Consider the following 72089-nt stretch of genomic DNA (forward strand, 5'->3'; position numbering starts at 1 on the left):
ATTTCAGAGGTTCAAATGTTTTTAACTCTTATATTTATTCCATAACAGGATGGGGACTGGATTGTAAAAATACATTAAATGGACGAATACATGTGTTTGACAATACAATTTTCCTTTAAGAAATATACACACACTCATTACAAAAATAACAAGGGTATTTAAGCCAAGAACATGCTGAACCTGTATATTACTTTACCCAGAACAACTATTTAGAATAATTGTGATTTGCAAGTTTTGAATGATTCACTTTCTCATCAACGTGAATATAATATAGCAACAAACTAGACAGTAGATGTTCTTGGAAAGAATTTCAAATTACATTTACTTAGACAATTCGACAATTAGACTTACTTGGATAGAGGAGGATGTCTCAATTCAGTGAGCTTTCAGTATAGACGTGAAAGAAACTGTGATTACACAACTATTAATATTAAACAAATATTGGGCAACTATTAATTAAACATACCAAATACAGATAAGAATGCCCTTACCTGCAGAGTGTCTCTGTTTTTTGTTGTTTCACTATAATTATTATTATTACTGTAGATATTATGTTTGAAGACACTAAAATAAGAGTCACTGGATTCATAATGTTCTGATCTGCAAAGCAATTATAGCACATGGTAAGTTTTCTTTTCTTTTTTTTTTAAGTACCAGCACAACATTCATGAACATTCAATAAAATCAAGTCTCTGAATATTACCCATGTCAGCGATAGTCAGTTTAGTTTCATGTCCAGTGATTATTTCTCTATCTGCATCCATGGCACAGTAGTAGGTACTGTACTACTATCAGAGAGTGTGAAATAAGCATCTATAATATAATATTCTAGTCAGGGATTCTCCTGAGCTTTGCTTAGACATTTTGTGCACAGCCCTCAGTAAATTCAACTGTACTGTAACTGTCAATAAAAAACTGACAGTTTTTTATTTTTATTTTTATTTATATTTTAAATTTGCTGTAGAATTCTCCCCATATTTGAATATTTTCCCTAAAAATGTATCCAAAATATGACAGTTCATTGTTTTAAACAATCGACTGTAAATACTTACTTGTTACCTTCAAAAATGTTCCAGGGCTGAAATACAATGCAGTGAACTTATTCACGCAACAATAGGACGTTGCTATATCCTCTTGAGTCATTCAGAAAATGTTTAGATGATAAGTTCCATTCCCCATTGTCTGAGGTGTGCATCATCAAAGCCTTTTAGAAAGTGGACATTGTTCCTATGATAGGACATTGCTATAGGCTGCGTCTTCTTTCCTAATAGTTGCTTGCAAGACACAATGAGATTAAAATATTTTTTGAGAAAATGACATTCTATTGTCACACTGTCTCCAATTTTGGCTTATTGCATAGGTTTTGGTCGATTAATAGCTTCGGCTGTAAAGCAACCTGAATTTAAAAAGTGCATAAAAATGTCATGGAATAAATGTCCATGCTTTAAAAATATATTTGAGAAGAAGAATAACAATATTTGCCTACCACAAAAAGCTAGGATGATTGCACAGACGGCATGCACCTTTTTTAAGCATTAGCTCATTGTGAAGAACGAGAGACGGGCAATCAAAAGGAAAATGTAGTTTGAGTTGATTGTTAGATGTTGTCAGATGGCAGAGTTGCCTTTCATTGGTTAACCAAGCAGCCCCCTTTATTTAGGACACATTTTGACATCATACTTCAAACCCACTGGTGGGAGGTTTGTTATTATACATTTATAACAATAAAATGTTATTCTAAACCTTAATAGTTAAGTTAATATGAACAAACTACTGCACAGTATGTATCATTTCAAAACCTTGAGAATCTAGTTCCTGTATTTAATGATTGAAAGAAGATTCCAAAGTAGTTTTTGAATTTTTGACAAAGTACTAATGAGTGGTGACTACAGACTTTTATTTTGAAAATAGCAATAGTAATGTACAACCATAAAAGTTTGGTAGAAACCTCTGTTAGTTTTGGCAAGAGTTTTGAGAAGAAAAAAAAAGTGTCCATGTTGTGCATGTTCCAGGTTGAAATCAAATAAAATATTGCCATACTTCCTATATAACTTCTAAATACAATGTCTACTTAATGAATTCTGTGAAAAGTATGGATATATATTATTATGATTGCTGCAGGCATGTGAGAAGTGGGTGCATCTCTATGCTGTAGGGATCGCCAGTGGATTTTGCAGGTTATTGTAGAAAAGTTTAGTACTGTGCTTAAACAAATGCAACCTGAAAGTTTTTTTTTTTTCATCAACCTCAAATTTGGAACACTAATTGTTTGGATTTATGACTTTGTTTTTATAGCAGTTTTAGAGTGCAACGTTTTATAAAGTATATTGTTTATGTACAATATAAAAATGTAGATGCTTCCAATTTCAAAAACTTTTTTTAAAATGTACCTTTATAACTTTTTTCAACTCTAAAATAATCTGCCAAGGGTCTGATGTCAAAAGGGACCAACCTTAGGTGCTCTAAAGCAATCAACAATTTAAAAGGGTCATGACATGTTTTTTGTTTTTTTGTTTTATTGTGTCCCCTTAGGTGCAATTATAATATAACTATACCTTTTTTAATGGTACAAAGACCTCTTGTATGCCAGAAGATAAAAGTCATCACCCCTTTAAGTTGGAAATGTATTTTTCAGGTCTTTAAAAAAAAGTGGGACTGCCAGTTAACAGTTTACATTTTAAGTGACAAACTAACCATCTGAATAATGATATTTAACAAACTTTGCATTACATATGTATTCTTAATCTTTACACTTTGTACATTTTTACAGTTTTAAAGTTGCAATGGCCTGTTTTTGTTCTATAATGACATGCTACAACAATTGACCTTTAGGAAACTTTGAAAAATAGGCCACTTTATGTTCCATCCTGTCTTTGAAACCACATGATGTTTATCTCTTAGTAACTGGTTCTTGTGGGCACGTACAAGGGTCTCTACAGCTCATTAAATATATGTGCCTCTGACCCCATTACAAGACATAAAAGAAGACAAACAAGGAGAATACCAGAAATACTGGGTGTTATTATTATTGATATTGTTATTATTATTATGTTCTGAACCCTTCAGCTTAGACATGTTCATTCTTAAAGGTGACCTATTATGCTTTCTAGAATATGTAATATAAGTTTCAGGTGTCCCCAGAATGTGTCTGTGAAGTTTCAGTGCAAAATGCTTCTGATATAGGGTTTTCTGACTGCACACATCTGAAGCACACACACACAGAAAGCTCTGTCACACGGCATGTGAGCACTAAGTTCTCTATCATGTCTTGTTGTGCTTAAACTGTCAGACACACAAAAGTTTGTTAAAAACACGAGTTACAAAAACAATCCGTTAAGTCTGTGAAGATAAACAGTTGGGAAAGAAATTGCATGTTTATATTAGATCTATGTGGCAACAGTGTAATATACAGTAAATAAATCCACTGGCTCTAAATATGGTTCTGTGCTCGTCTGTGCAGCTAATGATAGAACGGTTCGCATGCTTTGTTCAAACTTTTGGCTCCAGAACTGGTACACTGTTGTCGCTTTCGAAAACTGAATGATGGCGCTGTGGTGGAAACGTGCAGATTAAGGGGTGGTGATATTATAAGATTCCTTTGCCACAGAGGGAGCGAAATCTCATGCCATAGTTTTTTTTAGATGCTTTCAGGAAACATCTCCTGGGTTGGTAGATGCACTGGGAACCCGATTATAGCATTTAAACACGGAAAAAGTCTGATTTTCATGATATGTTACCTTTAAATGATTCCAAGCTGTGCTTTAGTTTGAATGCATATAACTTTTAATATTGACCAGGGCCGGTTTTAACAACATCAGTTGAATATTGATCAGTGACTAAGCTAAACGGATACTAAAACAGGAACTGTATAGTAGAAGTAAAAATGTTATAATAATAAGCAGGAAAGTATATTTTGCAGGAGTGTATCTGTCTAGGGCAAACTGCCTTCACCCCTATAAAGGAGCTAACAAACTACATATTAAAACATAAGGTTTTGTCATTATTATAAAAAAAGTCTTCAAAAACTGCACTGCAGTTCGAAACAATATGTGAAGGACAAGAAATAGCTTAGCTTTCTTCAGTGATGTCTGACATTTGACATTTAAGGCTGGAATATATTGTATCCTTTCTCGTCATTCTTGGCTCAATCCCCGAACTCTCTCCACTGGCATTGTTTTCAGGGAATTGTAGGGTTGTGTAGTTTGGGTTCGGACTATCTTGATTCTGTAAGGGGAGTAAAGGGTAGGAATTTGCTCACTGAGTGCACATAGCAATTTTTAGCACAGCAACTTTATCTGCTGTGTTCCTGTAGCTCAATCTGTTGATCATTGCGGTTGAAGCACTCAATCATGGGTTAAATTTCTAGTGAATGCATGAATGCTAAAAAATATACTTTGAATGCAATGTAAGTGTTAGAAGAAGGGCATGAATGTAAATACTACACTGTCAAAATAAAAGATTAAGAGATTCTGACTTACATGAGAAGAACTGACATCAGGTTCTGTTATGTCTGGTGGAGAAGGGTCTGAAACTTCTGAAACAAATTAAAACTTGCTTTGTAGTGCCGGGAAAGTAAAAACAAGGAAGTAGAAAATAAATAATGGGGTTAAAACAACTGAGCCCTTAATATAATATTTGAAATGTACCTGCATGCAGTTCACTCTGTCTTCTCAGTCTTTTACATAGCAGTATGTTGATTATTCCACTCACAAGCAAGATGAGAGTGTTGAAGACAAACACCACATGGTAAGACCAGTTTTGATATTCTAAAACATAGGGGGAACAATGCATTTTGTTTTTGCAAATAAATAAGCCAGAAGATGAGTAATTTATACGAAACAAATAATAGAAAAATTAATTGTTGAATCTCAAAATGATTATTGGCAAAGCATTTAAAGTTTTGAACATTTTCAATTATAATGTATAAAAATAAATATAAGCATCAGCATCCTACATTCATAAGATATTTTTACCCTTGCTAATCACTAAGGTAGTTCTTACCTTTAAAACAGAGACTTAAATTTCCACAAGCGGTTTGGCTACTTGGCGTGCACTGATAATGTATGTGTCCTGTTGAACTTTCAGTGCTAAAAACGAAGCCATTATGTTCTTGTATAATATAAAAGCTTGTGTCACAATTTACAACTTTACATGTTTCATAAACATTCGTATTCATTTTTCACCTACAGAGGAAACCACAAAATACGCCTGTTATAATAAGTATTTCTGCAATACTCAAGTACTTACAGTGTAATATGGATCAAAAGGAAATTAGCTTACATATGTTGTTGAGTATGAAGGGTGCCAACAAAACCACTTCTCACATGATCAGAGTTCTCAGAGATCTAAGGGGGACAGGCTTTGAACTGTGCCTTATATAGACTACCATATACACATAGATAAAAATCACCATTCACCTAAAGATGAGCTGTCATTAGTGTGTGAAAGTCTGTTTGGTTTTAGCATTGGTTGTGAGGCTACAAACACCCACACCTAATACATGATAAAGTCTATGGCCTAGAAAGTTACTGATGTAGTCCTCTCATATTAGTGAGTAAAATACCTTCAAAAATGTCCACATTTATAATTCAGTAATATGTATTTAAAGCTTGTTAGACTACTCAGAGCTAAACAACTGAATTAGCCAATCATAAAAACTAATTTTATTTGTGAGATTGAAAAGCAGAACATCCTGTGTCTGTTGTGCTTTGCTGCGCTTGCTATATTTTTGGACATAGACATTATTCAATGGTCATAAGACATAGCCTACCAATGCCATATTAGGATATTTCACCTCTTGCTACATTTTCTTATTGCTCAACATTTCACTTCTGCTTGACTCTATACGCATCACATAACCAATAAAACAGAACCTAGATTGAACTGATCCACCTATGTCTGTTTCATGGGCTCCCGGGTACCTGTCTCCTTAGCTCCACAGCCCAACCAGATAATCAGATAACCACGGATCTCTGCAATTAGTTAAAAATCCTTTTTTTTTTAACCTTTTTTTTTCTTTGAATTTCTGCATTGTGTTATTTTTCTGTTTATAGAATGAAGGCATAACACATACATTTATCTTTTAAATAATGAACAAATTTTATTTTTGGCAAACAAAGGGGATTTACAATAAAAAAATTAAACATGAAATAAATATTGTGTGATAATTCCATATAAATAATGTTTTAATATTAGTAGTGGTATGTACATTCTACTGAACAATAGTAATTATATTTCTGGCAGAAACTATATATTTCTGATGTTAAAAACTCAGAGCGACATGCAGGATACATATATGAATATGGCAAATCTGTATTGCACTCCTATCAACCAATCAGATTCGAGAACCTGAAAGAACTGATATCAGTATACATACATATATATATATACATACATACATACATACATACATACATACATACATATATACATACATATATATATATATATATATATATACATACATACATACATACATATATATATATATTTACATTTATTCATTTAGCAGACACTTTTATCCAAAGCAACTTACAAATGAGGACAGTGGAAGCAATCAAAAACAACAAAAAGAGCAATGAAATATAAGTGCTATAACAAGTCTCAGTTAGCATAACACAGTACACATAGCAAGGGGTTTAAATATTATAATAAATAAAAAGAAAACAGATAGAATAGAAAAAGAATAGAGCAAGCTAGTGTTAGAGATTTATATATATATATATATATATATATATATATATATATATATATATATATATATATATATATATATATATATATATATATATATATATATATATATATATATATATATATATATATATAAATTGCATAATAAATGAAAAGAAAATATAATACAAAAAAGATTAGAAAGGTAGCTAGATTTGGACACCTCACCTCTCCAGGATACTTTGTATGACCTGTATATGTCCTGAGATCCCCTTTGCCAGTAGGGTTGATAGGAGGATCTCTATATATCTGTATATATATATATATATATATATATATATATATATATATAATAAAGATTTTTTTTTAATAGGAGCAATGCAAGGGAGGCAACATGTTATAGTAGCAATGATTTTTTTTACGTAAATGCAGACTCACAGCCATCATAACTGCAGTGCTTCTTTTGATTATATCTTGTTTTATTAGTTTATCATGATTTATGGATCTGGACATTCGGATCACTCACGGAAAGTAGAGAAAACATGGTTAGGTTTTGCAGTAGTTCCTCTTTTAGGACATGATCTGTAAATAGACATCGGTATGCTGGGAAATGTTGTGTTGTTTAGCACCTCTAGAGGGCTGTGATTTCCTAGGCACCTTCAACAAAACCGTTTCTCAAATTATCACAGTTCTCAGAGATCGAAGCATGGGTGTGTGTGTGTGGGGTTGGGGGTGGGGGGGCTGGGGGTTCAAGCTTTGAACAATGCCCTATATATACAACCATATACATGTAGACAAAATCACCTTTCACCTCAGGAAAGGCTGTCATTAGTGTGTGAAAGTCTGTTTGGTTTAAAACATTGGTGGAGAGGCTACAAACGCCCACACCTAATAAATTATATAATCTATGGCCTAGAAAGTTCATGGTGAAGTCCTCTCCTATCAGAGTAAAATAACTTCAAAAATATCCTAATTTATAATTCAGTAATATGTATTTAAAGGAAATACACATATTAAAGAACCCTGCTGTTGCTTGTTTGACAACTCAATAGTTAAAGGTTAACTGAATTAGCCAATCATAATGTTCATTTGATAGTTTGCTTAATGGTGATTTTGCAAAAGTACTTGCATCTTTCTCCATTGATGGTCATGAATAATTATTGTGTGGAAACAGTACACTTGGAGGAAACTTCTTGCAGACTGCAGTATGATGGTCACAAGATATGATGTCACATTCTAGAGCTTGTGTTTTGATAAATAATAAATGTAAATGTGTGTGTGTGTTTGTGTGTGTATAAATATATATATATATATACAGTGTTGGGGAGTAACTAGTTACATGTAACGGCGTTACGTAATTTAATTACAAAATTATTGTAACTGTAATTAGTTACAGTTACTAAGAAAAATGAGTAATTAAATTACAGTTACTTATGAAATTTTTAACGATTACAAAGGGGATTACATTTGAATATTTACACACATCCACATACAGATTTAACTGATTTCTTTCCCAAATTGCACTGACTATTCTGAGACATACCGCCCTAATAATTTCCGGGATGCGGAAACACAGTCTGGTTCGTAGAATCCAGTCATAAAAACGAAATGCCAAACGCGGACGGAATATGCCACATTTTGGATTACTAAATCAAAAGTAGGTCAGTACACTTGAATCAAAACATGACATGGACTAGTGTCTGTGAATATTAAGCCCCAAAAATGCAATAGATGACTTGCACATTCTGCGTGTCTGTGGAAATCAGGCGCGGACTGGACACCGGGAGAACCGGGACAATTCCCGGTGGCCTGGCAGCCGATTTTGCCCCACTAATTAAAATCATTATTGTATAATTGCCTGCCGAATGTACTAAAGCCATCATTTGTGAATCCGCCATTTGATAATTAAATCTCTAATAAGTCATGAAGTGTTAGTCAAATGGTTTGGATCAGACTCAGAGTAATCAATGCGAGAGGAAGAGAGAGAGAGAGAGAGAGAGAGAGAGAGAGAGAGAGAGAGAGAGAGAGAGAGAGAGAGAGAGAGAGAAAGAATAGAGTGGACAGCTGGAGCAGAGAAGCAGAACTACTGTTCAGGGTTTCAGGTCAGTTTCATCTGTAAAGATGCTTTTTTTGTCTTTGTTCTTTTTAATTTAATTAATCAAGCAGCAGCACGTTGCTCATCAGTCATCAGTCAAAATACTATATAAAAGGGCATCATTATTATCTGTTGTGATGTTACAGTAGTAATTTAGCTAAAAAAAAAATCAGATTTTTTTTATAGGTTCAGGGGGAGCTAGACAACAACACAATCCTTACGAAAATGAACATTTTAATATTTAACTATAAATCCAGAGAAAATGTTTACTATTGTTTAACTGTGATAACCAAAAATGTAAAATTATTTTACAAATGTATTTATTTAAAAATAAATACAAATCCATTTGCAAAAAAAAACAAAACGAGAGAGAGAGATGGATAACAGGGCAAAATAAAGAGACTGAAGAGGAAAAAGGAAGTGAAGGTGCAGTTCAGGAGAGAACTTTTAATTATTTTGCATGTCCCCAAATTAAAGAAAAAATTGTTTTGTCCATGAATTTGTTTGTATGAGTTTGAATTTTCCAGTCTGAATTTTTTTCCCAGTCCGCCCCTCCTGTAAATTAATGGCAAAGACATGGTTTCATTTACTACACATAGGCCTACTGAAGCTCGCAGTGTTTTCAACCTCTGCCGCCTCAATATAGGAGTACACGAGCACATAAACATAATTTCTAGAACTGCTCTGTGTCACTTCATGTGCATTTTACTTATTTTGAGAAAACTATCATCATATACAGAGACAGCAGTAAAAAAAACACCAATGTTTCAGGAGTTTATTACACAGAATACGTCACATGCTTATTAGATAACTGTATTTAAATTGATGTATATGCTTTTATTTATTATTCTTTAATTTTCACAAATTTAGAAAGTAATCAAAAAGTACTCAAAAGTAATTAGTTACATTACTTTAATAAAGTAATTGAAAAAGTTACACTACTATTACATTTTAAACAGGGTAACTTGTAATCTGTAACCTATTACATTTCCAAAGTAACCTTCCCAACACTGTATATATATATATATATATATATATATATATATATATATATATATATATATATATATATATATATATATATATATGCAAAAAATGTGGAACTAGTGCTCTACTTTCTCTCAACACTGCTAAGATGTTGCTTTGATGCTTGTTCTTTTGAGGTCGGTCTTTGAATTAAAATACAAATTCAAATGAAAAGCCTCAGTTGGTGGAAGACCTTGCACTCCGATTACCCACAGGTCAGATGTATAGTATCACTAGTATGTAAAGGGTTTGGTAATGTGGCATTGGCCAGTCAGCATTTATTTAACATAATCAATGTTGAAAAAAATTATTTTTTTTTTTTTCAGACAAATAGAGTAATATTCACAAAACCACAGTTGTCTCAGTTGTTTCCAGTTGTATTTTCACATCAGCAAGGATAAGGGAAAGTATTTAAAAAGAATACCTCTTAGAATAACAGGCCTGATATCAGGTTTGGTATGTGTTAGCTTTGACTGTCCAGGCTAAGCAGTATTCCGTAACAACCTCATATAAAATAAAAGAAAATACAATTATGTTCCGATGTTAATGCAGACTCGATGTTAACAGCTACTTTAAAATAGGTATTTTATAGTATAATTGTAGCGGCGATCTGCTGGGAGGTGTGTCTGAGTGCGTGTGCATGTGACAGCGGCTTGCTTCTGAATGCGCGTGACAGAGCACAGCTCCGCAGCGCGCTTCAGCAGGTGAGCAAAATTAGACTAATTAGCAGTGCACACCAGAAACCTTCAGACAGTAGAAGCAGCACAAGTTTGTTCAGTTTGCAATGCAGCTAAGAATAGTTAAAGAAAAGAGAAATCGCTGAAGAATCACGGAATTAAAACTCATGGGAAAAGGAAAAGATCAAAGGGGCTACCGGTAAGCTCACGAGTAAGAACGAGTGAAATCATGAGTCTGGTCAATTTCCTTCCCTTTTCAAGAGTGGGAAGCCATGAAGTTATAAATACACTTGACAATAATATTTTATAATAGATTTGATTGTATCTTGAACTGTTTAGTTCACTGTGATTTATGTACTGGCACATTTGGATCATTAAAGTACAGAAAACAGGTTCAGGTTCTTCTGTTAAGACCTGATCCGTGAATAGACATCGGTATGCTGGGAAATGTTGTGTTGTTTAGCACCTCTAGAGGGACGTGGTTTACTGCTGAAACTCACAGATGTGTAAGTCAATACATCTGTACCTCCAACCTAATAAAGAAAGATTCTTGATCATTTCAAACATTTCTGTTGGTAAAGCATCTGTTCATAATTTGATGCATATTTTTAAGGAAGGTAAACTTAAAAAAATAAATTAAAAAAATGTACACTGAAAATGTTAGAAAACATACGTAATGGTTGTTCAGTGCATTCAAGAAACTTTGGAAATGGCATCAAAATTACATCAAATTTATCACTATAAAAATAAAAACTGTGAGGATTTACCTGAATACTTTCAGCTGTCTCTTGATAATGTGATCTGTTGACTGACACAAAGTAAATGTTTCAAAAGAGCTTCATAGTTTTTCAAATAAAACTAGGAATTTGATTTAAAGTAAAACATAATACCTGATGAGCTGCCTCGGTCTTTCCATTGCACAGTCACGAGGAAGATCATTATTATCATAGAAATGATGTTTGATGACACCAATAGTAGAAACAAAGGACTAGTTGTCAACTTGCTATCTGCAAAAAAATCAAATAAATCAAATAAATAAAAATCATCTGTTTAAACATAAAAATACTTTAAAAAACTAAATATATCTATATAAAATGAAAATCTTGATAACTTAAAAAAAATGCTATTTAGTTTGGAAAATTAATTTGTATTACTTTTTTATACCAAAGTTATATACAAACTATTAGAGTGATGTAGTAAAAAAAGTAAAGTAAAAAAAAAAAATGTTTTATGTAATTAAACATTTTGTTATTTATGTTTTGTCAAAAGGCATAAAAATAATACCGACACGATTAAATATTTTTTTAAACGGGTTTAAGGCTTTACCGGGTGTTGAGCTGAATTCCAGATTAGTTCCAATTCCAAACATGATCTTGCCGCACACGAGAACAGCACAGTAATAAGTACCAGCATCAGAAAGGCTGAGGTTCCTCTTTGTAAGGGTGTGAACGCAGGATTGTTTAGCAGAATCATTTTTACAGATCTCTCCATGTTTCCTCACATCTCCATCAGTGTAAATGATGACAGGACTGGATTCTTCTGCAGCCTCTCTGAACCAGTAAGCATGGTGTCCTCCTTCACATTTCTCATCTACCGTTTGGACTCTACATGTGAGCGTAATGTTGTCTCCAATGTGAACTTTATCTGAAATAGGATTCTGCAGAACCATTGTTGAGTTGTGCTCTTCTTTAAAGCAAAACAAAAAGCAATTTAAAAGAAGTATTTTATAACTTTTATAGTCTCTTCATTAGAGACAATATTTATTATTTTTAGCATAAATATTACATGTAATGAAAGTTCAAACATACCGTACAGCATCAAAAATGTTCCAGGTCCAAAAGACAGTTCTCCTAAAGTTATCACTCCACAAAAGTATGTTGCTATATCTTCCTTTTTTGTCAAGGAAATATTTAAATGATAAATGCCTTTGCCTGTAGTTACATTAAAACGACCATCATTATATCCATCAGTAAATTCAACCTTCGTCAGGTAAATGTAACTTTTTGAAATGATTTGAAGCTTCATTCCTATCTCCTGCTTGTACCACATCATATTGTTAAAATCTTTATTGGGTAAGTAGCACTCAATAGTGACATTATTACCCAGTTTAGAGGCTTGCAAACGTCTTGGCTGCTCAATGCCTTGTGCCGCAACGCAACCTGAATTGAAAAAGCAGTAAAATGTGTTACACAAACCTTACATGTAAAATTTGTTTTAGGACTGCTTTGAATAACTGTCTGATAATAAAAAAAATGATCACATTTAACATTAATAAATAATTTGTCTTAACTAGATAATTCTATTCATTAAGCACAGTAAAATATATGTCAGTTGTACTTACAAACAAAGGTAAGGAGTAAAACTCTGCTCATGTTGCTTTGATTTTCTAGAAAAGAGTAATAGATGCACGATCTAAGTGACTAAATCAAATGGAAACTGATCCTGGATGTGATTGGTTATGCTCATATATTCTCATGTCAAATTCAAATGTCATTGGATGTAGGTTTTAGGTGTAAGGTGACACTCTCACATGCAAAGGAAATGTATCTTCTTCTTATGAACACCAAACAAAAAAAAAAGACACAAAAAAAAGATCTTTAGAAATCTGTAAAGTGGAAAATTTTAAATTGCCGCATTAAGTAATGAATAACGTTTTGATGTCTAATTGTCCAATGATCAGTTTTTCTCTTTGAAGTACTTGTTGCTTTTTAATTGTACATTTTGAATTAATTTAAAATAACTTGGGGAAAAACTAAATGAATTAAGTATGTGCCTTAACCGGTTAAAAACCACAGCATCTCTATGTGAGGGGTTGATGCTTGGCCTGTGTAGATGAGGTTACTAGGCTTTGTAGGCTGTGTAGAGCCTAATCAAGCTTTTTTTTACATTTGATTTTTTTTCTGTTTACATTTACACAAGAAGTAGAGCTGGAGTGCTGTATTGTTCCACATGTCCTTGTCCATGGTGCTGAATCATGTTAAAGGTGCCATGTGCAAAAATTGAGCTAAAAATATTTAAAAAATTACCTACACGCATCAAAAGTATGAGAAGAAATAAGGGTGATGTCATAAAAAAAATGTAAAGTTATAGTGCTATAGAGATATCAACCTTAATTAGCAGTAGCATTACTAGCCCCGGCCCGACAGGTGTCGTAATACCAGTTTCGGCCATGGGAGGCGGTATGCGGGCAACATAACCACCAGCCAACCTGCAATACACGAATAACTCGCACGGCTTGTGGGCGTAATCTAACCTGATGTCAATCAAGCGGAAGGATGGTTGAAGCCCTTGGCAAGAGACCACCACCACTAATGTTAGCGATGGCTAACCGTAGCTGCGTTTGATAATTAGCTAGCTATAACTTACCCATATTTTTATATCATAAGTAACCTGCTCTGTCTAGTCTGTTGGTCTCCGTGTCCTCTTTGCTTCGTGGTTTTTCTGTACGTGAGAAAATTGTGTGGCGTGAAAGCGTGTGAAAAGAGTCAATTGCGTGTGTCTCACGGTGAATGCTTGAGAGTTGGCAGTGGTTACGTTGGTTGGCGCTAGCTTGGTCAACATCAGCTGTCTGATGTTGACCAATGATGTTGACAGAATGCTGTCTGTCAAATTAATTTAATTCAAATAATGTGTATATACAACTCAATGTAATATGAACAAAACGAATATGAACATATTCACTGGTAAAGGTGAAGGGGAGTAGCTTGAAGATGTCATGTTTCAAAATCACTTGACATCACCCAACGTTCCTCTGGAGGCAAAACGTCCTCTTATAGCAGCGGTTCTCAATTCCAGTCCTCGCGCCCCACTGCTCTGCATATTTTGCACGTTTCTCTTTGTTAACACACCTGATTCAGATAATCAGCTCGTTAGAAATGAACTCCGTGCATGAACTGTTTTTCAAATGTTCATTGCTCCCTACTCTCTGAGCAGGGGAAATCTGTTGAAGTTTACCTCACATCGAAACATTCATTCACTGATTTGTGCTGTGCAGCGTCTTTAAACATGGACAACTGTGACATCATACCTCCTGTAAATCAATACAATTTAAATTCACGTCTTGCACACTTCAATGCACTTTGATTGGAACATATAGCTACGTTCACTTCGAACTGGAATCATGGCTGAATATCCTGTGATGTCCACTTCGCAGGGCACTTATGTTCGAATAGAACAAATGTCTGAAGCTCTAAGAGAAACGTTCAAAATGTGCAGAGCAGTGGGGCGCGAGATCTGCAATTGAGAACCGCTGTCTTATAGGCTTCGGCTATGCTCTAGTGTTGTTGTGAAGGTAGGGGCGGAGCATAGAGACTATGCTGTTTCTCGTTTGTTACTCTAGAGTAGACCAATTCACTTTATTGAGGCATACTGCCCCCATCTGGTATGGAATGTGGAGTATGACTTGATTTTTTTGCCAGATATGACAGATGGCACCTTTAACTGAGTTTATGGCTTCAACAAAATAATGCTTCAGTAGTTATGTATGTTAAATTTATAACCACAATGCTATAAATTCCAGTAACAGAAAATAAGACCAATACTGTATAGTGACTGTGTTTAGTGTTCATGTGCCTCAAATGGTAGAGCATTGTGTTAGCAGCACAAGGTTGTTGGTTCGATTCCCAGGAAACACATGAGAGGAAAAAAATGTTAGTCTTAATGCACTGTAAGTCGCTTTGGATAAAAGCGTATGCTAAATGCATAAATTATTTTATTTATTTATTTACACTGAAGCTGAGATGTAATGATGGAGATTCAAATCAATCAAAGATTCTAATCACAAAGATATACAGAAAAAGACTGAGATAAGGGAATCATTGGGCCTTAAAGTCACTATGAGATCAAACTTTCCCATTTTTTATAGAATATGGCTGTGTTCATTATAAATTATTCATACTTGCACATTACATTTTTAATTAAGATATTAAACTATAAAGAGTAATCAAATGAAATTTGGCAATTTTTAATGAGCCAACTACATATCAAAATTGAACTTATTTAAGACCATGCAATACAACCTCAAAATGTATGTTTGATTGATTGTCTCAAATCAAAAATCCTCAGTAATATTGTCTTTGGTCATGTAATTCACACACTTAACAGCAAATATACTAGACAAATGTGCTTGTTTCGTGTGTTTTAGTTTAAAAGGTTATGCATTGCTAAGTGTTTGTATGAAACATTTGACCCTATTGCTTTTCAAAAAGTTATAAAAAAAATAAACAAAAGAAAAAAATATATAATGTGTACAATTTAAGGTAAAAAAGTTAGATGTGATTTAGGGTTAATTGTGAATTTTTAAAAGTTCTATGATGTTAGCATAGATAATTTCATCTTGTATAGGTAATGAAATTATTTGCATTGTTTTGGTGCATTGTTTTGATGTTTTTACTGTAAAACAGACCATTTGTTGACATTTCGCCTTAAAGGTATGAGGACAATTGTCATACTTCTAAAAGTAACAGTTTTTACACTACACTTAAGCTGGTATGGAAACTTCTGACCACAGAAATGTGAACTCTACTGGGGGCTTTCTAAATGCTTTTTTCTATTTTCATTCTTACAGGCTGGTTGCAAACTGAGAAATAGGTTGGGCTCAAAGTCCAAAACCACAAGTGCAAGTTGCATCAAGCCTGTGCAAACTACAAACAACAGATCAGTTGCTCACATTTCTTTTGTACACAAAGGTCTTTTTGTTCCTCTAAATGTAAGGTAGGTTTATTAGCATGAGTGCAATCCATATATCACATTTTATTCCTGCTTAGCAGCTCTGGTCTCACAATTGATTCAGGAGGAAATTTTCACTTGTTGCTTTTGAATATTTAATCATAGATGTTTATTAAAATTGCTTTCCACCTGCTATTTTCGTCCAGAAAATTACAAAATCTTAATTTAAAAGTCTTATAATTCATATGTAATGTTTGTCATTATATACAGTGTCCACAGTTAATGTTGTTAATATACACAAATCCCAACTACAAAATTGATTTGTTCTCACATTATTTTAGACAGCTTTGTAGCTCAGTTCTGTTATTTCCATAACTGTCAATGTTCGTTGTGAAGAAGGAGGAGCGTTTGTTAAAATCTCGTGAGAATTTTGCTTGGTAGATGATGTGGTTTTGCTGCTGTGAAAGAGGGTAAATCTTGTGGTTGGAACATCTAAAAATTGATACACAAACATTCAAAAGCAAATAGCACAAGCTATTGTGTAACTTTTTAAGTATAATCTAAACTTTCTGTTCTGATTCTAATTTATGTGCAAAAATTACACATAATAGTAAATGTATAAATGCATTTTATACTAACCAACAGACTTGTTTTAAGCCTTTTCTGTTTCCTGAATTATGCTGATACTTTTGTAATGTATTTTAATTGAACAAGTTATTACTATTACTAATGTAAATAACATGCTAGGTTCAATGCATAAGTTGGTCCGTTGATGTTCACCTCAGCAAAGCTCAATCCCCTCTGAACATCTACTTCCTCTTCTTGACTCTACAGGAAATGCTTAAATTGTCTCCGCCTACTTAAATAGGTCTCACATCTTTTCCCTATACAGAAGATTACTCCTCTTCTTTGAGACTCAAGGTTAGTGCTGCTAAAGTTGATTAATCTGTATTATTTTTATTATTTCATTTCAAATTATTAATTTCACACTTCTCTGAATGTCAGCTAGTTGAATCTGAGTTTTTTACAGGATAGCTCATAATGTAAGTGATCATATTTTTCTCCTGACTGAGCTTCATAACCCAGATTTAAAAGTCCCAACTCCTTTTTGATGAGTGTCATAAATCAGTATGTCTGATATGTTCACCGATATATAAGGCTGTTGTGCTCATGGGCCATTCCCCACTGCACATGATTTCCAAAAGTGGAATTCGTCTGGAGGTGACGATCAACAATTAGACTTTTGGGAACCAAACAGGTTCACTGAAGAGTGTGACATTGTAAGAAGATCTGATGCTATACCGCATAATCCTCTGTGCTCTTGGTCTCTGCCATTCTACTCTATGGACCTCTTTGAGCCCATTTTGGTGTTTCAGAATTAAATGCCCTGAACTACTGCAGACAGAACTACATTGACCTGGTGAGTCTAAGATCTCAGATGAATATGGAAGAGTTGATGAATAACTCCTAACATCCCAGACAGCTTATGTGCGGACTGGTCCGCATTATATGTCTGGTCATTGGTTCTGGGTCAGTGGTAATTATCTTCAATATACGTAAAGCCTGGTCTGCAGAGGGGGGACGCCCTGCTAGAAATCTCCACTGTGGAGCTCTGTATAGGAGGAGGAATGTTTGGCAACCAAAAGATTGTCAGAAGACACTCAATTTTGTCTGCATTAGGAATCCATAAATGTTCTTCATATCACAAATCTTACATATTGTCCATATGTTCAAATTTTGCAAATATTTGCAGTCACATATAATGGCTTAATTTATAAGCAGCAATAAACTTGACTCTCTTGAATGATTACCTATTGAAATTAAGAGTTTTTACTAATAATTTGAAATGATCGGTTGTTTCCTCTGTCTCAACGTAGATTTGTATTGGCTGATTATGGTTTCTGTAAACATTTGTTAATCAAATACACAACTGACGCTGACTGGTCTGTGCCTTTTTATTTATTTATTCAAAATAAAATAAAATGGAGATGATTAAAATAGAGATGATATGGGTCTTATCTCTAGGGTTACCTACTTCACATAGTTGTGTCCAGTGTTTCTACATTTTTCACGTACATGTTATAAAGGCTTTCATTCATGTTGATGACAACAAAATGGCAATTGATTTACAGTTGAGATACAGGTTGAAATGCAATATATATATATATATATATATATATATATATATATATATATATATATATATATAAAACGAGTCAATCTATTGTTCGTTATCTGGCTCGGCTCTGTGTTCATCTTCAGTTCTCTCTTCACAGCAGTTCAGTCAGTGTACTGTTTCAGTACATGCATTACTCCGGGATATTGGTTTGTTTGAACTCAGAGGGAGTGTCAGCAACATTAAAAAAAGTTAACAGCTCAAGTCATTTGTGGATTAATGCGTATTGGAGACACGAACCGATTAAAACGATTCATTTCGATTTGGTGAACTGGTTCAAAAAGATCCGGTTACATCGAATGATTCGTTCGCGAACCGGATATCACAAACTGATTTGTTTTGAACTCTCTCTCACAACAGACACGGAAGAGAAGACAATGCTGAATAAAGTCGTAGTTTTTGCTATTTTGGACCAAAATGTACTTTCGATGCTTCAAAAAAATCTAACTGACCCTCTGATGTCACATGGACTACTTTGATGTTTTTCTTACCTTTCTGGACATGGACAGTATACCGTACACACAGCTTCAATGGAGGGACTGAGAGCTCTCGGACTAAATCTAAAATATCTTAAACTGTGTTCCAAAGATAAATGGGTTTGGAACAACATGAGGGTAAATTATTAATGACATAATTTTGCTATTTGGGTGAACTAACCCTTTAACCCCTGTCTGTAACCATAGTCACAGTGAGTGAAGTAAATATAATTTTTTATATTACAACGTGTGAGTAATCAGTGCTGCCAAGTTCGTGATTTTTTCTTCCATTGGAAGAGAAAACTTTGGGGGGACTTAATAGAGGAAGAAGAACTTTGGGGTAAAACGTGAATGGGATAGTTTGGAATAGAATGGGAATGATTGCTTTACAGACCTGGAAACCCTAACAAATCAAATCTACCAAAAGTATTTGAATCCAAACTGTGGACTGATGGAGAAACTTAAAGGGATGTATGTATGTTTTTGACCCTTCTAAATCCAAAAAATAACATATGTTTGTATATATTTAGGAAACATATTATGTTTACATAGCTGCTACATGAAATAAAATAAACATTACCTAAAATGTAAAAGGTTGTGGGTTCAATACCCAACGAACACACATACTGGTAAAAAAAATTGTGTAGCCTGAATGCACTAAGCCGCTTTGGATAAAAGTGTCTGCTAAATGCGTAAATGTAAAATAAAATAACACTAAAAATAAATTTTTTTAACATAACTTTTTACTTAAGCCAGTAGCCAAGGCAACTAAAATAACTGAAAATGGACAATATAAAAAAACAATAAAAAATATTATACAATAAGTATAATATACAATAATATACAATAACACAGAACGAAAAAGTTATGCTACCACTACATATAAATCAGTACATGCTACTTTATTATTCATTTATCTATTTACACGTGTGTGTGTGTGTGTGTGTGTGTGTGTGTGAGAATGGTCCATATATTTTTTATAATTTTATTTTTTTGCAAAAAATTCCGCCAAATAATATTAGTAAAAATGTCAAGACAAACAGATATTATTTTTATCATTTTTATTAAATATATTTTTATAAGATTTAATTTTTTATAAAGCCTTTTATTTCTTCCTAATAACATATTCCTTTTAAAACAGCCAAACTATGCTTTAAAAACAAAGCTAAAACTATGGTTTAAAACAAAGCCAAACTGTGATTTTAGAACAAAGCTAAAACTATGCTTTTAAAACAAAGCCAAACTGTGATTTTAAAACAAAGCTAAAACTATGCTTTTAAAACAAAGCCAAACTGTGATTTTAAAACAAAGCTAAAACTATGCTTTTAAAACAAATCACTTTATGGCTCTGAGTCTGATCAAAGTCCTTTCAGGCAAGTCGTGCCACTCGGGCGCCATCTTGGCAACGCCTCCGAATGGTTCTGAACTCTGGGGTGCTCCGAGCTCTCTGATTCTTTAGTAGTGGGCTCACATGAGGGCTTGAGTTTCCAATTTCCATCAGCATGTGAATTCATAGTGCTTTTTCACTGGAAGGTGTGTGTCCAACCCTAGGAAAGAGAAAGTCAGAGGATTCTTCACACTGACTGTCTTCACTCAGGTCTTTCTTCTAGTCGTCATATATTATAGTATAACAAGATTGTTAAAAGGAACTCACTTCACTGATCATATTTTAAATCTACATCATATATGATTCAGAGTTGAAGATGACAGCACAGATGTAGTTTCCTACTCTCGTCTGTTACACTGGCTCAACTCTGAAACCAATGCTGTTTCAATCCTCTGACTCTTCTAGATCCACTGTTTTACACCAGTCATGCAGCAAGATCTGCTCGAGAGTCAGCCGTTCAGTTGGATCACGGTTTAGGCACTGGACGATCAGATCACGGCATTCTGTTTTCAGGAGAGAGCTGGTTAGTCGTGATCATGTGACTAATGTTAGCATGCACAAAACAGCTGAAACGTGGTTAATTTAAGGTTAAGGGAATTTACAATTATTAGAAACATAACTCTGAACACATAATTCTAACCTCTAACATCAGTTGGTAAGTACTAAAGTCTGTGTTTTAGACAGGACATTCTCTACCAATGTTTGTTAATTCTGTGCAGAAGCTGTATGTGTGTGTTGTCAGTGCTATTCTCTCACCTTTGGATAAATCTGGGTTTTCAAACCTAATTTCAGCTTGTGTGATTTCAGTTATATTGCAAAATGGAGAACACGTGTTCACCATCTCATACAACAACACTCCTAGAGCCCAGACGTTTGTAGAGATGGCGTAGAATCTGCCACAGGTGAAGAGCTCAGGTGGGAAGTAAGCCTGTATTCCTGTAAGCAAGACATGTTCAGCATTGAGCAATTCTTATAAGAATCACATGATCAGTAATAAGTCACTAAATACTGGTTTCCACACTCTGTTACACAAAATGCCAGCTCACCTCTATATTGACTGCGATCATAGCCATTACTACTAATAAGATGACCACAGCCAAAGTCTATTAACTTGAGCTCCAAAGTGTGTTTTCTCAACAGGATATTGTCTGGATGAATATCATTATGAAAAACACCGCACTCAATGCAGTGCTGTACTGCTTGCACCGCCTGACACATGATGAGCCGTGCTGTTGTCTCATTCATGTTAGGGTTATTGTTGATGAAGTCCAATAAGCTCTCGCAGGGATCCGGATTCTCCATCACGAGAGTGAATACTTGAGGGTGCTCAAACCACTCATATAGTTGGATGACATAGGGGCTTATGGGTCCTTGCCTCATCGTTAGCATCAGCGCAACTTCAGTAATGAGAGGTTTGGGATGTACAGTCTACAGAAAAGATGCGACAAAAGGTTAGTTTGGTAAAAGAATATCTATCATTTTTAAATGTACTGTACTTTACATTGCTTTGAACTTTGTTGATTTAATAAACGGAGTCAAAGTTGAATTCATGCTTAATGTTACGTACAAGTGAATTAACTACAGTAATCAGCACTTAAACGACTAAATACATATTATGTTTTGCCAGCTTACAGTTTGAAGATAATGATCCCGTACAGTTTTTTTAATACGTTTGATGGCAACCTGCAAAAGGTAAAAAAACACAGTTGAGCATATTGAACACCTAACCTTAACCTAACCATGAAGAACTGAGTATTTAAGATTAAAATCTTTAGGTTCCCTCAAATTTTTTTCAGATTCTAGTGTAAGAGCAAAATGTTCTTCTACCTTTTTGCCATCGGAAATACGGATTCCCTCATACACTTTGCCATAGCCTCCTTCTCCAATAATATTTTGCACTATATAGCGAGTGCTAATGGATTCTGAAGAAAAGAAAAACACATACTGTACAAAAGAACACATTATATATTGTATTATATAAATATATTATACAGTGTGTTATACATTATAAAAGCTGGCTAGATCATTTTAAGTTGCATAAAATGCTTAAAGCAGTATAATGAGTTATTTTTTTCTACTTCAAGATTGGTAATAACTTACAAAGTAATGTGCATAAAAAAAAAATTCAAATTGAAATAAAATAATAAACTAGGCTTACTGCTAGATGGTTAATTCATACAATTGGTGCCTTGTGACCATAAACAATATTAATATAGAAAAAATAAATAAGGCACAAACTAACAGCAGATGCCAGCTAACTGCAAATTAACTTCAGTATAAGCATATTTCAAATAAACTTATTTGAAACCAGTTTATTACTTCAATTACATGAATCTTGTTATAATGATCACAGATTTACCATTAGTTGGGACGCAGTCTGAAGGCTCTGGGACAGGTGACAGCTCAGGATCATCCAGTTCTGGTGGAGGCACAAAAGGCTCCACTTTGTTCTGGCAGCAGAAAGGCTTTTTCATAGCCTTCCACACGCTCTTGAAGAAAGAGTGGATTCTTCTCCTCTTCCTATGTTCTTCTGTACCCTTTTTTGTAACTAATATCAACAAATTTAATATCAGCTATTGGAGATCTAGCTACACGGATGTCCCCTGTTTGTAATGCAATTTTATTCTCACCTGAAGCCTCCAGTTTCGGTCTGTCTGTACTGCCCTCAGAGATGACGTTAGGTGTAGAGTCATCTAATCTGGATGCTGTCTTTAGGTTCAGGCAAGCTGAAGCCCTTACTGGCTCAACAAGCACTTCACCTGGAAGTGTAAAGCTGGACTGCTCTGGGCAGCCATCCGAACTGGATAAAGCGGCATCGCTCCACCCTTCCAGGCAAGGTGTAGAGTTGTCAAACTGTGGGTCCTGCTGTGGTAGACGGTCCACTGTGTTCTTGGAGCAGATGGGAAGCTTCACAGCCTTAGGTACTTTCTTGAAGAAAGATGAAATTATGTTCTTCTTACTCTTGCTGGCATGCTTTTCTGAAACTAAGAAAAACAAATAGAAAATACTATTAGTGGCAAATATGACCCAGTGTTATCATCATTAACTAAAACTAAAACATTTTTAATTCCCTTGGCAACTAACGTTAACTGAAATAGGTTGAAGCACTAAAAAAACTGAAGAAAAAAAAACTGAAACTTGAACTCTTGGTGTTAATGGAATAAAATGGAATAATTTATATTTGCAAATAGATAGATCTACATTATTTCATGAATATTTCTTACATTTCTATTTCCATTTTTATATTTTGTGCATTTTTAAATTGTAAAAATCACAAGTCGACCACTAGTGTTAATTACCAGCAAAAATCAAATACAGTAGCCTGTGCTCTCCAAAGCTCGAGAGCAAATTACAGAAACAATACAAAAATAACTCCAAGCCCCACTATAACTCATCTAGGCCTATTGCTTTCCTGAATTTGTGAGATGTGTGTTAATCAGAGTTGAACAGTTTCAAACATATTTCTAAACTCACCTGTTGAGCTCTTCTCCACAGGAGGGGCCTCCATGACACTCAGCTGGCTCTCTACACTCTCCTCAGACACTGACGATAATCTTGAAGACATATTGTCCGGTGAAAATGTATCAAAATTTATTGCAAATTCACTCAGAAAATTAGCGTCTGTACACATATGATACTCCTACCAGCATTTGAATCCTCAGAAAGATTCAGCGATATCGCGGCTGCTGTGTGACGTCATGGAAATGGAACGCAATTTGCATAATGGATTTGAGAGAAGGAGCGCGATGTGATGTGCATTTTTTAAACATTAGGCTTGTTTGAGATGCATTTGTTTTGGGTGCTGTTGGAGTGAAATAAACGCAGTCAAGACTGACAAATTCTTACCTCTCCAAGTGGGACAAATCAACGAGATCAAAGGCAGATATCGCGTTATTCACACTCACGTACTGTGTTGCTAATATACATAATATAATTTCAGTTCTGTTGCTTTTATATGTAAATAAATATGACGATCAAGACACTCAAAGTGCTTGCTATTTGATTCCATACGAAAAGTGTATTTATCATACATTTTTAGTTTTTTAAAGAAATATGACAACAATCACATATCTCATGAGCTCGCACTGTCACCGTGTTTGGGAACGTTCATGCATAATTTAAATATACAACCAGGGATTTAAATTGTTTAAATTTATTACTCGGGGGCTCGACATTAACGCCAAACAAGTAAGTTAACCATGTTGGGGGAAAAACGAATCGGTTGAGTCAAAGTTTCATTAACCCATAAACATAATGAATCAGCTGTTTGAACAATTTGCTTGAATGAACAACTCAAATCACTCTTTTAACGCTCAGTACTTGCACCTACTGTTGTTTTAGTTTAGTTTAAAAGTATAATTTCCACCATCATTTTTTTGTTTGAATATTCAAAAAAATAAATAAAATAAAATCCCATTATTAGGATTGGACAGTGAGAGCAGAACAAACATGTCACATGTTTTAAACTCAACAAAATGGTAAATATTAAGAGCATGCTCACAGATAAAAACAACAGCATTGGATGAAGTGGAATAGAATCCTGAACAGGCCTCAAATATAGGCCCTTGCCCTACCCTGTCAGATTTTGCTACTTCCTATTTAAACAGTGGGTATAGTACAATTCGATAACGAATAATGCTACCTGTAAAATGATAGTTTATTAATGTCTACACCTATCACAACCCTAAACCTACCCTTACAGAAATGCAAATACATTAAATAATTGCTTTTTAGAATGAAAAAGAGCACAATATTGATGTGCGCATACACAGTAAACCCTGGTAGGACAATCTGACAGGTAGGATAAAATATCAGAATTACCGGCCCGAGTCTGACCCAAACAAAAAAATCAAATTGTAAATACAAATTAAAGTGTAAATACATGTAGCAAATTTATCCTTGTGTCACAGCTGACGGCGTTACGGTGACTCGGAGAGACACAGAGGAGACAAACTGTTGAATAAAGTAATTATTTTCACATAGAAAATGTATTCTCATCTCTTCATAACGTTACGGTTGAACCACTAATGGCAGATTCTGACGAACGATGTCTTTCATACTTTTTCTGGACTTTGACAGTGTAATTTACTTGGCAGTGAATGAGACAATCACAATCGTTTATTAACATCTTAGTGGCCTAGTGGTTAGAGAGTTTGACTCCTAACCCTAGGGTTGTGGGCAGTGGTGGAAGGAGTACTGAAAATTTGTACTTGAGTACAAGTACTGTTACATTGATGAAATAATACTCAATTAAAAGTTAAAGTACTGCTGTCAAAACAGTACTTAAGTAAGAGTAAAAAGTACTCCTCTCAAAAAATACTCAGAGTACAAGTTACTAGTTACTTTTTAGCTGGCGATATTTAATTACCAAAAAATATGAATATCAAAGATCTATGTGGATGGATAATGGATGGATAAAATAATTATCTTATTGACAAAGTATGTTAATTAGTGGTCTTGATACAGGGATTTCTAACTTCAATACCTTGGTTGGATAGGAGTGGTTAAAGGGGTCCTATTATGCTCTTTTACAATGTCTTGAATTTGTTTTGGGGGTGTACTAGAACATGCTCCCATGCGTGTTTTGGGGGTGTACTAGAAAGTGAAAGTGACGTGACATTCTCAGAATTCTCATGGTGACCCATACTCAGAATTTGTGCTCTGCATTTAACCCATCCGAAATGCACACACACAGAGCAGTGAACACACACACACACACACTGTGAGCACACACCCGGAGCAGTGGGCAGCCATTTATGCTGCGGCGCCCGGGGAGCAGTTGGGGGTTCAATGCCTTGCTCAAGGGCACCTAAGTCATGGTTTTGAAGGTTGAGAGAGAACTGTACATGCACTCCCCCCACCCACAATTCCTGCCAGCCCAGGACTCGAACTCACAACCTTTCGATTGGGAGTCCGACTCTCTAACCATTAGGCCACGACTTCCCTTTAACCTTTTAAGGTTTAACCTTCCCTTCCCTTTTAAGAACATGCTCCCATGCGTGTTTTGGGGGTGTACTAGAATATGCTCCCATGCGTGTTTTGGGGTTGTACTAGAACATGCTCCCCTGCTTGGTGGTTTCGAAAAACATACACACTACACACTGACTAAAATTCAAAAAGTGAAAAAGCATAATATAATATGCTCTGCCAGACGTGCACAGTAGTGTGCACAGCAAATTACGCTTAGCTTAAATACGTAATATTAATGAAATAGTGTTAATAAATGGCTGCTGAGATAGTATTCTCAAGTGAAATGAGTAGAGGCTTGGACCCGGAAACAGCAGTCCTTACGCCATACTTATCAAGAGGATTCTCCCAAGCCATCAAGATTCAAGATTCAAGATTTTTATTCGTCACATACAAAATTATATATAGCATATATAACCAGCAGTGAAATGTGAGTCAGGTCCACTCCATGGACAGTGCAATTATTAAAGAAAACAACACAGATGAAAATATACATAAATATAGCTATGTAAGAATGAAATAAAAGTAAACAATAAAAATATAAGAATAAAATATAAAAAAGATGTATATTGTAGAATTAAATATAGAACGCAAAATAATGTGCATGAAAGTAAACTGTAGTCTTAAAAATTAAGATACACAGGGATGTACAATGTGCATACTATACTGTATTGACACAATTTAATCCAGTAAAAAAGAGAAATAATTTCTACTTGAAAAGCACGGAGAGATTGCGACGTCACACAGTCTGCGCTCAAGCAGTTCATTTAAGTTAGGCCTATTTGAGAGCTCGCATCCATTTTTCTGCGATTACATGACTGTGTACTTATGTTACAATAAAGCGCTTGCCACATTTGCGTGGGAATGATTATAATAATGTGGAATATCTGCAATCCCGCGCAGACATTCAGACTGTAATTGACAAGAGACGGATGACTGTCAAACAAAATAAATTTGCCAGCCAAACAATTGAAAACATAATCATTTATATCCCCTAATTATAATGGCTGCTAAGCCCATGGAGGAACATTAAAGTGTTTTATTTCTTAGCTTTGCAAACTACATGGGGACAAATTTGCATATACTGTTTTCCAGAAATCACTTCACTGACTAGGTTTCATTTAATGTTGCTCTTTTTCTTCCAGAACATTTGCATTTGGTTGTTCAGTGCCTTAGTTTTTGTAGGTTTCTTTTGTTTGTTTTTTGGTCTAAAACAACAACAACCTTTATCACTGAGCACGCACAAAGGTAGCACTGTGTGCACAGCTTTTTAATCTATCATATTTCAGAATTTGTGCTGTTAAACAAAGTTTATCCAGGATTTTGGTCTTGCTAAACCACATGTTTGTCTACTTGAAAATATGCATGGTTTTGGTTTTGTGTACACATTATTCCCATATTTGCATATAATGTGAGTGGATGTTTCTTCCAGCAGCACATAAAATTTGTTTACCCTTTTTAGAATTATTACATAATTATTAAACATTTCACTGGGCAAAGGAAAAATACACAAACAAAGATCACCATCAATTAATCTTGTATGACAATAAAATAAATCCTTATCACAACATTACCTCTGTCTAGTAGAAGGGACTATAATCTATATTTTACTGTTTATAATATTTAATTTTGTACTAATATATTTAATCTGGTTCATATTTTGGGGAAATATTTACAGTAACATAATGGCTGGCTGATTTATTTTGCATAAGATTAAAACATCCACATGACTGAATCTCCTAGACTCTCCAGACTGCTTACCTATTGAAAATACCTCATTTGAATAGATCAGTTGTTTTCTTTGTATCAGAAGTGTGTCAAGCTGTCATGACTGACAAGCTGGTGTTTTGAGCCGTTTTCATTTTGGACTAAAATAGTCTCAGTAGAAAACATGTGAGCTTGAACATTACTTGCAATTACTGCACACACACCACCATATTACTGGGTTGTGTAATGTACTTAAAAGTATTAAGGTTTGCTTTCATATGCTAATAGAGAATATCATGAGGTGTATATTTTTGAATGTGGGTTTAGGCAGGGGTACACTGAGATTTTGGTGGAGAGTTGTGTGAGAGTGTCATATGTCTGTGTAATAGACACAGTCAACCCTGGAGCTCCATCTCTTGGTTGCAACTAATATACCAGGTCATGACCCTCAGTAAAATGTTACAGAATCTTGCTTTGTGATGGACATAACAATTTATCGACCTGATAATCATTCCGCCCAACCCCGATGTGGACTGAATCCGTACTAAATGTTTGACAATGTGTCTGATTCCACAGAGAAAAACACAAACATTGGAAGACTCATGATCTGATTATTTTATAAGCGACCATCCTGTTCAGTAAATCAAATACTTTGGGCCAGGGTTGCCAGGCTTTTACAAGAAATCCCACCCAATCTATATTTTTATATAGCATATATAAAATATCCATGATGTGGCAAACAACTGCGGAGGTTCTGTCAATGTAATAATAATTCCATTGCTTTATTCTAAATGTATTTTTCTTTCTTTACAATGTAAAACAAGTGTTACTGGAATCATCTAGGAACCTGAATAGTAACTATTAAATTCACTACAATTAAAATTCTTATAAAATATTACATAATAAACAATCATTTATTTATTTATGTATTTCATTGATTATTATGTCAAATCAGAATGTTGTGCTCTTAACGTAACTTTGTTTTTTTTGTTTTGTTTTTTAGCCAGAGGTGCATGACCTGTTTTCTTTACTATCCAAATATTTGCAATGATGCATGATTCATTTAAACATTTGCAACACAAACACTTCAAGGATGTGATCTTCTTATTGGCAAGTTCCATTACAGCTTTTTTTATTGGTCTCTTATTTAAAAAAGAAAAAAATATATTTAAGAAATGCTGTAATATCATCATAGTTGAGTGCACATTTAGGCATTACTGTGTAAATCGTCCATACAGAAATGAAGGCTGCAGTCACTTTGTTCTTACTTTTGAGTCTTTTTGGGCTGAACCTCAGTGCCCATTGAATCCACTATTTTGTGGGGGAAAGAATTACTTGTAACGATGCACAGAAATACTGCAGAGAGTACTACGATGAACTTTCCACCATCAGTAAAGAACAGGCAGAAAACCTCTCCACTTGTACAGATTCTGTGTATCATTTTAACTGGGTTGGACTATACAGAAGTTTTAACAACAGAAAAATGGATTTGGTCCGGAGGTGAGAGGCAACCAATTGACAACTGGGATAGCGAACAACCAGATTATTATTCTGAAAATTGTGGTGGGTTAAAAATATCCACTTTCTAAACTGCACAACATTCCATGCTCTGAGACTCTATCTTTTTACTGTATGAAGGTCTTCAGCCCAGTTTTGGTTCATCAGAATAAGACGTGGGATGAAGCTGTGGACTATTGCAGAAAAGAGTACACTGATCTGGCAAGTCTAAGTTCTGGGGCAATTATGGCAGAGGTGATAAATTACACTACAACATCCCAGACAGCTTATGTGTGGACTGGTCTGCGCTTTATGGCTGGTCATTGGTTTTGGGTCAGTGGTGATGATCTTCAATATAAAGCCTGGTCTGAGGAGGAAGAGACCCAGGGTCCAGCTGGAAATCTGCGCAGTGAAGCTCTGGATAGAGAAGAGAAGATTTGGAAACCCACAGACTGTGAGGAAAGACATAATTTTGTCTGCCTTGACAAACCATAAAAGTTGTTAAAATATATCCATTCTGATACACTATGCAGCTTGGTATATACAGCATGTAAGCTCAATCATTGATTAAAGACATATGTTCTTACAAATGTTTTGTGTATTGCAATTACTGTACAAAAAATATATTTTTTGTTCATATACTATATACTAGTTTTTAATCTGACACATTAGCCATAGAGTCATCATATATTTTGACTTATTTAACAATATATTAGTTAAACTGAAATCTTTTCTGGGGTTGATGAGACATGGTTAAGTTTATATTTAGATTAGTTAGTTTATGAATTTACTGTTATATTTACTCTAAAATCAGATTTACACAGGTATAGCTTGTGATAATGGCATAATTTGTTTTTATTTATTTATTTAGTTTAATGGACCTTTTGTTAGCATTTTACTTATGGTTAACTTTGTTACTTTGGCAAATATACTGTTTTTAATGTGTGCATATCATTTGTAAGAAATAATTTTATAATACTCCTGATGTCACTTTTTGTTTTAGATAATGTGGTGTCGTCTGCCAGTTCTCCGAAGAATCACACTCAGTCAGGGATTTTTCTCTCAGAAGAAAAGACTTTATTTTACAGAAGATAAAGCCGAGAGTCCTTGCAAGGAGATCTCCCGAATGTTATTTGGTATCCCCTTATATACACTAAATGGGGCGGTTCCACATAGTCAAACTTTTCCTTATGATTACAATTTTAATACCTCCCTAGAGAGGAGAGGCCCCCTGCTTGATTTATTCTAAACAAAGGCCCTGTATGTATGTCTGACCATATGTTTCTCCTCAGTTTTGTACATTCCAGCACGTAGCTTTCTATTACCTATAAGATTATAATGGAGTAATAACTAGCAACAAAAATGGCTAGATTCACATTGATTATATACTTGTTTAATTAAAATCTTACTAATAAAAATCTTCCACATATTCTCCCCTTTGAGACTTAATAAGTCTCACATTTTTCTTATCCAGAGTGCTACTTCATAATCCAGTCATATTAGTTACACTACCTAGTGACTAAATAAGTCACATTGTATTATCACCAGTGACTAGATTATGAAATTCCACTCTGAGGGATTACTGGACCAAACATCTCTCTCCTTTTTTGACGAGGAGGGAGTAAAAGATCCAGTCTCCCTATTTCCTTCTGTAATAGTACACAATGTTATAAGCGTGAGCGTGCAATTGGTTCAGCATTTGCCTGTGGTTATCACAGTTATGTATAAAAGGCATAAAATACATACATTACATCAATAATTGAATATCACAGGATTATAAAAGTTGATCTTCAGCTCAGATACCTTATGTATGGTAGAGAGCCTCCCTGGGCCGAAGTTAAACTGGCACTTGTATCCAGGGAATGGTTCACCTTTAGACATCTTCATCATTCTCGTTAGAGTCAATAGAACTATCGTCAAAAGTTTGCTCATTTAAGTTCAGTTTGTTTAGCCATCCTTCATAATATTCCTCCAGACTCCTTTCAGTGATCCTTTGTTGATTATTAGGGACTTTTATCACTTCCATTTGCTTAACAGTAGCATTGACGATTAATGATCTTAATAAAGGTAATACACAGCAAAATAATAATCCTCCTATTAATATTGCAACTCCTAAAAACATTCCTAGTTTAATAAACCACGCTCCCCATGCTCCAAATTTCACATCAATCCAATCCCAAATGTGTTGGTCTCTTCCGGCATTTGCTGTAACTTCATTTCTTAATTTTTTAATTTTTGTCATAACTTCACTGAAAGCTCCTCCAGGGGCGGTGTTATTTGGGATAAATGTACAACATTGATCTCCAAACATAACACAAACTCCTCCCTTGTCTGCCAAGAGCCAATTAAGAGCCTGTCTGTTTTGCCATGTCATTCTACTTGTTGCATGCACTTGGTCGCCTAATAAGGTTAACACCTCATCAGTATAATTAATGAATCTTTGTTGATTATAATAAATATAATTAATCCACTCTGTATTTTTGTTTGGTGTGATCCACACCAGGATTGACTCAAAACCTCCTTTTATTTCATTCCTTGCCTTAAATTTATTAGGAATTCCTCTTGGCTGTCCAATTGAGTCTAAATATACATTGGGATCTGCCTCATATCCTCTTTTAGTTCTATTGTCTTTCTTGTTCGTGCTCTGTTCTGTTCCCCATTGTGCCATGCTAACTTCTTGAAGTAATCGTACTCTTACACATATACCTTTCCATCCAACTGGTAAAGAAGGCAATAATATTTCACTTCTGCAGATCCAAAAGAAATCTGCTATTACTAATGATTGGTCTTCATAAATCTCTATTGGGGGTAAGGCTATAGTTTGATTTTCACATTTTTCAGGTGCTATCTTATTTCCTTTTGTTGTTCCGAATGCTAAAAGTTCTGGAGCTCTAGCAGGAACTCCTGATTTCCAAGAATTTTTCTTATCTATATACCAAATAATAGCACATCTTCCTTTGAATTTACCCACATCTTGGGTTCCTTTTGGTTTATGGAAACACTCATATTCTTGTTTATAATCTATGCTATACCATTTTGGAATCTCTACTTTTTGTTTTTCAATTTTTATATTTTGACCGATATCTGAATACTGACACCAGGATCCCCAGAGTGGTCTGAAGAAATAATCTGTTAATTTAGGATTTCCTAAAAATCCTAGGCATTCAGCAATACAATATGGCCTGGTAAAATCTGTTAAATGACAAAAGTTTCTCCCAAACTGGGCACAGTTTCGGTAGTCATATGGATTTGGTATGGCTATTACTTTGTTTAACGGAGATTTGGATTACAGCAAGCAATTTTCTTTTCCTGTTTCTTTAGCTGTAAAGGCTGCCCATTTATACCATTCATTATTTTAGGCTGTATCCCATAATGCATCAATTTGACTAATGTCTTCATCACCTTGAACATCATAATCAATGTCTCTACGAATTTTGATTATCATTGGTTCTGTTGAGTTGATTACATTGTCACTTTTGTTCAAAGGTTGAAAAGTCAATGGAAGGGAAGTCAGGTTGCTTTCTATCGGTTGAGTTTGAGTCTGCATTATGAGATGCATTAGGCATAGGATGGTCTTCAGACATGTTGTCAGACTTATTCTCTGTCCTCTCCAGTTTGTCTGACAGGAGGAAAGAAGCTCCTTGTGTATCTTTTGGGGAGCTCTCGTCAGTTTGCACTTCATCATGTGTCTCTGATTTTTCCTCATTGCTCTCTCCTGCATGGTCTGGTTGACTGTTTTCCTTTCTTTCTGCCTTTCCTGTGGGAACTCTAGTACAGTGGTTTAGATGATAACAGGTTGTGCTTCCTTCCACTTGGACTGCTGTTGGAGTAGCTCTCACCACTGTGTAGGGTCCTTCTCTCCTGGGCTCATTCCATTTTCTCCGGAATACCCTCAGATAAACTTAGTCCCCTGGAACAACTGGACAGGCAGTCTCCGATTCCTCTCTGGGCTCTTTTCTTTTTTCCTGTAAATAGATAGCTTTATGTATTGCAGTTAATTTCTTCATATAAGAACGAAGTTCCATTTGTAATTGTTCTAGAGGCGGTCCTTTATAGGGACCTCTACAATATGGCACAGGCATGGGTCGACCCGTAAGCATTTCATGCGGTGTTAAATGCGTGTTCCTGTTAGTTTGCATGCGATAACTCATTAGTGCGAGCGGTAATGCATCAATCCAATTAAGTTTAGTACTTTCACATATTTTGTTTATTTTGGCCTTGATAACTCCATTAACCCTCTCCACTGACCCTTGTGATTGAGGTCTATAAACGCATCCTAGTCTCTGTTTTATTCTTAATTGTTCCAATACTTGTTTCACAGTTTTTTGTATGAATGCTGACCCATTATCTGAACTTATTTCTGATGGAATTCCAAATCTAGGAATTACCTCTCTTGTTAGAAATTTTATTACCGTTCCTGCTCCTAGATCTGCGGATGGTACTGCCTCCACCCATCTGCTAAACCTGTCTATGATAACCAGCATGTATCTTTTGCCTTGTACACGCTTTATCATATCCACATAATCGCATACAAGATGTTTAAAGGGGCCTTCAGGTGTTGGAATATGGCCTATTGGTGTCACTATGCCTTTTCTTACATTGTATTTAGCACATACTTCACATGTGGACAAAAATTCATCCACCATTGCATATAAATAAGGAGACCAATATCCTTGCTGTTTAATTTTTCTTACTACTTCTCCCCTTGCACAATGGTCAAAACCATGTGCATCTGTAATAAGAATATTCAACAGTGAAGTAGGTGCAACAATGTGTCCTTCATGTGTACGCCAGATGTCCTGTAAGTCTTTTTTAGCTCCCCTTTGATGCCACATTGATTGTTCATAGGGGCCTGCTTGTTGTTGAATTCGAATAATGTCATCCAATTGAGGATGAGGTTCGATAAGCACAACAGGTGCTAATACTGCTACCTGACATCCTGAAGCTTTTTTAGCTTCTAAATCTGCTGCATTGTTTCCTTTAATGACATAGTCATTTCCCTTCTTGTGTGCTTGACATTTGATTATTGCTAGTCATTTTGGTAGCATCATAGCAGAAATCAATTGCCCTATTTGTTCACTATGTTGGATGGGAGTCCCATCACTCTTTTTGAAACCTCTTTGTTTCCACACTGCTCCGAATAGATGACATACACCATGAGCATATGCTGAATCTGTAAAAATGTTAGCAGTTTGTCCTTTTGCTAACTGACATGCAGTTGTGAGAGCTTTTAATTCTGCTAATTGAGCAGAGCATGGCTGTACACAATGTTGTGATATTACAGATTCATATTCTTTTTTGTTTTTCTTCACTACTGAATATCCTGTATGATTTCCTTCGTGATCCCTAAAGCTAGAACCATCTACGAAGTAAGTAACTTCTGCTTCAGAAATAGGTGTTGATTCAAGATCTGGTCGTAATCTAGTAAATGCCAAGGACTCATTCACACACTCATGAGGTTCTCCTTCAAAAGCCAAAGGAATTAATTCAGCTGGATTAACTGTCTGGCATCTTTTAATGGTAACATCTGTATATGTGAGTAATGAGGAGTAGGTTAGAATTCGAGCTTGTGTCAAAACAAATTTCCCTTGTTCTATTAATTCCACAACTTTGTGATGGGTATATATAGTCACTGGGTACCCCATAGTTATTGTGGATGCTTTTTCATAAGCATAATACACTGCAGACCCTGTTGGTAACATGGTGGGTATCCCTGGGCTACATTGTCTAACTTTGTGCTGTAGTATGCTATAGGCTGTTTTTTCCTTCCACTACAGGTCTCTTGCATCAATACAGCTGATGCATAACCATCAACTCTGTTTGCCACATATAGATGAAACATTTTATCATATTCTGCCATTCCCAGGGCAGGGGCCTGTTGTAATTCTTTTTTTATTGCTTCAAATGCTAGTAAGGCATCTGTGTTCCATTTTAATGGATTGCTTAAATGTTGTAATCCTGCTTGTTTCATCATTTCTCTCAAAGGCCCTGTCTTTACTGCATAGTCTTCTATCCAGTCGGCACTAAAGCCAGTCATTCCTAGAAAAGTCATCATTTGTCCTACTGTCTGAGGTAACGGTGTTTTACTTATACCTTCTAACTGAGCTGGAGCTATAGCTCGTGTGCCAAATGCAATTAATCTTCCCAAGTATTCCACTTGAGGCTGGCAATACTGCAATTTGTTTTTAGACACCTTGTGTCCTCCTTGTGCTAATTTTGTCAACACTTTAATTGAATCTTTGTGACATTGTTCTAGTGAGGTAGAACAGATAATTAAATCATCCATGTATTGTAATAGTGTACCGTCTATTACGAGGTCTTCTAAGTCAGCCTTAAGAATCTTGTTGAATATATGTGGTGAATGTTTATATCCCTGAGGAATTCTAGAATATGTATATTGTTTATTTCCAAATGTAAATGCAAATAGATATCTACTCTCTTCTGCAAGCGGTACACTGAAGTAGGCAGAGCAAAGATCAATTACAGTAAAGTATTTGGCATCAGGAGGGACATTTGTCAGTAAAGTGTGCGGGTTTGGTACCTCAGCTGGTATATCTTCCGTTATTTCATTTATTTATCGTAAATCATGAACAAGTCGCCATCTGTTTTTGTCTGATTTGATTACAGGCATAATTGGAGTGTTACAGTAACTAGTAGTTTCTATCAATACTCCTGCCTTCACTAAGCCTTCAATTGTGTCTTTTATTCCTGCTTCAGCATCTGCCCGTAAAGGATATTGTGCTTTTCTAGGTAGACGTGCATTTGGCTTAAGTTGAACTCTTACTGGATTTGCTGATTTTATTAATCCAATATCTGTGTCATGCTGAGACCATAGTTCAGTTGGTACCTGACACTCCATTTCCTTAAATAATTCAGTCTCAGTTGTGTTTATTAACTCAGATGCTGTAGTCATCTGTGTCTCTTTCTTTTGGCTGATAACTACTTCCTGTGGAATTCCCAGCAAACTGGTTGCACACAAAATTTTGATGTAATTTTTGTCAGCTGAATGAAAAATTAATGGGTTTTCTGTTGATTCCCATTTGCTTTGTTCTGCCCTTTTCATCATTGGTCCTAAATCTTTTGCTTCCCAACTTTTTCCTACATATACTGCAATATGCGGGACAGAGTTATTTACATTGAACCATTTTTTGACAAAATTAACCTTCTGGTATGTTTAAAGCTGCTCCCTGTTTACCTATGATGATGTACTGGGAGACTATCTCAATCCGCTGTCCTTTTGTTTCTTTTTGCCATTTCTGTTCTATATTTTCATACCTTTCTTGATCATACATCATTGTGCAATGAAATTCAGACTTTGATAGCTGTGCTTCAGGTATCTGTGCTTCAATAAACTTTCCCCATTTATTGACTGTCTGTCTCACATCTTGTTCTATCTGTCCTATCCAATAAACATTTGCTTTTGGCTCTGCAACCATCATTTGTGTTTCTGTTCCTATTGCATCAATATATATTCCTTCTGGAGAACACCAAATTTGTAGTCCTAATTTACATAATGCATCTCTTCCTAACAAATTAATAGGAGTTTGATTTGATACCAGAATGGGCATTGTTATACTTTGATCTTTTGTTTGTAGACACACTGGAGCTGTTATGGGTATCAATTGCATTTTTCCCGAGAATCCTATTGTCTTTGCAAGTTTTCCAGACATGGGGAGATGTGAAGCATATTTCAAATTAATGCAAGTTAGATTTGCCCCCGTATCAATCATCATCGGAGTATCTTTTCCCTCTATTTTAATCTGCATAATAGGCTCTTGATCAGCTTTTGTTGATAAAATTGGAAGCTGACTCTCCCCTTTAGGATTCTCTGGGCACCCCTAATAGCCTGGATTGGGACCTCCCCAAGGGTTTATTGGACCCTGCACTGGACCCTGACTAGGCTGTTGCCAGCTCACCTCCCTTCCACCCTGAGGTTGCTGTGGCCATTGACGAGTTGGACAGTCAGTTTTATTGTGCCCGGGCTGTCCACAGCCCCAGCACAGACTTGGAGGCATGCTTCTGCCTCTGCCTCTGCCTCTTTGACCTTGCTGAATGGGGTTTTTTCTCCATCCCATCTGTCCTGGCTGTTGAGTATAAACATTTATTATGGGCACAGAGTTCAAGTGTTCATTTGGAGGGACTGCTGTAAGTGGGCTTGACTGAAGAGTTGGTTGTGGAGCAATTACTGGAGGCATTATAGTCATTTGTTCGGCTGCTGCATTCGTTACTGAAGCTTGAATATTTTTCTTATTTTTCTTTGTGAATTCTTCAAGCTGTAATTGAGTTAGTTTACGTTGTAACTCTTTCTCTTGACTTTTGAGTTTTTGTTCATTTTTTCTGTGTTGTTCCACTGCATGAGACACATGGTCGCAAAACTCTTTGTGTGTTTTAGAAGTTAAACCGACCACATCCTCCAGCTTGCTTTTTACTGCTGGCGGCATAGCATCAATCACAGCTTGCCTAAACAATGTTGCCATTAATGGGTCTCCCTCGGGATCCCCCTCAGTTTCTTGTTTCCACCTTTTCAACTGTTTCTGTACATATGTGGTTGGATTCTCTGCATCCCCGATTTCTTCTCCCTTCAGTGATTTAGGATTCAGTCTGATCGGATACTCCGCACGCAATGCCTGCCATACTGCTGGGCGGAATGCATCAAAAACAATCCCATCCATATTATGAGAGTTCACTGCTCTGTTTAGAGTCGTTGTAAGGAGAATTTCATCCATCTTTGTCCTTCCAATAATTTTAGCCAGTAGAGCTTTAACATCACCAATGGACAATAGCTTTCCCATTGTTTCCTCCTCAAACATATGAATAAATTTGCCCGCGCCCTCATTTATATCAGGAAGGTGAGTGACAAGCCCCTCAAGATCCTGTGAAGCCCAGGGGACATACTGTCCCTGCTCACCCTTGATTAAAATTGGGAGCTGTGTGGCCAGTGGTCTAAGTGTCCCTTTTTCTCTGCCCTGTTCCCATTTACCGTTATCAAATAACTCCTCTGCCTGATTCTCATCCTCACTACCATAGAACAACTTACTCTTTCCTCTCTCCAACTTATTTACCTCTTGTATCTTTTTCCCTGATTCTCTAATTTTCTCTTCCATTTCTTCTTCCATAGCTTGTACTTGTGCTACAATATCGCTATCTTTCCTCCTCCTTTTTTCTAATCCTTCCTCAAACCAGGTTTTATCTACCTGATTAGCTTTCATTTTTTCTAAAGCTGTACGTGCTTGCCTGTAACAATCAAGATGCAAGCTTTCTGCAATTTCCTTTCTGGGTTGCCTCTGTGTTTTTACATCTTGTTCCTCTCTATCATCCATCTCTATCTGCCCTTCTAACTCTAGTTCTCCTGTTACTTCCACTGGTCCCTTGAGTAATGGGAACTCTCCTTGTACTGGCAAATAGGGGGGAGGCTCTGAAAATAACTTTTCTTTTCTCATGTTATCTTTCTCTGCCCCCTTCAGGATTTTCCTAGCCTGTTTTAGACTCTTCAACATATCCTCACCTTCTTTTTTAAACAGGGCAATTACTTCTTTCTCTTTTTCCCTCTTAGTTTCTCTTTTTTCTCTTTTCATATTGATGCTTTTAGTTTTATAGTTTTTTTTATCAGAGTTTCCATTTCCTCACACAATGCCACATCAAATGTCCCTTCCTTTGGCCATTTTGTCATCATATTTTTTGTTCTCTTCTGCCATTTGTTTTTAGATTTTGTTTATTTGCTCTTTACACAGTGGATATTTTAATCCAATTAATTCCACTGGTGTGGCTGCCATATCTTTATTTATATTATTACCATCATAAATCAACTTTTTAGTTTTATATAGTAACTTGGTTACAATCTCTTCTTTTCCTTTCACTTAATTTAACTATTTTTCCTTTACCAATTTCACCCTACTTTTTATTCTTTATTGTGTGTCACACCTCTTTGAATTTAGTTTTTTATTTTGTCTCATGCATTTACACTTTTTTATATTATTTGACTGTCTATTTTATTTGCTCTATTTTATTATCACTTTTTAGATAACAATTTCTAACCATAATTCTTTATTTTTAATTTTTTCCCTTTATCTAAGGGATAATCAGTTATTAATTGTCCTTTTATTATCAAGGCTCATTATACATTCATCCCTCTCAAGTGGATCTGGGTTGAGTCCAATTCTGCCAGGTCACACCGAAGTGACGGTCCAGGAACGGTGCTCAACCCTTACCCACCCAATACGGAATTTATTTGTTCATACATTCATCATCGTTCACACATTCATTCGTCCGGACACAGTTACATCCGCACAACAAAACACCGCTCTTCCTAGAGCATCCTTAAGGGCCCACCCGTTCAGACCTTTGAGACTTTTCACTTTATACTTTCTCAAAGCGGTATCCGTGGGGCTTTTCCTCGTGATTCCTTAACTAATCTGCTTCTCCGTTTATTACTGTCCTTCCTAGGCCCAGTTCTCCAATAAACACAGACCATTGCATACAATGTCTTTCTGCCTACACCATCTTTGTTTTAAATCAAGGTTACCTTCCAAGGCTTTCCTATTTATAAACCAAATATGTGCATGCAGTTATTTCTTCTGGACTAAAACCCCTTTTTCAATTTAGATATCTTATTATTTTTCTAAATTTGGAAGAGCAGATTTTAAGTGTCCTTACCACTCAGAACTGACCTCAACCAACACAAACGAATTTTATAAGCAAAAATGCTTACCTTATTTTATGGTGGCCACCCGGTTGTGTTGATCATCGGTCAGCTCAAAAGCGGTTGTCCACTCTGCTGCTCTTTTCCTGTCCCATCTGGGGTGCCAAATCTGTGGTGTCGTCTGCCAGTTCTCCGAAGAATCACACTCAGTCAGGGATTTTTCTCTCAGAAGAAAAGACTTTATTTTACAGAAAATAAAGCCGAGAGTCCTTGCAAGGAGATCTCCCAAATGTTATTTGGTATCCCCTTATATACACTAAATGGGGCGGTTCCACATAGTCAAACTTTTCCTTATGATTACAATTTTAATACCTCCCTAGAGAGGAGAGGCCCCCTGCTTGATTTATTCTAAACAAAGGCCCTGTATGTATGTCTGACCATATGTTTCTCCTCAGTTTTGTACATTCCAGCACGTAGCTTTCTATTACCTATAAGATTATAATGGAGTAATAACTAGCAACAAAAATGGCTAGATTCACATTGATTATATACTTGTTTAATTAAAATCTTGCTAATAAAAATCTTCCACAATAATCATCCAAAAATATCAAGAAAAGCTATTTTAAAACCTGTACTGTATTCTGGGATGTAAACTGTATCCTCTCCGGTATGTTCATAAACTCAAATGTAGTAGATTTTATATATATATATATATATATATATATACTCAACTTGCTATCAGCTATCACACATTTTGAAGTGGGCCTGTGGCAAGATCTCTTAGTCGTGCACAATTTGGAGCTTGTAAACTTAATAATTTGTTTAATAATATCTGAAGAGAGTAACACTCTTGTTTTTGCCCTCATTTTTCATGAGCTGAACTCAAAGATCAAAGAATATGTACAAAAAAGGCCTATTTCTCTCATATATGTTAACAAATCTGTTAGTTAGCACTTTTTCTTTGCTGAGATAATCCATCTACCTTGCAGAATTGAATGTTAATTTCTCTGCCATAAGTCGTCTCCAAAGGCATTTCAGAGAATTTGGCAGTACATCCAACCGTCTTCACAACCTTGTGTGATTACACCAGCAGCCCAGGACCACCACATTCAGCATCTTTACCTCCATGATAGTCTGAGACCAGCCACCTGGACAATTATCTATAATAACATTTGCTCCAGTGAAAACTCTGCCATCAAAGCCCATACACATTCTTGTTTGGAACTGTTTTGAACTATTTTTGCTTGTAACTCATATTTTAGCCGGAAACAACAGTTATAATATCTCAATGATAGATTTTTTTCTTAGTTCACAAGATATTGACTGATGGACAGGAGTCATCTCTGTTATTGTGATTTTTTTATCAACTGTTTGGACAGTTTGGACTTCTGATGGCAGCCATTCCCTGCAGAGGATCCACTGCTGAACAAGTTATGTAATGCTAAATTTCTCCACATCTGTTCCAACGAATGGATAAAAGGCAGACTTTCAAAATAATGTTATTTCACTGATGTTCTTATGCATTTAAAAGTGTCTTGTGGGAGTTTTAAAGTAAAATACAGTTTTTTTTCCAATATCAGTTTATAATATTGATGAAATAAAACAACTGTTTCAGCTATTAAAAATAGTTCAGTATTATATGTAATGGAAAAGTGATTATATTTGATTTTTTTTATTAAGTTAATAATAATAATAAATGAGCTAATAAGTGAGCTAATCATATACGTTTGATCAATTTAGCCTTCATCACGAATTGCCTAAAATAAAATTTATAGATATTCTAAAACAGTTTAAGCATATAACAATGTTTAAACATTAAACCCAGATAAATGTGTGATAGATCCAACAGTTTGTGTGGAGAGTGTAAGCTAAAGCGCACTTTGCAGGACACGGAGGCACCAGCTTGATCACCTGCATGTTTTTATGTGGATACGCTAAAAGTAAAGGGTCAACTTTTATTTTTGTTCACTCACAATATCAACAAAACTTTGTGTTTTTATAAAATAAAGAAAACAATCATGATGGGGTCACAGTGTGCTGCGCTGCACAAGTGCGCATTTAGAAGTTCACGGCACAAAGTGAAGAAATGTCGAGCGCACAAAGCTGCGTGTCAGCTTAACCAATGAAAAGTGTAGCAGCAGCTGCACGCTTGTGCGTGCTGCGTAAGGATGCATTCCCGTCCGCTGGGAGATTTGAGAAATGTTCGTAAAAATGAACAGTGTTATGTTTTCAGCGGGGTGGCAACAGGGGTGGCAAGGACTTCGTCTGGGGTGGCAATTGCCACCCCAACTAGCCCTCTGGCTCCGCCACTGACTATGCTTTTAAAACAAAGCTAAAACTATGCTTTTAAAACAAAGCCAAACTGTGATCTTAAAACAAAGCTAAAACTATGCTTTTAAAACAAAGCACTTTATGGCTCTGAGTCTGATCAAAGTCCTTTCAGGCAAGTCGTGCCACTCGGGCGCCATCTTGGCAACGCCTCCGAATGGTTCTGAACTCTGGGGTGCTCCGAGCTCTCTGATTCTTTAGTAGTGGGCTCACATGAGGGCTTGAGTTTCCAATTTCCATCAGCATGTGAATTCATAGTGCTTTTTCACTGGAAGGTGTGTCCAACCCTAGGAAAGAGAAAGTCAGAGGATTCTTCACACTGACTGTCTTCACTCAGGTCTTTCTTCTAGTCGTCATATATTATAGTATAACAAGATTGTTAAAAGGAACTCACTTCACTGATCATATTTTGAATCTACATCATATATGATTCAGAATTGAAGATGACAGCACAGATGTAGTTTCCTACTCTCGTCTGTTACACTGGCTCAACACTGAAACCAATGCTGTTTCAATCCTCTGACTCTTCTAGATCCACTGTTTTACACCAGTCATGCAGCAAGATCTGCTCGAGAGTCAGCCGTTCAGTTGGATCACGGTTTAGGCACTGGACGATCAGATCACGGCATTCTGTTTTCAGGAGAGAGCTGGTTAGTCGTGATCATGTGACTAATGTTAGCATGCACAAAACAGCTGAAACCTGGTTAATTTAAGGTTAAGGGAATTTACAATTATTAGAAACATAACTCTGAACACATAATTCTAACCTCTAACATCAGTTGGTAAGTACTAAAGTCTGTGTTTTAGACAGGACATTCTCTACCAATGTTTGTTCATTCTGTGCAGAAGCTGTATGTGTGTGTTGTCAGTGCTATTCTCTCACCTTTGGATAAATCTGGGTTTTCAAACCTAATTTCAGCTTGTGTGATTTCAGTTATATTGCAAAATGGAGAACACGTGTTCACCATCTCATACAACAACACTCCTAGAGCCCAGACGTTTGTAGAGATGGCGTAGAATCTGCCACAGGTGAAGAGCTCAGGTGGGAAGTAAGCCTGTATTCCTGTAAGCAAGACATGTTCAGCATTGAGCAATTCTTATAAGAATCACATGATCAGTAATAAGTCACTAAATACTGGTTTCCACACTCTGTTACACAAAATGCCAGCTCACCTCTATATTGACTGCGATCATAGCCATTACTACTAATAAGATGACCACAGCCAAAGTCTATTAACTTGAGCTCCAAAGTGTGTTTTCTCAACAGGATATTGTCTGGATGAATATCATTATGAAAAACACCGCACTCAATGCAGTGCTGTACTGCTTGCACCGCCTGACACATGATGAGCCGTGCTGTTGTCTCATTCATGTTAGGGTTATTGTTGATGAAGTCCAATAAGCTCTCGCAGGGATCCGGATTCTCCATCACGAGAGTGAATACTTGAGGGTGCTCAAACCACTCATATAGTTGGATGACGTAGGGGCTTATGGGTCCTTGCCTCATCGTTAGCATCAGCGCAACTTCAGTAATGAGAGGTTTGGGATGTACAGTCTACAGAAAAGATGCGACAAAAGGTTAGTTTGGTAAAAGAATATCTATCATTTTTAAATGTACTGTACTTTACATTGCTTTGAACTTTGTTGATTTAATAAACGGAGTCAAAGTTGAATTCATGCTTAATGTTACGTACAAGTGAATTAACTACAATAATCAGCACTTAAACAACTAAATACATATTATGTTTTGCCAGCTTACAGTTTGAAGATAATGATCCCGTACAGTTTTTTTAATACGTTTGATGGCAACCTGCAAAAGGTAAAAAAACACAGTTGAGCATATTGAACACCTAACCTTAACCTAACCATGAAGAACTGAGTATTTAAGATTAAAATCTTTAGGTTCCCTCAAATATTTTTCAGATTCTAATGTAAGAGCAAAATGTTCTTCTACCTTTTTGCCATCGGAAATACGGATTCCCTCATACACTTTGCCATAGCCTCCTTCTCCAATAATATTTTGCACTATATAGCGAGTGCTAATGGATTCTGAAGAAAAGAAAAACACATACTGTACACAAGAACACATTATATATTGTATTACATAAATATACTATACAGTGTGTTATACATTATAAAAGCTGGCTAGATCATTTTAAGTTGCATAAAATGCTTAAAGCAGTCTAATGAGGTATTATTTTTTTCTACTTCAAGATTTGTAATAACTTACAAAGTAATGTGCATAAAAATTTTTTTTCAAATTGAAATAAAATAATAAACTAGGCTAACTGCTAGATGGTTAATTCTTAAAAGGCACAGTCTTAATTCATACAATTGGTGCCTTGTGACCATAAACAATATTAATATAGAAAAAATAAATAAGGCACAAACTAACAGCAGATGCCAGCTAACTGCAAATTAACTTCAGTATAAGCATATTTCAAATAAACTTATTTGAAACCAGTTTATTACTTCAATTACATGAATCTTGTTATAATGATCACAGATTTACCATTAGTTGGGACGCAGTCTGAAGGCTCTGGGACAGGTGACAGCTCAGGATCATCCAGTTCTGGTGGAGGCACAAAAGGCTCCACTTTGTTCTGGCAGCAGAAAGGCTTTTTCATAGCCTTCCACACGCTCTTGAAGAAAGAGTGGATTCTTCTCCTCTTCCTATGTTCTTCTGTACCCTTTTTTGTAACTAATATCAACAAATTTAATATCAGCTATTGGAGATCTAGCTACACGGATGTCCCCTGTTTGTAATGCAATTTTATTCTCACCTGAAGCCTCCAATTTCGGTCTGTCTGTACTGCCCTCAGAGATGACGTTAGGTGTAGAGTCATCTAATCTGGATGCTGTCTTTAGGTTCAGGCAAGCTGAAGCCCTTACTGGCTCAACAAGCACTTCACCTGGAAGTGTAAAGCTGGACTGCTCTGGGCAGCCATCCGAACTGGATAAAGCGGCATCGCTCCACCCTTCCAGGCAAGGTGTAGAGTTGTCAAACTGTGGGTCCTGCTGTGGTAGACAGTCCACTGTGTTCTTGGAGCAGATGGGAAGCTTCACAGCCTTACGTACTTTCTTGAAGAAAGATGAAATTATGTTCTTCTTACTCTTGCTGGCATGCTTTTCTGAAACTAAGAAAAACAAATAGAAAATACTATTAGTGGCAAATATGACCCAGGGTTATCATCATTAACTAAAACTAAAACATTTTTAATTCCCTTGGCAACTAACGTTAACTGAAATAGGTTGAAGCACTAAAAAAACTGAAGAAAAAAAAACTGAAACTTGAACTCTTGGTGTTAATGGAATAATTTATATTTGCAAATATATAGATCTACATTATTTCATGAATATTTCTTACATTTTTATTTCCATTTTTATATTTTGTGCATTTTTATATTTTTTAATTACAGAAACAATACAAAAATAACTCCAAGCCCCACTATAACTCATCTAGGCCTATTGCTTTCCTGAATTTGTGAGATTTGTGTTAATCAGAGTTGAACAGTTTCAAACATATTTCTAAACTCACCTGTTGAGCTCTTCTCCACAGGAGGGGCCTCGATGACACTCAGCTGTCTCTCTACACTCTCCTCAGACACGGACGATAATCTTGAAGACATATTGTCCGGTGAAAATGTATCAAAATGTATTGCAAATTCACTCTGAAAATTAGCGTCTGTACACATATGATACTCCTACCAGCATTTGAATCCTCAGAAAGATTCAGCGATATCGCGGCTGCTGTGTGACGTCATGGAAATGGAACGCAATTTGCATAATGGATTTGAGAGAAGGAGCGCGATGTGATGTGCATTTTTTAAACATTAGGCTTGTTTGAGATGCATTTGTTTTGGGTGCTGTTGGAGTGAAATAAACGCAGTCAAGACTGACAAAATTCTTACCTCTCCAAGTGGGACAAATCAACGAGATCAAGGGCAGATATCGCGTTATTCACACTCAAGTACTGTGTTGCTAATATACATAATCTCAGTTCTGTTGCTTTTATATGTAAATAAATATGATGATCAAGACACTCAAAGTGCTTGCTATTTGATTCCATACGAAAAGTGTATTTATCATACATTTTTAGTTTTTTTAAAGAAATATGACAACAATCACATCTCATGAGCTCGCACTGTCACCGTGTTTGGGAACGTTCATGCATAATTTAAATATACAACAAGGGATTTAAATTGTTTAAATTTATTACTCGGGGGCTTGACATTAACGCCAAACAAGTAAGTTAACCATGTTGGGGGAAAACCGAATCGGTTGAGTCACAGTTTCATTAACCCATAATGAATGAGCTGTTTGAACAATTTGCTTGAGTGAACAACTCAACTCACTCTTTTAACGCTTAGTACTTGCACCTACTGTTGTTTTAGTTTAGTTTAAAAGTATAATTTCCACCATACATTTTTTTGTTTGAATATTCAAAAAAAAAAAAAAATCCCATTATTAGGATTGGACTGAATGATCAGTGAGAGCAGAACAAACATGTCACATGTTTTAAACTCAACAAAATGGTAAATATTAAAGGGTTAGTTCACCCAGACAGCAAATTTATGTAATTAATAACTTACCCTGATGTTGTTTCAAACCCGTAAAACCTCCGTTTATCTTTGGAACACAGTTTAAGATATTTTAGATTTAGTCCGAGAGCTCTCAGTCCCTCGGTTTACTGTCCACGTCCAGAAAGGTAAGAAAAATAGGGCTGCAACTAACGATTATTTTGATAATCGATTAATCTGTCGATTATTTTTACGATTAATCGATTAATCGGTTTATGTACTTATATTTTAGTTTTTCCCATTTTTTCCCCAAGTAAATTATTAATAAATGGTCTTTATCATTCAGCATAGATTCATATCCTCATCAAAAATATACCTGGAGTTGTTTTATTGTGTTAGTAATCCTTTGTCGAACTCTTCTGCAATCAGAACACTGACCCATACTCTAGCAAATTTCACAAGGAGATTTCAAATAATGTTTTCACCATGGCAGTCCTTAGAGCTCCTAAAGTAGTTTAACATCCCGAACAAAGCTTATTAAGGAATCTTTCAGAACATATTTTCACGAAGAATAAGGATAAAACAGAATAAAATTGCAGTGCATTGTATTTTATTATATACTGGGAAAAAGCTTTATAGCTTTTGCTGTGAAATTGTAAACAATCCTTCAAAAAAAGTGCCAATGGCATGAAACCTGAATGGAACTCACAATTTAAAGTAAAATCCATCAGAAGGTTGTCCAGAAAAAAAAATAGGACACACACAAAAAACCTGCTGTGTGAAAAAGAGCAGTGAATAATACTTAGAAAAAAAAGTGCATTTCAAATATCTACATTTACCTCTCTCATTCAGTCATAATTAGGCTGCACGACTGAATTTTGAACTGGTAAACGACAAACTGATCACAGAACATGTTTGTAAAGCTTTAAATGTTAACTGTTAAAAAGCAATGTTATCAGCTTTTACGACTAAACATTTGCAAACAACATTGTACTGGAGAATCTGCACAAATGAAAGTCTTAGGGGCCGTTCACAAATCGCGCCTAAAAACGCGTGGAAAACGCTAGGCGCACCGCTTTCTCCTTCTTTCCAAAGCGCTCGCGCAGAAGCGCCCCTGAGGCGTCTGCCTTTGATAAGCAACCATGACGTGCCCTCTCCTTGAAGACGCGGAAATTTCAGCAAAGGATAAATGGATTTGCAGCTCAAAAATCGCTTGCAGTAGCTCTGCTACTAAATTTATTTCAAAATGGAAATCCATATACAACTATGATCAGCTGTTCCTTTCATCTTGACTGAGCTTTTAACGTTGTTACGGGAAAGGATGAAGCTGATTGGTTAGTTCTTGTCACATGACCCGCGGTGCGGTTGCTGCATTCTGAAAAGTTGAAATGTTTTTAACTCGATGCGGTGCGGTGTTGGAAATAACGAACTTGAGCGCGCAAAAGACGCGATATGTGAACGTCCCCTTAAACAGTGCAGTAGTGCAGAGTTTACAGGTTACTCTTCTTTTTTAAAGGCTCAATGTAAAGTAGTCCCACATCACGCTGAATGCTGCAGACATAGACATCATATGATGTCTATGGCTGCAGAGACGCTGTTCGGGAAGCACGTGACATAAAACAAGGCCAGCTATTGGCTATTCGCTACTTCTCCTGTTGTACTGGCTGAGTAAAACCTCCGGTGGCTCATTACTGCCACACTTTGGTCACGCAGATTTGAAATATGCACGAAATGAGCCGCTTACGGCAAATAAAAGTTATTTAGCAACGAATTGATGACTAAATTAGTTGACAACTATTTTAATAATCGATTTTAATCGATTAAATCGATTCGTTGTTTCAGCTCTAAAGAAAAACATCATCAAAGTAGTCCATGTGACATCAGAGGGTCGTTAGAATTTTTTGAAGCATCGAAAATACATATTGGTCCAAAATAGCAAAAACTACGACTTTATTCAGCATTGTCTCCTCTTCCGTGTCTGCTGTGAGAGAGAGTTCAAAACAAAGCAGCTGGATATCCGGTTCGCGAACGAATCATTCAGTTCACCAAATCGAACTGAATCGTTTTAAACGGTTCGCATCTCTAATTCGCATTAATCCACAAATGACTTAAGCTGTTAACTTTTTTTTTAATGTGGCTGACACTCCCTCTGAGTTCAAACAAACCAATATCCCGGAGTAATACATGCACTCAAACAGTACACTGACTGAACTGCTGTGAAGAGAGAACTGAAGATGAACACCGAGCCGAGCCAGATAACGAACAAAAGACTGACTCGTTCACGAGTGAAGAACCGGTTGCATCGGTTTTCGGATCACCAGTAGTTCTTTCGGACAGTTCGATTCAATAAACCAGTTGAAGAAAACGCTTCACCGGTTCTTTTGCGCTCGACGTATAATGGCGTCATTTGCGATGATTGCCCTTGATTCAAGCCTTCGGTTTACCCGCGCTCATAACATTAGCACAGAGTCACTTAAATATCAATCACCAAAAGAATCAGTTCAGTTCAGACGCCCTGTGTGTCGGTCTGTTTCCATAGACAGTAAAAGAAATGGACACAGCGACCCCATTGGAACTCAAATTGAGACAATTGAAGCCCATTTTTTAGCGTTTTTTAGCACTTCCGTTTCTGACGCGCAGACTCAAACGAAGCTTGATGACGTCAGCAACCTGTCTGACAGATGTAAATCTTCTAGTGGCTGTGCGTGCAAACTGCCATCGTTAATCTTGCAGAGACGGCGAGCTTGAGCGGGGAGTTCTTTGGCGTGAGTGAGCAGGAGTAAGTATTCTGATTAATTATTTTGTATAGTATTTTAAAATGTAACGCCAGTATGCCATATTAAGTTAATGCATACTATTAAGAAGGTATGTAAAATGATGTTCAAGAACTGATATGAATTCATACCCGATAGTTATTTAACGGCCCAGGGATCAAATATTTTAAATATAATTTAATTTTTGATGCACATGATGTTGTATAACGTTAATGAGCGCCGAATATAATCACAAAATGGCATTAACTGTTATCTACACGTCTACATCGCAAGAGAAATGGACGAATCAGTCATATAAAAAAGTTATTCAGTAAATCGCTTGGACAAAAGCGTCTGCTTTGGCCTGTTAAATAACATATAGATAATAAATGCACATTAACGATTGTCACCAATAACATCTATAACTAATGGTTGCCCTTTTAATTTTTCTTTCCTCATAGGTAAAAATACAAACTTTAATTTCTGCTAACATCAGAAAAAGAAGAACCATGACGAACTATGCTACCAACAAAGGTAAGCCATATTAATATAGTATCATTTAGAATATATAGTATAAAATATGGAAAGCAACACTGTAAGAGAGAATAAAATAATAAATTAACCTTGTGTAATACCTATATTGTTATTATTATTTTTATGAACAAATAAGAGCAATTCATTTGTGTTTTATTGTATATTTGCATATACTTTTTTATACTTTGTTCGGATATAAATAAATCAATGGCCAGAGACAAGTTACTTGTGTGTTAAAATCTGTTTACTCACACTGACAAAACAGTGTTTTGATTGTGATTGCTGTATGCAGTGATTTGGATCATCAGCTACAGTAGCTACATTCGTTGTGGGGAAGAGAGGGCCAGAGAGACCATAGCGGCCAAGGTTTACTGGTTTGGCTGGGGTGGACTTCGATGGCACGGACTCCTTCCTTTCTTCTACCGGTCCCTCAGAGGAAGAGCAGCCCCGGATGTCCTGCTGATTCACTGCGGTGGGAACGACTTGGGATGCAGGAAGAGCATCGATCTCGTCACAGCGATGAAGCAGGATCTGCAACATCTCTATCGGCGTTTCCCTCAGATGACCATTGTGCTGTCTGACATCACCAAGAGACGTCGGTGGAGATCGGGCCTTCCGGGGAAAATTGACAAGTCCCGTAAATGGGTGAACAGTGTCATGGCTACCTTTGTCTTGGGAATGCAGGGGGGTATTGTGCATCACTCTCAAATTGTATTTAACAAGCCTCAACTGTTTCTAAGAGACGAAGTTCATTTATCACCTAGGGGCAATTATATTTTTTTTAATAGTTTAGCTGAAGGCTTGAGAGTCTTAATCCAGTAGGGGTGATGCTGGATTAAACTTCTCAACATGTTTTAAACATGAAACAGTTGAAGACTGTTAAATTGTTTTGGGGTTGTTTATGTGCCTTTTGTCTTTAGTTTAATACATGTTCACATTGGTAGACATAACACTGTTCAATAGTCATTGCTCTTTCTCCCTCCACCCTTCTTTCTCCCCTCCATTCATGTATCACCCTAGCCATCCACCCCATGGCCTCTCACTTTTCTTCCCCATGACGAATGTAGCTAGAGAGGGATTGTTTTTGTGTTTCAATAAATAAATATTTATTAATGAAATGATTGAATATTTATTATCAAAACACACAGTAGACACTTCAAGTAGACATACTTTGACAGAAATGTCATGTGGTTTTATTACTTATGGTTTAGAACTTCCCGGGTTTCGGCAACATCTCCCACACTTTGGGGAAGTCGTGGCCTAATGGTTAGAGAGTCGGACTCCCAATCGAAAGGTTGTGAGTTCGAGTCCCGGGCCGGAAGGAATTGTGGCTGGGGGGAGTGCATGTACAGTTCTCTCTCCACCTTCAATACCATGACTTAGGTGCCCTTGAGCAAGGCATCGAACCCCCAACTGCTCCCTGGGTGCCGCAGCATAAATGGCTGCCCACTGCTCCGGGTGTGTGCTCACAGTGTGTGTGTGTGTGTGTTCACTGCTCTGTGTGTGTGCATTTCGGATGGGTTAAATTTTTCCTTTACCAATTTCACCCTACTTTTTATTCTTTATTGTGTGTCACACCTCTTTGAATTTAGTTTTTTATTTTGTCTCATGCATTTACACTTTTTTATATTATTTGACTGTCTATTTTATTTGCTCTATTTTATTATCACTTTTTAGATAACAATTTCTAACCATAATTCTTTATTTTTAATTTTTTCCCTTTATCTAAGGGATAATCAGTTATTAATTGTCCTTTTATTATCAAGGCTCATTATACATTCATCCCTCTCAAGTGGATCTGGGTTGAGTCCAATTCTGCCAGGTCACACCGAAGTGACGGTCCAGGAACGGTGCTCAACCCTTACCCACCCAATACGGAATTTATTTGTTCATACATTCATCATCGTTCACACATTCATTCGTCCGGACACAGTTACATCCGCACAACAAAACACCGCTCTTCCTAGAGCATCCTTAAGGGCCCACCCGTTCAGACCTTTGAGACTTTTCACTTTATACTTTCTCAAAGCGGTATCCGTGGGGCTTTTCCTCGTGATTCCTTAACTAATCTGCTTCTCCGTTTATTACTGTCCTTCCTAGGCCCAGTTCTCCAATAAACACAGACCATTGCATACAATGTCTTTCTGCCTACACCATCTTTGTTTTAAATCAAGGTTACCTTCCAAGGCTTTCCTATTTATAAACCAAATATGTGCATGCAGTTATTTCTTCTGGACTAAAACCCCTTTTTCAATTTAGATATCTTATTATTTTTCTAAATTTGGAAGAGCAGATTTTAAGTGTCCTTACCACTCAGAACTGACCTCAACCAACACAAACGAATTTTATAAGCAAAAATGCTTACCTTATTTTATGGTGGCCACCCGGTTGTGTTGATCATCGGTCAGCTCAAAAGCGGTTGTCCACTCTGCTGCTCTTTTCCTGTCCCATCTGGGGTGCCAAATCTGTGGTGTCGTCTGCCAGTTCTCCGAAGAATCACACTCAGTCAGGGATTTTTCTCTCAGAAGAAAAGACTTTATTTTACAGAAAATAAAGCCGAGAGTCCTTGCAAGGAGATCTCCCAAATGTTATTTGGTATCCCCTTATATACACTAAATGGGGCGGTTCCACATAGTCAAACTTTTCCTTATGATTACAATTTTAATACCTCCCTAGAGAGGAGAGGCCCCCTGCTTGATTTATTCTAAACAAAGGCCCTGTATGTATGTCTGACCATATGTTTCTCCTCAGTTTTGTACATTCCAGCACGTAGCTTTCTATTACCTATAAGATTATAATGGAGTAATAACTAGCAACAAAAATGGCTAGATTCACATTGATTATATACTTGTTTAATTAAAATCTTGCTAATAAAAATCTTCCACAATAATCATCCAAAAATATCAAGAAAAGCTATTTTAAAACCTGTACTGTATTCTGGGATGTAAACTGTATCCTCTCCGGTATGTTCATAAACTCAAATGTAGTAGATTTTATATATATATATATATATATATATATACTCAACTTGCTATCAGCTATCACACATTTTGAAGTGGGCCTGTGGCAAGATCTCTTAGTCGTGCACAATTTGGAGCTTGTAAACTTAATAATTTGTTTAATAATATCTGAAGAGAGTAACACTCTTGTTTTTGCCCTCATTTTTCATGAGCTGAACTCAAAGATCAAAGAATATGTACAAAAAAGGCCTATTTCTCTCATATATGTTAACAAATCTGTTAGTTAGCACTTTTTCTTTGCTGAGATAATCCATCTACCTTGCAGAATTGAATGTTAATTTCTCTGCCATAAGTCGTCTCCAAAGGCATTTCAGAGAATTTGGCAGTACATCCAACCGTCTTCACAACCTTGTGTGATTACACCAGCAGCCCAGGACCACCACATTCAGCATCTTTACCTCCATGATAGTCTGAGACCAGCCACCTGGACAATTATCTATAATAACATTTGCTCCAGTGAAAACTCTGCCATCAAAGCCCATACACATTCTTGTTTGGAACTGTTTTGAACTATTTTTGCTTGTAACTCATATTTTAGCCGGAAACAACAGTTATAATATCTCAATGATAGATTTTTTTCTTAGTTCACAAGATATTGACTGATGGACAGGAGTCATCTCTGTTATTGTGATTTTTTTATCAACTGTTTGGACAGTTTGGACTTCTGATGGCAGCCATTCCCTGCAGAGGATCCACTGCTGAACAAGTTATGTAATGCTAAATTTCTCCACATCTGTTCCAACGAATGGATAAAAGGCAGACTTTCAAAATAATGTTATTTCACTGATGTTCTTATGCATTTAAAAGTGTCTTGTGGGAGTTTTAAAGTAAAATACAGTTTTTTTTCCAATATCAGTTTATAATATTGATGAAATAAAACAACTGTTTCAGCTATTAAAAATAGTTCAGTATTATATGTAATGGAAAAGTGATTATATTTGATTTTTTTTATTAAGTTAATAATAATAATAAATGAGCTAATAAGTGAGCTAATCATATACGTTTGATCAATTTAGCCTTCATCACGAATTGCCTAAAATAAAATTTATAGATATTCTAAAACAGTTTAAGCATATAACAATGTTTAAACATTAAACCCAGATAAATGTGTGATAGATCCAACAGTTTGTGTGGAGAGTGTAAGCTAAAGCGCACTTTGCAGGACACGGAGGCACCAGCTTGATCACCTGCATGTTTTTATGTGGATACGCTAAAAGTAAAGGGTCAACTTTTATTTTTGTTCACTCACAATATCAACAAAACTTTGTGTTTTTATAAAATAAAGAAAACAATCATGATGGGGTCACAGTGTGCTGCGCTGCACAAGTGCGCATTTAGAAGTTCACGGCACAAAGTGAAGAAATGTCGAGCGCACAAAGCTGCGTGTCAGCTTAACCAATGAAAAGTGTAGCAGCAGCTGCACGCTTGTGCGTGCTGCGTAAGGATGCATTCCCGTCCGCTGGGAGATTTGAGAAATGTTCGTAAAAATGAACAGTGTTATGTTTTCAGCGGGGTGGCAACAGGGGTGGCAAGGACTTCGTCTGGGGTGGCAATTGCCACCCCAACTAGCCCTCTGGCTCCGCCACTGACTATGCTTTTAAAACAAAGCTAAAACTATGCTTTTAAAACAAAGCCAAAATGTGATCTTAAAACAAAGCTAAAACTATGCTTTTAAAACAAAGCACTTTATGGCTCTGAGTCTGATCAAAGTCCTTTCAGGCAAGTCGTGCCACTCGGGCGCCATCTTGGCAACGCCTCCGAATGGTTCTGAACTCTGGGGTGCTCCGAGCTCTCTGATTCTTTAGTAGTGGGCTCACATGAGGGCTTGAGTTTCCAATTTCCATCAGCATGTGAATTCATAGTGCTTTTTCACTGGAAGGTGTGTCCAACCCTAGGAAAGAGAAAGTCAGAGGATTCTTCACACTGACTGTCTTCACTCAGGTCTTTCTTCTAGTCGTCATATATTATAGTATAACAAGATTGTTAAAAGGAACTCACTTCACTGATCATATTTTGAATCTACATCATATATGATTCAGAATTGAAGATGACAGCACAGATGTAGTTTCCTACTCTCGTCTGTTACACTGGCTCAACACTGAAACCAATGCTGTTTCAATCCTCTGACTCTTCTAGATCCACTGTTTTACACCAGTCATGCAGCAAGATCTGCTCGAGAGTCAGCCGTTCAGTTGGATCACGGTTTAGGCACTGGACGATCAGATCACGGCATTCTGTTTTCAGGAGAGAGCTGGTTAGTCGTGATCATGTGACTAATGTTAGCATGCACAAAACAGCTGAAACCTGGTTAATTTAAGGTTAAGGGAATTTACAATTATTAGAAACATAACTCTGAACACATAATTCTAACCTCTAACATCAGTTGGTAAGTACTAAAGTCTGTGTTTTAGACAGGACATTCTCTACCAATGTTTGTTCATTCTGTGCAGAAGCTGTATGTGTGTGTTGTCAGTGCTATTCTCTCACCTTTGGATAAATCTGGGTTTTCAAACCTAATTTCAGCTTGTGTGATTTCAGTTATATTGCAAAATGGAGAACACGTGTTCACCATCTCATACAACAACACTCCTAGAGCCCAGACGTTTGTAGAGATGGCGTAGAATCTGCCACAGGTGAAGAGCTCAGGTGGGAAGTAAGCCTGTATTCCTGTAAGCAAGACATGTTCAGCATTGAGCAATTCTTATAAGAATCACATGATCAGTAATAAGTCACTAAATACTGGTTTCCACACTCTGTTACACAAAATGCCAGCTCACCTCTATATTGACTGCGATCATAGCCATTACTACTAATAAGATGACCACAGCCAAAGTCTATTAACTTGAGCTCCAAAGTGTGTTTTCTCAACAGGATATTGTCTGGATGAATATCATTATGAAAAACACCGCACTCAATGCAGTGCTGTACTGCTTGCACCGCCTGACACATGATGAGCCGTGCTGTTGTCTCATTCATGTTAGGGTTATTGTTGATGAAGTCCAATAAGCTCTCGCAGGGATCCGGATTCTCCATCACGAGAGTGAATACTTGAGGGTGCTCAAACCACTCATATAGTTGGATGACGTAGGGGCTTATGGGTCCTTGCCTCATCGTTAGCATCAGCGCAACTTCAGTAATGAGAGGTTTGGGATGTACAGTCTACAGAAAAGATGCGACAAAAGGTTAGTTTGGTAAAAGAATATCTATCATTTTTAAATGTACTGTACTTTACATTGCTTTGAACTTTGTTGATTTAATAAACGGAGTCAAAGTTGAATTCATGCTTAATGTTACGTACAAGTGAATTAACTACAATAATCAGCACTTAAACAACTAAATACATATTATGTTTTGCCAGCTTACAGTTTGAAGATAATGATCCCGTACAGTTTTTTTAATACGTTTGATGGCAACCTGCAAAAGGTAAAAAAACACAGTTGAGCATATTGAACACCTAACCTTAACCTAACCATGAAGAACTGAGTATTTAAGATTAAAATCTTTAGGTTCCCTCAAATATTTTTCAGATTCTAATGTAAGAGCAAAATGTTCTTCTACCTTTTTGCCATCGGAAATACGGATTCCCTCATACACTTTGCCATAGCCTCCTTCTCCAATAATATTTTGCACTATATAGCGAGTGCTAATGGATTCTGAAGAAAAGAAAAACACATACTGTACACAAGAACACATTATATATTGTATTACATAAATATACTATACAGTGTGTTATACATTATAAAAGCTGGCTAGATCATTTTAAGTTGCATAAAATGCTTAAAGCAGTCTAATGAGGTATTATTTTTTTCTAATTCAAGATTTGTAATAACTTACAAAGTAATGTGCATAAAAATTTTTTTTCAAATTGAAATAAAATAATAAACTAGGCTAACTGCTAGATGGTTAATTCTTAAAAGGCACAGTCTTAATTCATACAATTGGTGCCTTGTGACCATAAACAATATTAATATAGAAAAAATAAATAAGGCACAAACTAACAGCAGATGCCAGCTAACTGCAAATTAACTTCAGTATAAGCATATTTCAAATAAACTTATTTGAAACCAGTTTATTACTTCAATTACATGAATCTTGTTATAATGATCACAGATTTACCATTAGTTGGGACGCAGTCTGAAGGCTCTGGGACAGGTGACAGCTCAGGATCATCCAGTTCTGGTGGAGGCACAAAAGGCTCCACTTTGTTCTGGCAGCAGAAAGGCTTTTTCATAGCCTTCCACACGCTCTTGAAGAAAGAGTGGATTCTTCTCCTCTTCCTATGTTCTTCTGTACCCTTTTTTGTAACTAATATCAACAAATTTAATATCAGCTATTGGAGATCTAGCTACACGGATGTCCCCTGTTTGTAATGCAATTTTATTCTCACCTGAAGCCTCCAATTTCGGTCTGTCTGTACTGCCCTCAGAGATGACGTTAGGTGTAGAGTCATCTAATCTGGATGCTGTCTTTAGGTTCAGGCAAGCTGAAGCCCTTACTGGCTCAACAAGCACTTCACCTGGAAGTGTAAAGCTGGACTGCTCTGGGCAGCCATCCGAACTGGATAAAGCGGCATCGCTCCACCCTTCCAGGCAAGGTGTAGAGTTGTCAAACTGTGGGTCCTGCTGTGGTAGACAGTCCACTGTGTTCTTGGAGCAGATGGGAAGCTTCACAGCCTTACGTACTTTCTTGAAGAAAGATGAAATTATGTTCTTCTTACTCTTGCTGGCATGCTTTTCTGAAACTAAGAAAAACAAATAGAAAATACTATTAGTGGCAAATATGACCCAGGGTTATCATCATTAACTAAAACTAAAACATTTTTAATTCCCTTGGCAACTAACGTTAACTGAAATAGGTTGAAGCACTAAAAAAACTGAAGAAAAAAAAACTGAAACTTGAACTCTTGGTGTTAATGGAATAATTTATATTTGCAAATATATAGATCTACATTATTTCATGAATATTTCTTACATTTTTATTTCCATTTTTATATTTTGTGCATTTTTATATTTTTTAATTACAGAAACAATACAAAAATAACTCCAAGCCCCACTATAACTCATCTAGGCCTATTGCTTTCCTGAATTTGTGAGATTTGTGTTAATCAGAGTTGAACAGTTTCAAACATATTTCTAAACTCACCTGTTGAGCTCTTCTCCACAGGAGGGGCCTCGATGACACTCAGCTGTCTCTCTACACTCTCCTCAGACACGGACGATAATCTTGAAGACATATTGTCCGGTGAAAATGTATCAAAATGTATTGCAAATTCACTCTGAAAATTAGCGTCTGTACACATATGATACTCCTACCAGCATTTGAATCCTCAGAAAGATTCAGCGATATCGCGGCTGCTGTGTGACGTCATGGAAATGGAACGCAATTTGCATAATGGATTTGAGAGAAGGAGCGCGATGTGATGTGCATTTTTTAAACATTAGGCTTGTTTGAGATGCATTTGTTTTGGGTGCTGTTGGAGTGAAATAAACGCAGTCAAGACTGACAAAATTCTTACCTCTCCAAGTGGGACAAATCAACGAGATCAAGGGCAGATATCGCGTTATTCACACTCAAGTACTGTGTTGCTAATATACATAATCTCAGTTCTGTTGCTTTTATATGTAAATAAATATGATGATCAAGACACTCAAAGTGCTTGCTATTTGATTCCATACGAAAAGTGTATTTATCATACATTTTTAGTTTTTTTAAAGAAATATGACAACAATCACATCTCATGAGCTCGCACTGTCACCGTGTTTGGGAACGTTCATGCATAATTTAAATATACAACAAGGGATTTAAATTGTTTAAATTTATTACTCGGGGGCTTGACATTAACGCCAAACAAGTAAGTTAACCATGTTGGGGGAAAACCGAATCGGTTGAGTCACAGTTTCATTAACCCATAATGAATGAGCTGTTTGAACAATTTGCTTGAGTGAACAACTCAACTCACTCTTTTAACGCTTAGTACTTGCACCTACTGTTGTTTTAGTTTAGTTTAAAAGTATAATTTCCACCATACATTTTTTTGTTTGAATATTCAAAAAAAAAAAAAAATCCCATTATTAGGATTGGACTGAATGATCAGTGAGAGCAGAACAAACATGTCACATGTTTTAAACTCAACAAAATGGTAAATATTAAAGGGTTAGTTCACCCAGACAGCAAATTTATGTAATTAATAACTTACCCTGATGTTGTTTCAAACCCGTAAAACCTCCGTTTATCTTTGGAACACAGTTTAAGATATTTTAGATTTAGTCCGAGAGCTCTCAGTCCCTCGGTTTACTGTCCACGTCCAGAAAGGTAAGAAAAATAGGGCTGCAACTAACGATTATTTTGATAATCGATTAATCTGTCGATTATTTTTACGATTAATCGATTAATCGGTTTATGTACTTATATTTTAGTTTTTCCCATTTTTTCCCCAAGTAAATTATTAATAAATGGTCTTTATCATTCAGCATAGATTCATATCCTCATCAAAAATATACCTGGAGTTGTTTTATTGTGTTAGTAATCCTTTGTCGAACTCTTCTGCAATCAGAACACTGACCCATACTCTAGCAAATTTCACAAGGAGATTTCAAATAATGTTTTCACCATGGCAGTCCTTAGAGCTCCTAAAGTAGTTTAACATCCCGAACAAAGCTTATTAAGGAATCTTTCAGAACATATTTTCACGAAGAATAAGGATAAAACAGAATAAAATTGCAGTGCATTGTATTTTATTATATACTGGGAAAAAGCTTTATAGCTTTTGCTGTGAAATTGTAAACAATCCTTCAAAAAAAGTGCCAATGGCATGAAACCTGAATGGAACTCACAATTTAAAGTAAAATCCATCAGAAGGTTGTCCAGAAAAAAAAATAGGACACACACAAAAAACCTGCTGTGTGAAAAAGAGCAGTGAATAATACTTAGAAAAAAAAGTGCATTTCAAATATCTACATTTACCTCTCTCATTCAGTCATAATTAGGCTGCACGACTGAATTTTGAACTGGTAAACGACAAACTGATCACAGAACATGTTTGTAAAGCTTTAAATGTTAACTGTTAAAAAGCAATGTTATCAGCTTTTACGACTAAACATTTGCAAACAACATTGTACTGGAGAATCTGCACAAATGAAAGTCTTAGGGGCCGTTCACAAATCGCGCCTAAAAACGCGTGGAAAACGCTAGGCGCACCGCTTTCTCCTTCTTTCCAAAGCGCTCGCGCAGAAGCGCCCCTGAGGCGTCTGCCTTTGATAAGCAACCATGACGTGCCCTCTCCTTGAAGACGCGGAAATTTCAGCAAAGGATAAATGGATTTGCAGCTCAAAAATCGCTTGCAGTAGCTCTGCTACTAAATTTATTTCAAAATGGAAATCCATATACAACTATGATCAGCTGTTCCTTTCATCTTGACTGAGCTTTTAACGTTGTTACGGGAAAGGATGAAGCTGATTGGTTAGTTCTTGTCACATGACCCGCGGTGCGGTTGCTGCATTCTGAAAAGTTGAAATGTTTTTAACTCGATGCGGTGCGGTGTTGGAAATAACGAACTTGAGCGCGCAAAAGACGCGATATGTGAACGTCCCCTTAAACAGTGCAGTAGTGCAGAGTTTACAGGTTACTCTTCTTTTTTAAAGGCTCAATGTAAAGTAGTCCCACATCACGCTGAATGCTGCAGACATAGACATCATATGATGTCTATGGCTGCAGAGACGCTGTTCGGGAAGCACGTGACATAAAACAAGGCCAGCTATTGGCTATTCGCTACTTCTCCTGTTGTACTGGCTGAGTAAAACCTCCGGTGGCTCATTACTGCCACACTTTGGTCACGCAGATTTGAAATATGCACGAAATGAGCCGCTTACGGCAAATAAAAGTTATTTAGCAACGAATTGATGACTAAATTAGTTGACAACTATTTTAATAATCGATTTTAATCGATTAAATCGATTCGTTGTTTCAGCTCTAAAGAAAAACATCATCAAAGTAGTCCATGTGACATCAGAGGGTCGTTAGAATTTTTTGAAGCATCGAAAATACATATTGGTCCAAAATAGCAAAAACTACGACTTTATTCAGCATTGTCTCCTCTTCCGTGTCTGCTGTGAGAGAGAGTTCAAAACAAAGCAGCTGGATATCCGGTTCGCGAACGAATCATTCAGTTCACCAAATCGAACTGAATCGTTTTAAACGGTTCGCATCTCTAATTCGCATTAATCCACAAATGACTTAAGCTGTTAACTTTTTTTTTAATGTGGCTGACACTCCCTCTGAGTTCAAACAAACCAATATCCCGGAGTAATACATGCACTCAAACAGTACACTGACTGAACTGCTGTGAAGAGAGAACTGAAGATGAACACCGAGCCGAGCCAGATAACGAACAAAAGACTGACTCGTTCACGAGTGAAGAACCGGTTGCATCGGTTTTCGGATCACCAGTAGTTCTTTCGGACAGTTCGATTCAATAAACCAGTTGAAGAAAACGCTTCACCGGTTCTTTTGCGCTCGACGTATAATGGCGTCATTTGCGATGATTGCCCTTGATTCAAGCCTTCGGTTTACCCGCGCTCATAACATTAGCACAGAGTCACTTAAATATCAATCACCAAAAGAATCAGTTCAGTTCAGACGCCCTGTGTGTCGGTCTGTTTCCATAGACAGTAAAAGAAATGGACACAGCGACCCCATTGGAACTCAAATTGAGACAATTGAAGCCCATTTTTTAGCGTTTTTTAGCACTTCCGTTTCTGACGCGCAGACTCAAACGAAGCTTGATGACGTCAGCAACCTGTCTGACAGATGTAAATCTTCTAGTGGCTGTGCGTGCAAACTGCCATCGTTAATCTTGCAGAGACGGCGAGCTTGAGCGGGGAGTTCTTTGGCGTGAGTGAGCAGGAGTAAGTATTCTGATTAATTATTTTGTATAGTATTTTAAAATGTAACGCCAGTATGCCATATTAAGTTAATGCATACTATTAAGAAGGTATGTAAAATGATGTTCAAGAACTGATATGAATTCATACCCGATAGTTATTTAACGGCCCAGGGATCAAATATTTTAAATATAATTTAATTTTTGATGCACATGATGTTGTATAACGTTAATGAGCGCCGAATATAATCACAAAATGGCATTAACTGTTATCTACACGTCTACATCGCAAGAGAAATGGACGAATCAGTCATATAAAAAAGTTATTCAGTAAATCGCTTGGACAAAAGCGTCTGCTTTGGCCTGTTAAATAACATATAGATAATAAATGCACATTAACGATTGTCACCAATAACATCTATAACTAATGGTTGCCCTTTTAATTTTTCTTTCCTCATAGGTAAAAATACAAACTTTAATTTCTGCTAACATCAGAAAAAGAAGAACCATGACGAACTATGCTACCAACAAAGGTAAGCCATATTAATATAGTATCATTTAGAATATATAGTATAAAATATGGAAAGCAACACTGTAAGAGAGAATAAAATAATAAATTAACCTTGTGTAATACCTATATTGTTATTATTATTTTTATGAACAAATAAGAGCAATTCATTTGTGTTTTATTGTATATTTGCATATACTTTTTTATACTTTGTTCGGATATAAATAAATCAATGGCCAGAGACAAGTTACTTGTGTGTTAAAATCTGTTTACTCACACTGACAAAACAGTGTTTTGATTGTGATTGCTGTATGCAGTGATTTGGATCATCAGCTACAGTAGCTACATTCGTTGTGGGGAAGAGAGGGCCAGAGAGACCATAGCGGCCAAGGTTTACTGGTTTGGCTGGGGTGGACTTCGATGGCACGGACTCCTTCCTTTCTTCTACCGGTCCCTCAGAGGAAGAGCAGCCCCGGATGTCCTGCTGATTCACTGCGGTGGGAACGACTTGGGATGCAGGAAGAGCATCGATCTCGTCACAGCGATGAAGCAGGATCTGCAACATCTCTATCGGCGTTTCCCTCAGATGACCATTGTGCTGTCTGACATCACCCAGAGACGTCGGTGGAGATCGGGCCTTCCGGGGAAAATTGACAAGTCCCGTAAATGGGTGAACAGTGTCATGGCTACCTTTGTCTTGGGAATGCAGGGGGGTATTGTGCATCACTCTCAAATTGTATTTAACAAGCCTCAACTGTTTCTAAGAGACGAAGTTCATTTATCACCTAGGGGCAATTATATTTTTTTTAATAGTTTAGCTGAAGGCTTGAGAGTCTTAATCCAGTAGGGGTGATGCTGGATTAAACTTCTCAACATGTTTTAAACATGAAACAGTTGAAGACTGTTAAATTGTTTTGGGGTTGTTTATGTGCCTTTTGTCTTTAGTTTAATACATGTTCACATTGGTAGACATAACACTGTTCAATAGTCATTGCTCTTTCTCCCTCCACCCTTCTTTCTCCCCTCCATTCATGTATCACCCTAGCCATCCACCCCATGGCCTCTCACTTTTCTTCCCCATGACGAATGTAGCTAGAGAGGGATTGTTTTTGTGTTTCAATAAATAAATATTTATTAATGAAATGATTGAATATTTATTATCAAAACACACAGTAGACACTTCAAGTAGACATACTTTGACAGAAATGTCATGTGGTTTTATTACTTATGGTTTAGAACTTCCCGGGTTTCGGCAACATCTCCCACACTTTGGGGAAGTCGTGGCCTAATGGTTAGAGAGTCGGACTCCCAATCGAAAGGTTGTGAGTTCGAGTCCCGGGCCGGAAGGAATTGTGGCTGGGGGGAGTGCATGTACAGTTCTCTCTCCACCTTCAATACCATGACTTAGGTGCCCTTGAGCAAGGCATCGAACCCCCAACTGCTCCCTGGGTGCCGCAGCATAAATGGCTGCCCACTGCTCCGGGTGTGTGCTCACAGTGTGTGTGTGTGTGTGTTCACTGCTCTGTGTGTGTGCATTTCGGATGGGTTAAATTTTTCCTTTACCAATTTCACCCTACTTTTTATTCTTTATTGTGTGTCACACCTCTTTGAATTTAGTTTTTTATTTTGTCTCATGCATTTACACTTTTTTATATTATTTGACTGTCTATTTTATTTGCTCTATTTTATTATCACTTTTTAGATAACAATTTCTAACCATAATTCTTTATTTTTAATTTTTTCCCTTTATCTAAGGGATAATCAGTTATTAATTGTCCTTTTATTATCAAGGCTCATTATACATTCATCCCTCTCAAGTGGATCTGGGTTGAGTCCAATTCTGCCAGGTCACACCGAAGTGACGGTCCAGGAACGGTGCTCAACCCTTACCCACCCAATACGGAATTTATTTGTTCATACATTCATCATCGTTCACACATTCATTCGTCCGGACACAGTTACATCCGCACAACAAAACACCGCTCTTCCTAGAGCATCCTTAAGGGCCCACCCGTTCAGACCTTTGAGACTTTTCACTTTATACTTTCTCAAAGCGGTATCCGTGGGGCTTTTCCTCGTGATTCCTTAACTAATCTGCTTCTCCGTTTATTACTGTCCTTCCTAGGCCCAGTTCTCCAATAAACACAGACCATTGCATACAATGTCTTTCTGCCTACACCATCTTTGTTTTAAATCAAGGTTACCTTCCAAGGCTTTCCTATTTATAAACCAAATATGTGCATGCAGTTATTTCTTCTGGACTAAAACCCCTTTTTCAATTTAGATATCTTATTATTTTTCTAAATTTGGAAGAGCAGATTTTAAGTGTCCTTACCACTCAGAACTGACCTCAACCAACACAAACGAATTTTATAAGCAAAAATGCTTACCTTATTTTATGGTGGCCACCCGGTTGTGTTGATCATCGGTCAGCTCAAAAGCGGTTGTCCACTCTGCTGCTCTTTTCCTGTCCCATCTGGGGTGCCAAATCTGTGGTGTCGTCTGCCAGTTCTCCGAAGAATCACACTCAGTCAGGGATTTTTCTCTCAGAAGAAAAGACTTTATTTTACAGAAAATAAAGCCGAGAGTCCTTGCAAGGAGATCTCCCAAATGTTATTTGGTATCCCCTTATATACACTAAATGGGGCGGTTCCACATAGTCAAACTTTTCCTTATGATTACAATTTTAATACCTCCCTAGAGAGGAGAGGCCCCCTGCTTGATTTATTCTAAACAAAGGCCCTGTATGTATGTCTGACCATATGTTTCTCCTCAGTTTTGTACATTCCAGCACGTAGCTTTCTATTACCTATAAGATTATAATGGAGTAATAACTAGCAACAAAAATGGCTAGATTCACATTGATTATATACTTGTTTAATTAAAATCTTGCTAATAAAAATCTTCCACAATAATCATCCAAAAATATCAAGAAAAGCTATTTTAAAACCTGTACTGTATTCTGGGATGTAAACTGTATCCTCTCCGGTATGTTCATAAACTCAAATGTAGTAGATTTTATATATATATATATATATATATATATACTCAACTTGCTATCAGCTATCACACATTTTGAAGTGGGCCTGTGGCAAGATCTCTTAGTCGTGCACAATTTGGAGCTTGTAAACTTAATAATTTGTTTAATAATATCTGAAGAGAGTAACACTCTTGTTTTTGCCCTCATTTTTCATGAGCTGAACTCAAAGATCAAAGAATATGTACAAAAAAGGCCTATTTCTCTCATATATGTTAACAAATCTGTTAGTTAGCACTTTTTCTTTGCTGAGATAATCCATCTACCTTGCAGAATTGAATGTTAATTTCTCTGCCATAAGTCGTCTCCAAAGGCATTTCAGAGAATTTGGCAGTACATCCAACCGTCTTCACAACCTTGTGTGATTACACCAGCAGCCCAGGACCACCACATTCAGCATCTTTACCTCCATGATAGTCTGAGACCAGCCACCTGGACAATTATCTATAATAACATTTGCTCCAGTGAAAACTCTGCCATCAAAGCCCATACACATTCTTGTTTGGAACTGTTTTGAACTATTTTTGCTTGTAACTCATATTTTAGCCGGAAACAACAGTTATAATATCTCAATGATAGATTTTTTTCTTAGTTCACAAGATATTGACTGATGGACAGGAGTCATCTCTGTTATTGTGATTTTTTTATCAACTGTTTGGACAGTTTGGACTTCTGATGGCAGCCATTCCCTGCAGAGGATCCACTGCTGAACAAGTTATGTAATGCTAAATTTCTCCACATCTGTTCCAACGAATGGATAAAAGGCAGACTTTCAAAATAATGTTATTTCACTGATGTTCTTATGCATTTAAAAGTGTCTTGTGGGAGTTTTAAAGTAAAATACAGTTTTTTTTCCAATATCAGTTTATAATATTGATGAAATAAAACAACTGTTTCAGCTATTAAAAATAGTTCAGTATTATATGTAATGGAAAAGTGATTATATTTGATTTTTTTTATTAAGTTAATAATAATAATAAATGAGCTAATAAGTGAGCTAATCATATACGTTTGATCAATTTAGCCTTCATCACGAATTGCCTAAAATAAAATTTATAGATATTCTAAAACAGTTTAAGCATATAACAATGTTTAAACATTAAACCCAGATAAATGTGTGATAGATCCAACAGTTTGTGTGGAGAGTGTAAGCTAAAGCGCACTTTGCAGGACACGGAGGCACCAGCTTGATCACCTGCATGTTTTTATGTGGATACGCTAAAAGTAAAGGGTCAACTTTTATTTTTGTTCACTCACAATATCAACAAAACTTTGTGTTTTTATAAAATAAAGAAAACAATCATGATGGGGTCACAGTGTGCTGCGCTGCACAAGTGCGCATTTAGAAGTTCACGGCACAAAGTGAAGAAATGTCGAGCGCACAAAGCTGCGTGTCAGCTTAACCAATGAAAAGTGTAGCAGCAGCTGCACGCTTGTGCGTGCTGCGTAAGGATGCATTCCCGTCCGCTGGGAGATTTGAGAAATGTTCGTAAAAATGAACAGTGTTATGTTTTCAGCGGGGTGGCAACAGGGGTGGCAAGGACTTCGTCTGGGGTGGCAATTGCCACCCCAACTAGCCCTCTGGCTCCGCCACTGACTATGCTTTTAAAACAAAGCTAAAACTATGCTTTTAAAACAAAGCCAAAATGTGATCTTAAAACAAAGCTAAAACTATGCTTTTAAAACAAAGCACTTTATGGCTCTGAGTCTGATCAAAGTCCTTTCAGGCAAGTCGTGCCACTCGGGCGCCATCTTGGCAACGCCTCCGAATGGTTCTGAACTCTGGGGTGCTCCGAGCTCTCTGATTCTTTAGTAGTGGGCTCACATGAGGGCTTGAGTTTCCAATTTCCATCAGCATGTGAATTCATAGTGCTTTTTCACTGGAAGGTGTGTCCAACCCTAGGAAAGAGAAAGTCAGAGGATTCTTCACACTGACTGTCTTCACTCAGGTCTTTCTTCTAGTCGTCATATATTATAGTATAACAAGATTGTTAAAAGGAACTCACTTCACTGATCATATTTTGAATCTACATCATATATGATTCAGAATTGAAGATGACAGCACAGATGTAGTTTCCTACTCTCGTCTGTTACACTGGCTCAACACTGAAACCAATGCTGTTTCAATCCTCTGACTCTTCTAGATCCACTGTTTTACACCAGTCATGCAGCAAGATCTGCTCGAGAGTCAGCCGTTCAGTTGGATCACGGTTTAGGCACTGGACGATCAGATCACGGCATTCTGTTTTCAGGAGAGAGCTGGTTAGTCGTGATCATGTGACTAATGTTAGCATGCACAAAACAGCTGAAACCTGGTTAATTTAAGGTTAAGGGAATTTACAATTATTAGAAACATAACTCTGAACACATAATTCTAACCTCTAACATCAGTTGGTAAGTACTAAAGTCTGTGTTTTAGACAGGACATTCTCTACCAATGTTTGTTCATTCTGTGCAGAAGCTGTATGTGTGTGTTGTCAGTGCTATTCTCTCACCTTTGGATAAATCTGGGTTTTCAAACCTAATTTCAGCTTGTGTGATTTCAGTTATATTGCAAAATGGAGAACACGTGTTCACCATCTCATACAACAACACTCCTAGAGCCCAGACGTTTGTAGAGATGGCGTAGAATCTGCCACAGGTGAAGAGCTCAGGTGGGAAGTAAGCCTGTATTCCTGTAAGCAAGACATGTTCAGCATTGAGCAATTCTTATAAGAATCACATGATCAGTAATAAGTCACTAAATACTGGTTTCCACACTCTGTTACACAAAATGCCAGCTCACCTCTATATTGACTGCGATCATAGCCATTACTACTAATAAGATGACCACAGCCAAAGTCTATTAACTTGAGCTCCAAAGTGTGTTTTCTCAACAGGATATTGTCTGGATGAATATCATTATGAAAAACACCGCACTCAATGCAGTGCTGTACTGCTTGCACCGCCTGACACATGATGAGCCGTGCTGTTGTCTCATTCATGTTAGGGTTATTGTTGATGAAGTCCAATAAGCTCTCGCAGGGATCCGGATTCTCCATCACGAGAGTGAATACTTGAGGGTGCTCAAACCACTCATATAGTTGGATGACGTAGGGGCTTATGGGTCCTTGCCTCATCGTTAGCATCAGCGCAACTTCAGTAATGAGAGGTTTGGGATGTACAGTCTACAGAAAAGATGCGACAAAAGGTTAGTTTGGTAAAAGAATATCTATCATTTTTAAATGTACTGTACTTTACATTGCTTTGAACTTTGTTGATTTAATAAACGGAGTCAAAGTTGAATTCATGCTTAATGTTACGTACAAGTGAATTAACTACAATAATCAGCACTTAAACAACTAAATACATATTATGTTTTGCCAGCTTACAGTTTGAAGATAATGATCCCGTACAGTTTTTTTAATACGTTTGATGGCAACCTGCAAAAGGTAAAAAAACACAGTTGAGCATATTGAACACCTAACCTTAACCTAACCATGAAGAACTGAGTATTTAAGATTAAAATCTTTAGGTTCCCTCAAATATTTTTCAGATTCTAATGTAAGAGCAAAATGTTCTTCTACCTTTTTGCCATCGGAAATACGGATTCCCTCATACACTTTGCCATAGCCTCCTTCTCCAATAATATTTTGCACTATATAGCGAGTGCTAATGGATTCTGAAGAAAAGAAAAACACATACTGTACACAAGAACACATTATATATTGTATTACATAAATATACTATACAGTGTGTTATACATTATAAAAGCTGGCTAGATCATTTTAAGTTGCATAAAATGCTTAAAGCAGTCTAATGAGGTATTATTTTTTTCTACTTCAAGATTTGTAATAACTTACAAAGTAATGTGCATAAAAAATTTTTTTCAAATTGAAATAAAATAATAAACTAGGCTAACTGCTAGATGGTTAATTCTTAAAAGGCACAGTCTTAATTCATACAATTGGTGCCTTGTGACCATAAACAATATTAATATAGAAAAAATAAATAAGGCACAAACTAACAGCAGATGCCAGCTAACTGCAAATTAACTTCAGTATAAGCATATTTCAAATAAACTTATTTGAAACCAGTTTATTACTTCAATTACATGAATCTTGTTATAATGATCACAGATTTACCATTAGTTGGGACGCAGTCTGAAGGCTCTGGGACAGGTGACAGCTCAGGATCATCCAGTTCTGGTGGAGGCACAAAAGGCTCCACTTTGTTCTGGCAGCAGAAAGGCTTTTTCATAGCCTTCCACACGCTCTTGAAGAAAGAGTGGATTCTTCTCCTCTTCCTATGTTCTTCTGTACCCTTTTTTGTAACTAATATCAACAAATTTAATATCAGCTATTGGAGATCTAGCTACACGGATGTCCCCTGTTTGTAATGCAATTTTATTCTCACCTGAAGCCTCCAATTTCGGTCTGTCTGTACTGCCCTCAGAGATGACGTTAGGTGTAGAGTCATCTAATCTGGATGCTGTCTTTAGGTTCAGGCAAGCTGAAGCCCTTACTGGCTCAACAAGCACTTCACCTGGAAGTGTAAAGCTGGACTGCTCTGGGCAGCCATCCGAACTGGATAAAGCGGCATCGCTCCACCCTTCCAGGCAAGGTGTAGAGTTGTCAAACTGTGGGTCCTGCTGTGGTAGACAGTCCACTGTGTTCTTGGAGCAGATGGGAAGCTTCACAGCCTTACGTACTTTCTTGAAGAAAGATGAAATTATGTTCTTCTTACTCTTGCTGGCATGCTTTTCTGAAACTAAGAAAAACAAATAGAAAATACTATTAGTGGCAAATATGACCCAGGGTTATCATCATTAACTAAAACTAAAACATTTTTAATTCCCTTGGCAACTAACGTTAACTGAAATAGGTTGAAGCACTAAAAAAACTGAAGAAAAAAAACTGAAACTTGAACTCTTGGTGTTAATGGAATAATTTATATTTGCAAATATATAGATCTACATTATTTCATGAATATTTCTTACATTTTTATTTCCATTTTTATATTTTGTGCATTTTTATATTTTTTAATTACAGAAACAATACAAAAATAACTCCAAGCCCCACTATAACTCATCTAGGCCTATTGCTTTCCTGAATTTGTGAGATTTGTGTTAATCAGAGTTGAACAGTTTCAAACATATTTCTAAACTCACCTGTTGAGCTCTTCTCCACAGGAGGGGCCTCGATGACACTCAGCTGTCTCTCTACACTCTCCTCAGACACGGACGATAATCTTGAAGACATATTGTCCGGTGAAAATGTATCAAAATGTATTGCAAATTCACTCTGAAAATTAGCGTCTGTACACATATGATACTCCTACCAGCATTTGAATCCTCAGAAAGATTCAGCGATATCGCGGCTGCTGTGTGACGTCATGGAAATGGAACGCAATTTGCATAATGGATTTGAGAGAAGGAGCGCGATGTGATGTGCATTTTTTAAACATTAGGCTTGTTTGAGATGCATTTGTTTTGGGTGCTGTTGGAGTGAAATAAACGCAGTCAAGACTGACAAAATTCTTACCTCTCCAAGTGGGACAAATCAACGAGATCAAGGGCAGATATCGCGTTATTCACACTCAAGTACTGTGTTGCTAATATACATAATCTCAGTTCTGTTGCTTTTATATGTAAATAAATATGATGATCAAGACACTCAAAGTGCTTGCTATTTGATTCCATACGAAAAGTGTATTTATCATACATTTTTAGTTTTTTTAAAGAAATATGACAACAATCACATCTCATGAGCTCGCACTGTCACCGTGTTTGGGAACGTTCATGCATAATTTAAATATACAACAAGGGATTTAAATTGTTTAAATTTATTACTCGGGGGCTTGACATTAACGCCAAACAAGTAAGTTAACCATGTTGGGGGAAAACCGAATCGGTTGAGTCACAGTTTCATTAACCCATAATGAATGAGCTGTTTGAACAATTTGCTTGAGTGAACAACTCAACTCACTCTTTTAACGCTTAGTACTTGCACCTACTGTTGTTTTAGCTTAGTTTAAAAGTATAATTTCCACCATACATTTTTTTGTTTGAATATTCAAAAAAAAAAAAAAATCCCATTATTAGGATTGGACTGAATGATCAGTGAGAGCAGAACAAACATGTCACATGTTTTAAACTCAACAAAATGGTAAATATTAAAGGGTTAGTTCACCCAGACAGCAAATTTATGTAATTAATAACTTACCCTGATGTTGTTTCAAACCCGTAAAACCTCCGTTTATCTTTGGAACACAGTTTAAGATATTTTAGATTTAGTCCGAGAGCTCTCAGTCCCTCGGTTTACTGTCCACGTCCAGAAAGGTAAGAAAAATAGGGCTGCAACTAACGATTATTTTGATAATCGATTAATCTGTCGATTATTTTTACGATTAATCGGTTTATGTACTTATATTTTAGTTTTTCCCATTTTTTCCCCAAGTAAATTATTAATAAATGGTCTTTATCATTCAGCATAGATTCATATCCTCATCAAAAATATACCTGGAGTTGTTTTATTGTGTTAGTAA

At 36.5% G+C, this 72089-nt stretch overlaps 4 protein-coding genes and 1 pseudogene across 4 annotated transcripts; 1 reads left to right on the forward strand and 4 right to left on the reverse strand.

Annotated features, from left to right (window-relative positions):
- Positions 1-10818: 10818 nt before the first annotated feature.
- On the reverse strand, positions 10819-22768 carry LOC132096170 (uncharacterized). The gene is made up of 10 exons (XM_059501400.1): positions 22536-22768; positions 22004-22098; positions 21809-21859; positions 21223-21604; positions 20933-21112; positions 12279-12629; positions 11797-12156; positions 11361-11477; positions 11238-11278; positions 10819-11003 (listed from the first exon to the last, which is right to left on the reverse strand). The coding sequence occupies exons 1-10, from the start codon at positions 22648-22650 to the stop codon at positions 10878-10880; spliced, it is 1818 nt and encodes a 605-aa protein (XP_059357383.1). The 5' UTR covers positions 22651-22768; the 3' UTR covers positions 10819-10877.
- LOC132096628 (serine/threonine-protein kinase pim-2-like) lies at positions 20209-45492 on the reverse strand. The gene is made up of 8 exons (XM_059502099.1): positions 45098-45492; positions 44827-45015; positions 44269-44363; positions 44074-44124; positions 43488-43869; positions 43198-43377; positions 42709-42944; positions 20209-20336 (listed from the first exon to the last, which is right to left on the reverse strand). Exons 2-7 carry the CDS (start codon positions 44939-44941, stop codon positions 42826-42828), a joined length of 942 nt encoding a protein of 313 aa, XP_059358082.1. The 5' UTR covers positions 44942-45015; positions 45098-45492; the 3' UTR covers positions 20209-20336; positions 42709-42825.
- LOC132096174 (uncharacterized) lies at positions 29091-29842 on the forward strand (annotated as a pseudogene).
- Positions 45493-55248: 9756 nt separating the features above from the next.
- LOC132096635 (serine/threonine-protein kinase pim-2-like) lies at positions 55249-57923 on the reverse strand. The gene is made up of 7 exons (XM_059502112.1): positions 57529-57923; positions 57258-57446; positions 56700-56794; positions 56505-56555; positions 55919-56300; positions 55629-55808; positions 55249-55375 (listed from the first exon to the last, which is right to left on the reverse strand). Exons 2-7 carry the CDS (start codon positions 57370-57372, stop codon positions 55257-55259), a joined length of 942 nt encoding a protein of 313 aa, XP_059358095.1. The 5' UTR covers positions 57373-57446; positions 57529-57923; the 3' UTR covers positions 55249-55256.
- A 9756-nt stretch (positions 57924-67679) lies between these two features.
- Positions 67680-70354, reverse strand: LOC132096643 (serine/threonine-protein kinase pim-2-like). Its single transcript, XM_059502124.1, has 7 exons — positions 69960-70354; positions 69689-69877; positions 69131-69225; positions 68936-68986; positions 68350-68731; positions 68060-68239; positions 67680-67806 (listed from the first exon to the last, which is right to left on the reverse strand). The coding sequence occupies exons 2-7, from the start codon at positions 69801-69803 to the stop codon at positions 67688-67690; spliced, it is 942 nt and encodes a 313-aa protein (XP_059358107.1). The 5' UTR covers positions 69804-69877; positions 69960-70354; the 3' UTR covers positions 67680-67687.
- Positions 70355-72089: the final 1735 nt, after the last annotated feature.

This window comes from Carassius carassius, chromosome 2 (assembly GCF_963082965.1).
Source record: "Carassius carassius chromosome 2, fCarCar2.1, whole genome shotgun sequence".
In the NCBI taxonomy this organism is placed as follows: domain Eukaryota; kingdom Metazoa; phylum Chordata; class Actinopteri; order Cypriniformes; family Cyprinidae; genus Carassius; species Carassius carassius.

Excerpts from the sequence above, each read along its gene's own strand:
- LOC132096643 (XM_059502124.1), bottom strand. The coding sequence starts at position 69,803 with ATGAAAAAGCCTTTCTGCTGCCAGAACAAAGTGGAGCCTTTTGTGCCT. Across the intron at positions 68,987-69,130 it reads GTATTTCCGATGGCAAAAAG|GTTGCCATCAAACGTATTAA; the intron begins GTAGAAGAACAT and ends TACCTTTTGCAG. Across the intron at positions 68,732-68,935 it reads GGGATCATTATCTTCAAACT|ACTGTACATCCCAAACCTCT; the intron begins GTAAGCTGGCAA and ends TCTTTTCTGTAG.
- LOC132096635 (XM_059502112.1), bottom strand. The coding sequence starts at position 57,372 with ATGAAAAAGCCTTTCTGCTGCCAGAACAAAGTGGAGCCTTTTGTGCCT. Across the intron at positions 56,795-57,257 it reads AGACTGCGTCCCAACTAATG|AATCCATTAGCACTCGCTAT; the intron begins GTAAATCTGTGA and ends TCTTTTCTTCAG. Across the intron at positions 56,556-56,699 it reads GTATTTCCGATGGCAAAAAG|GTTGCCATCAAACGTATTAA; the intron begins GTAGAAGAACAT and ends TACCTTTTGCAG.
- LOC132096628 (XM_059502099.1), bottom strand. The coding sequence starts at position 44,941 with ATGAAAAAGCCTTTCTGCTGCCAGAACAAAGTGGAGCCTTTTGTGCCT. Across the intron at positions 44,125-44,268 it reads GTATTTCCGATGGCAAAAAG|GTTGCCATCAAACGTATTAA; the intron begins GTAGAAGAACAT and ends TACCTTTTGCAG. Across the intron at positions 43,378-43,487 it reads TGATCGCAGTCAATATAGAG|GAATACAGGCTTACTTCCCA; the intron begins GTGAGCTGGCAT and ends TCTTGCTTACAG.
- LOC132096170 (XM_059501400.1), bottom strand. The coding sequence starts at position 22,650 with ATGAAAAAGCCTTTCTGCTGCCAGAACAAAGTGGAGCCTTTTGTGCCT. Across the intron at positions 12,157-12,278 it reads AACATTTTTGATGCTGTACG|AAGAGCACAACTCAACAATG; the intron begins GTATGTTTGAAC and ends TTTGCTTTAAAG. Across the intron at positions 11,004-11,237 it reads AGACAGCTGAAAGTATTCAG|GTTGGAGGTACAGATGTATT; the intron begins GTAAATCCTCAC and ends TTTCTTTATTAG.